General features: G+C 27.7%; 5 protein-coding genes across 8 annotated transcripts; 4 read left to right on the top strand and 1 right to left on the bottom strand.

Moving 5' to 3' along the window:
• The first annotated feature begins 19,437 nt into the window (after positions 1–19,437).
• Hmt-1 (ABC transporter ATP-binding protein/permease Hmt-1) lies at positions 19,438–26,167 on the top strand. 2 transcript variants are annotated; one of them, XM_015509463.2, is made up of 14 exons: positions 19,438–19,561; positions 19,994–20,291; positions 20,370–20,569; positions 20,631–20,775; positions 21,375–21,555; positions 21,635–21,795; positions 21,873–22,110; positions 23,209–23,384; positions 23,461–23,666; positions 24,124–24,510; positions 24,568–24,682; positions 24,753–24,893; positions 24,968–25,089; positions 25,191–26,167. In XM_015509463.2, exons 2-14 carry the CDS (start codon positions 20,004–20,006, stop codon positions 25,354–25,356), a joined length of 2,526 nt encoding a protein of 841 aa, XP_015364949.2. In that variant the 5' UTR covers positions 19,438–19,561; positions 19,994–20,003; the 3' UTR covers positions 25,357–26,167. The 2 variants fall into 2 exon arrangements, with proteins under 2 accessions (XP_015364949.2, XP_015364946.2); XM_015509460.2 differs by lacking the exon at positions 19,438–19,561 and having other exon boundaries at positions 19,601–20,291.
• A 1,763-nt stretch (positions 26,168–27,930) lies between these two features.
• Positions 27,931–31,770, top strand: Nurf-38 (Inorganic pyrophosphatase Nurf-38). 2 transcript variants are annotated; one of them, XM_015509430.2, is made up of 8 exons: positions 27,931–28,123; positions 28,883–28,998; positions 29,056–29,262; positions 29,328–29,391; positions 29,887–29,949; positions 30,230–30,440; positions 30,520–30,626; positions 31,504–31,770. In XM_015509430.2, the coding sequence occupies exons 1-8, from the start codon at positions 27,946–27,948 to the stop codon at positions 31,530–31,532; spliced, it is 975 nt and encodes a 324-aa protein (XP_015364916.2). In that variant the 5' UTR covers positions 27,931–27,945; the 3' UTR covers positions 31,533–31,770. The 2 variants fall into 2 exon arrangements, with proteins under 2 accessions (XP_015364916.2, XP_089077529.1); XM_089221403.1 differs by lacking the exon at positions 31,504–31,770 and adding an exon at positions 31,389–31,456.
• A 675-nt stretch (positions 31,771–32,445) lies between these two features.
• On the top strand, positions 32,446–33,987 carry LOC149058741 (uncharacterized). Its single transcript, XM_089218452.1, has 3 exons — positions 32,446–32,509; positions 32,551–32,739; positions 33,619–33,987. The coding sequence occupies exons 1-3, from the start codon at positions 32,446–32,448 to the stop codon at positions 33,798–33,800; spliced, it is 435 nt and encodes a 144-aa protein (XP_089074578.1). The 3' UTR covers positions 33,801–33,987.
• A 3,812-nt stretch (positions 33,988–37,799) lies between these two features.
• LOC107162506 (importin beta11) lies at positions 37,800–47,980 on the bottom strand. 2 transcript variants are annotated; one of them, XM_015509449.2, is made up of 20 exons: positions 47,619–47,980; positions 46,613–46,770; positions 46,419–46,519; positions 46,243–46,356; positions 44,348–44,570; positions 44,091–44,262; positions 43,760–44,023; positions 43,360–43,515; positions 43,235–43,275; positions 42,978–43,160; positions 42,241–42,573; positions 41,991–42,155; positions 40,962–41,154; positions 40,815–40,894; positions 39,934–40,091; positions 39,723–39,819; positions 39,496–39,662; positions 39,335–39,427; positions 39,022–39,178; positions 37,800–38,893 (listed from the first exon to the last, which is right to left on the bottom strand). In XM_015509449.2, the coding sequence occupies exons 2-20, from the start codon at positions 46,739–46,741 to the stop codon at positions 38,792–38,794; spliced, it is 2,928 nt and encodes a 975-aa protein (XP_015364935.2). In that variant the 5' UTR covers positions 46,742–46,770; positions 47,619–47,980; the 3' UTR covers positions 37,800–38,791. The 2 variants fall into 2 exon arrangements, with proteins under 2 accessions (XP_015364935.2, XP_089077528.1); XM_089221402.1 differs by lacking the exon at positions 47,619–47,980 and adding an exon at positions 46,869–47,057.
• A 150-nt stretch (positions 47,981–48,130) lies between these two features.
• On the top strand, positions 48,131–52,539 carry LOC107162507 (uncharacterized). Its single transcript, XM_015509451.2, has 4 exons — positions 48,131–48,280; positions 48,401–48,673; positions 50,329–50,513; positions 52,152–52,539. Exons 2-4 carry the CDS (start codon positions 48,511–48,513, stop codon positions 52,347–52,349), a joined length of 546 nt encoding a protein of 181 aa, XP_015364937.2. The 5' UTR covers positions 48,131–48,280; positions 48,401–48,510; the 3' UTR covers positions 52,350–52,539.
• Positions 52,540–53,538: the final 999 nt, after the last annotated feature.

The following is a 53,538-nucleotide window of genomic DNA, read 5'->3' as shown; positions in this document are numbered from 1 at the left end:
CTTGGGCCGTATGAATTAATAATATATTTTATGATTTATGAAGTATAAGTATAAATGTACAGTTTGTTGATCATAGATTCATGTCGACTATAAGCAAAAAAAAAAAAAAAATATTATACTAGCAATATAAATATTTAATACATTATATGTATTTATGTATGATAATCATGACGTGCATATATTTACAGGTAATTATTTAATTTTAATTGACAATTTGTAAAATGCAATAATAAATTTCAAAAGTATTCAATAAATAAATTATGCATAAACATGAGAATTAAATGAGAAATATAAATTATAATATGATATTGTTTGTTAAATTAAATTAAATTATCAAATAGTACCTAGAATATAGTATACATTGATAATATTTATATTTTATCAAACTTCATATGTTATATGTATACATATATAATATATATATATTTATTTATTTATTAATTATTTATATCATAGATTGTGCAATTAATTTTTATATAAGTAATGTGTATATTATTATCTAAAGGGTTTATCCCGTATATTTAATAAAAGTAAAAAAAATAAATAAAAATAATTAGTGATTATGTTTATGTATATGATGCATAAAAGCATTTAAAACTGAATCAATTTGTCCTAAATATTTGAAATGTAAACTCCATCATTCAACTCTTGAGTGAGTAATCTCCCTCACGTCTTGAAAAAAAATATATCACTAAAAGAGATTTACATAATATGACATATCATACCAAAATACCTACCAAACTGAAAATAAATTCATATGAAACTTTCGGTGAATTATATTGTAAGTAACGTGAATAATATTTTTGCAGTCCATCATTTATATTTTAAAGATATAAGTACGTGAATGGGAGCCGAAATAATAAATGTTCATCGTTTAAGGACGATAGGAGGAAACTTACAGAAGAAATCTTTGACGTTAGTTTTACGATCTGTTCGCTAATTTTTCGTTATTGTTTTAGTTGGTACAAAGTTAGCAAACCTATTGTTTAACACAACCATGGATCGCGGTATAAAGCAAAATATTAAAATGTTCAAAAACTACATCATGAAACAAGAGGAATATTTCCTACCTAGTGGCTTTTACAATGTTATCCTTCGTGGAACAAACTATTATCCTATATGCTTGGACTATTGAATTATTGCGGTTTTTCGTTTAAGTTTGTACTGTTTGAAGCGTGCAAAATAGTTAATTCTGTTATCTACATATATGCAGCTAAATAATCAAATCAAATTAATTTATTCGTTCCGAGCTAGTTTTATGAGCGTGTTTATTTTGGTTGTATATATTTGAATCATTGTGTGTACATTGTGGATACACCATAAAAGGAATAGTTCAAATCAAAGTAGTTATCCAAAAAACAGTCACGAAACATATAGTTTTTTTTTTCGTTTTTAATTTTCTGACACCCAAAACATATTACATCTAATTTTAATTGTATTGTTTAAGCCAATTGCCTTAGCATGCAATGTATTTTATATATATATATTATACCTATAGCTATTGTTATAAATAGAAAATTTAAAATAAATTATTACTAAATACTTAATAATATAGGTACTCATTTCTTCCGTAAGACATAACAATTATATCTACCGTTTTAATATTTTATTTAACCTTTTTTATTTTATAACATATTTATAACTAAATTCAAATCTCGGACGTAGATTTTAGAGTTTCTTATATCTACATCTATATGAACGTCTTTACAGATAGAATAATACATTAAATATGGTTTACCTATGTTTTATGACATCCTATAAGATTTCAGATTTATTAATTTTTGAAAGGAAACATGAATAGAATTAATGATCAATAATCATTTTAATGAGCTTACAATTCTTTTTTTTTAAATATTAATTACCCTATAGTTAACAATAGGGTAGGTTAGGTATAAAAGGTTAAAATATACAGAATGTAACAGTACTATTTGACAGATATAGTGATATTTGTAATGGAAATTTGTTAAATAATCCTGTTACACCTTATATAACAATAATATTGTATAACCATTGCTCCGATAAATATTTTATTATTGTGTATACCAAAATTGACTGGAAAATATGTTCAATTTTAAGGCAGATATTTACATATTATTCTACGATTTGTAAACCGCGGGTGTACCATAATACTATAATATCTAATCTACGTCTATTTCATGACTGAAATAGCAAGCACCGATAGATGGTAAAGCTAGGTTATGGCCATGACTGGATTATATGGATTTGCGTCTTTACCAGTACGATAGTGGTTCTTAAATCCTACTTTCAAAGCAACGTCTTATTCTTTCGTCCGTTACCAACTTATACTGAATTTTAATTGTATAGACTATAGATTTACAAGACTCCTGATAAATGTCCGGTGAATGAATTTATAACGTTACATTTGATAATAATTGAAACGTTCAAGGTGTATTTTTCTACTCAGTAGTCACACTGATTGATCATAAACTCTAACATTATGTTGTGGAGACGTGCCTAAATTGCAGGGAACAAAATAATACAGTCAAATACAATAGAGATTGGGCAAGACATACCAGCGATTTTACCTTTCAATAATTACACAAACAGCGGTAGTTTAAAAACGATTGTTTTTTTCTGTAGATACCTATTATACCTACTATCATAGACCACATTGAAATAATAACTGAAACAATATACCTACATGGATCAATAGATTCGTAAATGTTTTTTTCAATAACACCACGTTCGTTTAGAATGAGTACCTAATCGAAAATCGTTTCATACGTCATAATATATTATATTTTATAGTTTTTTTTTTCTTTGCTACTATTATTAATGGATTAGAATAATGTATAATATACTACTTTATCAACGAATCAATGATTCAATGAATCTAATCGTTCTTTCAATATACTTATAATTATTTTATCGTTTTATTTTTTTTTTTAGTTTAACTGCGTTAGTACTATGTATGATTTATATTATATAAATATTAAATTATATAACACCCTGCCTCAATTTTTTTCATATATAGGTATAATTACAATTTTTACTATGTTTAGCTTGAATAAGTTTTTTTGATGAAATGTATAGATTGATACAGTTTTTTTCTTTATTAAAGATTTGGTATAGTGAAGATGGTTTGAAAAAGATTGTCTAAGGTTCTGCGTATTAAGGAAGTTGATCATTATTTATTTGAGTGTAAGGTTTTCTCTGCACACTTCTCATTCCGGCGCCAATTCTTTGCTGAAAACTGATAAGTGATACCTACTGTGATAGTTTTGATAGAAGTGATTAAGTGATTTATATGTGTGTGAGTGTACTTTACTCACTCAAGTGATTATGACTTATTCCCTTATAGGCAAACAATTATAGTTTAGTTATTTAATTATACTTTAAATCATATTATATAGCATTTATAATAGCAAGGATGCTTGAAGGTAAAATAGTCTAGTTCTAAAAAGAAATATTAAAAAATTGTATATTTCACATATTTATCTAACAAAAAAGTCTATAAAAATAATATTTATGAAGCAAAGATAAAAAATAAAAAATAATTATATTTAACACTTTCGAAAATAATTCAATATGTTACATAGTGTAAATAAAACCATAATGATCCGTGTAATTTAGTTTATATATTTTTTATAGTTTTATATAATTAATGTTTTTGTAATTAATTATTCTTAAAATGGCTTAACACTAAATATTTTGAAACTAACAAAGGGAATAATATTTTAGTATCATTACATTTTTAGGTGTAAGTCTTAACAGTAATTATATTATTGGTGCTATTTTATGAAATGTATGTATAATTCAAAATGTATTACCAATAAAATTCAAGAAATCTGACCTAACAAATTATCATTTATAAATTATAAGTAACAGTTACACCATTTTCATATGACCAAACTTACTCATTTAGCTTATTCCATTGAAGTTCGTGAAACATTGAAATTGATAGCAGAATTTATTAGACAATGACACAATAATGCACACGATAATATCTAAATGAACAATAATTTAGACTTATCATAGAAGTAGATCTATAAGATGTTTGGAATGAAGATCTCATTGTTATGCTATTACAGTTCACTAAAACAAACATTGCTTCTTACTAAAAAAAAAATTGTAATAAAAAATATAGACATTTAGATTGGAAGCGTTTTGATTTTGTACTTTTATAGTGTTATTGTTTGAATTTATTATGTATTTTTCGCCTTTTGTTTTATATTTTTAAAATAATATTTTTGATTTTTTTGAATGAATGAATGCATGAATAAATGAATGAATAAATGGATGAATGAATGAATAAATGGATGAATGAACAGTTACAATTTAAACACACAAAAAGATACGTTAAATAATTGCGTATATATTTTCAAAAAAAGGCGGATGAACACATATTGCATTCTAGCAAAAAGTCAATAACACCAGCAAAGGAAAGACATATTGCTGTCTCGGTTTTACAAGAAACCATTACTAATAAAAAAGGTGTTGATGTGGGGTGTAAAACAAGAAGCGGCTCTCAATATTGTTTTTAGAGAATTCCAGTTAATATTTGTAAATTAACTTAATTGATTTATTGTTTAATTGAACTTGAAGTTATTTCATTTAACTAATAAAATTATTCGTAGACGTGTGTCTAATATCTAATTATTTATTTTCAAATGAAGATGTTTATATGTGTTATATTATATTACACAAAATGGTTTGTACCTATTGTTGATTATTGTAGTAGTTTTTAGCCTAAATGAAATTAACGACTAATTTATTTCCAAACACTGCTACAAATTAAATGAATTTGACAGGAATTTGATACACCTATATCCTATATATATATATATATATATATATACAGGGTGTCCCGCGAGGATTTACCCATTGCGATATGTAACGAAATAATGGAGATATCAAAATTCTGGTTTTATAATAAGATTTACAGGGATAAGAACTAAAATTATTTCATTTTTAAATTTATTTTAATGTTTGGGTAAAAAAGTTAAAAAATATATTTTTTTATTTAATTATTTCCAAAAAAATTAAAGATAGCCATTTTGTAGAGTTTATTTTTCTGAAAATATTGACGTTTCAAAATTTTGTTTTCATTAATTTCCTGATTCTTAATATTTTTTCTAGTTTTGAAGAAATAATATATGATTAAAAATTTATAACTATAACATTAGGTTCACTGAAAGTATTCGGCCGGCCGTATGGGAATGCACGCGGCGCGGCGGGTCATATGTTTGATAACATTATACGGTGTTAAATAATTCGCAATTTTTCTCGAAACTAAAAAAAATATCAAAAATCAGGAAATTGATGAAAATAAAATTTTGAAACTTCAATATTTTCAGAAAAATAAACTCAACAAAATGGCTATCTTTAATTTTTTTTGAAATAAAAAAATATATTTTTAACTTTTTTACCAAAACATTAAAATATGAAATAATTGTAGTTCTTATCCCTGCGAGTCTTATTACAAAACTAAAATTTCGATATCACCATTATTTCGGGAGATATCGCAATGGGTAAATCCTCACGAGACACCATGTATATATATATATATATATACAGGGTGTCCCACGAGGATTTACCTATTGCGATATCTCCTGATATAATAAATATATCATAAATCTGTTTTTTTTTTATTAAACTCACATTATACAAGAGTTACATGTGTTTTATTTTTTAATTAAATTAAATTTTTTAGTAAAAATTTAAAAAAAATAAAGGTTAGGTGTTTTAGAGAGTTTATTTTATTTTACTGAAAGTTTTGACCTTTCAAAATTTTATTTTCATTAATCCCATGATTTTTGATAATTTTTTAGTTTATAGATAAAACGGCAAAAAACTGGATTTCATCCAGGCGGCGAGTGCCCCTCTACGGCTAATGGGTATAACCTCACGGCCTCACAGGGCGCTCTGTATATTAAAGTGTTTAATTTTCTAGTATGGATAATGGATATTATGTTGCAATAATAATCAATATCATAAACAATTAATTGTATACCTTCTTCAGATACCCCGATTAGTTCACTTCAATACACGTAATCTATTTTCCTTGTATGTAAAACGATAGGAAACTACTACTACTATTCAGTGGTGAAAATTAAACCTAAAGTAGTAAGCTGCATAGATTTGTTAATTTATATGAATTATTTATTTACATTTTAAGATTTTCACGAAGTGAAGCACATTCAAAAGCTTTTTGATTTGAGAACTTAAATGTAAAGCTTTATTATTATTATTGAGATTAATTTGTCCTTATTTACGAAATCAATGTCGATTATACATTTATACTTTTAATGTATTAAGTTATCTGACATAAATTCAATTATTTCATCGAAATCTCTAATTGATTGTCATATTTTTTAATTCAATTATACTTTAATACTTTAATAAATGGCAACAGCTTTAAATCTTTTAAGATAATGTGACAAAATTTCAAGAACGTTTATTATTAATCTATTTTGATTTACTATGGAAATGACGGTACTTATTTTATAATTTTAAAGTTGGTTTTTATAATGTTGAAATCATCCGTAGTTTTAGTTAAAAATAATTATGTTTAACATTTAATAAAATAAAAAAATAAAAAACAACGTGTTAGCAATATTGAATTCAATGTAATATAGATAATACTTATCAAATTATGAAAAAAAAATATTACTTAAAAATCAAAATTAAAAGTTGACGTCAACTAATTTGGTACAAGAAAAATAATTTTATTAATGGAAGTTGTTTTAGAACTGTAAAACTTCATACAAACAGTATGAATATCTTTATACTCCATACCAAAAGCTTGGGTAAAGAATAAACGCATATATAAAACTGATTCATATTATAATACCGTAGTAATGATGTAGTGAAGTACCTATTATACAACTAACAAGGCAGGTTTCCACGAAATGAAGAAAAATAAAATATACATTTTACAGTAATGGGAGACATAATATGCACTGTGTCATAAAAAAATGTATATTTTATAATGTTTATAAAATAATATACGGCTGTTTTATCACTATTACTGTAATTTATGTAAACACTCGCATGATATACACCTACATATATATTATGTACACATATACATAATATTTGTGTGTTTTGTCTTTTTGTGTATATAATATTATGTATAGTAAATATTTTGAATACATTTTATCTATGTTTATAGTTTATAAGTTATAACAAAAACTCCCTAATGAATGTTTACATTTATTCCACTAATAAAGAATAATAACAATCAATACTTATATTTTTCAAAATTTTGGCAAAATGTATATTATATTATAATATTAGGTAATATGCATACATTATATTTGATAATATAGGAGTGTGAAAAAATTCATAAATATCATGTAGGTAACGACTTAAATCATACAAATTAAAGTAATTTTTTTCTAATGTATTTTATGTTCTTACCATACTTATATAGCAACTATCTGAAACTTGTCATACCTATACAATGGTTTGTAGGTGGTTAAAACGTTTACATTATTTTATCAATATAAATTAGACTTAGAGAGCGGCTATATTTACCACATTACCTATACAGAATGGATAATAGATAACATCCGGGCCAAGTGTACTTTACAGAAGAGTGTATCACCATGCATGAATGCATACATATTACATATTATATTTTATTATATATTATATTATATTTAAAAACTACTCGTAGCATAGTCATTTTAGCAACACATTTTCTTTAATTGAGTAGAAAAAAAAATTAATTGGTGCTTCAAATACCGGATCTGCATCCTTATTTTAATTGAATTTCTGCAGAAATTAGTAAAGTTGATGACATATGATTAATGTACAACCATTAATTACAGAATAGTCTATTCTATAATCAATGGTACAACTGTAGCATTGTTTTCAAGATATTTTTAAAGTAAATTAAAAGTAAATATTACAAATTTAAAAATAGCTCTACACTGCTAAACAAATACAAACCACTTTTGTATTATTTTATCCTAAAATGTATTTTAAAATTTTAACACAAGAAAAATATTGAATAATCACATTAAAATCAAAAATGACTAAAACTATTAAAAATTTGAAGCATCATTTAAGCTTCAAAGCTAAATAAATATATTATAATAACTGACCTCTCGAAAAAGGTTATTCCAAGAAAAGCAAAAATTGTAGATTAAACTATTTAAAATTTTATTTGAAACTAACTTCACAAATTAAAACAAATATTATACATAACATAGCTAGGTAATTACATATTAAATTGTCTTCAAATCATATTAATAGAAAAAAAAAATATAGGGACCTACAATCTACATATATGAATATCTAGGTATAATGTATGTAGTATTATAATATATACTTCTTATCCAAGCATAAAAAAGTATTTAGTGTTTGGTAATTTTTTAGAAAAATAATCTTGATAACAAACATAATATTATAACGGTTATGGATAGTTTCCTCATTTATTTCCCATTGAGTGTTTCAATAACTTTAATCCTTTGGGCAAAATATCAGTCGCAAAATTCGCTAGATAGAAGTAAATTATATTTATTTTTTCTCATTATCATTACGAACTACGGCGTGGCTTGTCAAAGTATTACGCCCCAGTAGAATTATTCAAACATAATACACAAAAAAAAGCTTTTGTCAGTTAAACGTATTTTTGAGTGTTTGATACAATTGATCAAAGTAAACATAATATTTTTAGAGCTGACAACACCAAGTCTCTCTGGTATAATACATTAATACGAGTGCGTTATGGTCCGTCAAAGCATGTTTTACCGTACCTGTCTACTAAGTATATATTGCATATGCGAGAAAACACGCAGACCACTAGACAGAAGCTGTTGTACTATGCAAAGTATGTTAAAACTCATACTCTCTGAATAATTATTTGACTAGATAACCAACAAGCCACACTTATGAGTCACTTAAAATAAATATATGTTCGTCAGAGTAAATTTTGACATAAATATTTTTAAGTAGAAAACCACTAGTTAAATTTATTTCCATTTTCCAACCAGTAAATTAGAGTAGGTACTAACTTGCATTGTATAATAAATATGGTGTGGAAAAAGTTATTTGTGTATTTGTCAATTTTACCAATTTACCTTGTTCTAAAAATGTATAGGTAGTATTTCAAAGCAACTTGACACTGTATTACTGTAATATCTGATAAAATCACCAATTATCAATCTTCTATTAAATGCCAAGAAAAAGTGAAATACATAGGTACAGGTATAATAGGTAATAATTAAAAATAATTAACTAAATTATAATTACTAAATAAAAACCAAGTCAAAGGTTTTAACACTGATTGCTTTTTTTAAATATTTTATGGCAAGTATTTTCCATTTAATAGAAAATATATTTATTGTTGTTTTTTTTCTAGAAATATTCAGAATAGTAAATAAAAATTTTGACATTTAAAAAGATAAAAAACAATATTTACATGTACCTATTAATGTTTGATTATTTTATTTTTATAATTAGGTACAATTAATTTCCCTTTTATTTCACAATGAATAAATCTAATGAAAAAACTTATTTTCCTTATTTTATACTTTATGGGGTTCAGACAAAATATTTCCGATAATATACATCTATGTTTATCTATTTTAAGCTTTGCCTAATATATATATACTTTTTTATTACACTTTTAAGAAAAAATTTTTCATCCCCTTCTCACTGAAGAAACTATATGGTAAGTCATATAAACTTTTATTAACCAAACGCTTAGTCACACAGGTATACCAACTGTAGCATTGACTTTTGGTGCAAAGCCGAATTCATTCAAACATTAGTGTCCATCGACCCATCGTATTACCTATTTGAGCTACGCAAACACGAAGTAGTAAGTTTATTATGAACACAATGAGTTGTTATAGTAAATTTTGTTTTTATATTTTTAAAAGCCCGTCACATTAAATAATTACAAAAGTGGAGCTTTGCTATCTAGTAGTGTTTTTTATGAAGTTATTAAATTTTAAGTTCTCATAAAAGGATTTTTGTAAGAGTAAAATATACAGTCTCAACGGCGTTCCTAATTGGTTCATACATAACCTCGGAAACATCACAAAATATCACGTAAATACCTAACATAATATACAAACAAATATGGATATCAAGACGTACAACAAACAAACGGAAAGCGGTACAATTATTCCGATCACCACACTTCAGACCAATCACTCGTCTAAATACAATAGGTGTATAACAAAAATAATAAACACCAGACTTACTTGGTCAACGTGTAAAAATAAAAATTACTAACTTATCTAGATCGAGGAAGGTTTAGATAATATATTGAGCTATTTATTTTAAGGTGGCTTATCGTCCATAAATATTTAGTATCAAAATTATATGTATATTCGAATAAACACATATTTCTGCTTGCAATTGATTCACGTAATAGAAGAGGTTATTTATTACTATTCGTAACAAAAGAATTGTCGAGCTCGATTTCATTTATCCTCGAGAATCACTGAGTAATATAACATATGTCCAACGAGAGAACACGTCAATTCTCACAATGACATAATGTTATCGATACCGATTTCACTATGGCAAGGGTGTCACATGGGATGCAGAAGAACCAACTTTCGTTATACCACAACACGGTAATTTTTCTCGCGCGCTGGTCTATCACATAATAGATTAAAATGATTAAATTATAGCATAATCATACATAAATCGTAAAAAAACTTAAAACCGTTGAAAATTTCAAACGTCTTCAACGCACAAAGGAGCCAAATATTTTGAAAATTGTATCAAAATTAGAAAATAAAAATATTTGGTGAAAAATGCAAGTCACATCAACTTTTAATTTTTGTCTTGAAACAAAAAACAAAATAGATTTTGACTTAAATTGGTTTTACGTAAAAATTCCAGTTTATCCGAAAACATTTTTGATGTCCGATTTAATTTGAAGTTCTATACACAAACCAGATTCAATTTTCTACCATAAATCACCCTCAAAATATGGGAATCGTAAAAGTGATACCAATTGGTACATTTATCACGTGACTAAAAATCACATAAATAAAATCTATGTCAAAACTATACAATATGAGTTGTTACATAACTTTAGAACTGGCTGAACAATAATTCTAATACATGTTTTACATTTCTTTTTAGAGCGCTTTGACTATTTAAACATTTTTGTAATTTTTTAACTACTTATAATTTTTATAAAATCAAATAGTATGTTATTAATGTTGCTTCAGAAAAACTATGAATCGAGATCAAAAGTAAGTAAGGTGACAATAACTATTTATCTTGTATTGTGCTAAAATATTCCTATAGCTATAACACTATTATAGTGTTAGCAATGGATGAAAGTTCTATTATCTTACTTGTAACTACAACAATACACATTCAAATTTTGTTGTGTTACAAAACTACATAATATTATCTATATGTTCAGTGGACACTATTTAAGAGTTAAGACACGTGAAACTAGAAATTAATTAGGTTTATTATATATTATGTTTATATTAACCATATGGAATGTTCTATTTTAGTAAATTATTTTAAGTACTAGTTTTTGTGTTTGGATTATGAATACCTATGCGCCTAATTAATCACCGTAATAGTACTTAAATGTCAAATGTGTGTACATAATATATAATGTGTATTCAGTTGACCTTTAGTTGTTCGTCGTTATTTTAGCTTTGTGTTCTTAAACGAAGGTACGGTACACTATTAGCACGTTAATAGGTACTATCAAATTAGTTTTTAGTACCAGTTTTTTCCTTTTTTTAATGTGATAAAAATTGTTTACTCACATGGTAATTTGTACGTATCTACTAAATAATATTATGTTAAATTCCAAACGAAATACTATTCATGAATTAATTTATAGAATTGGATGTAAGTAGTTACTTGTTATCGCCGGAGACCGGAGTAGTATCTGTAGATCTAATAATCTGGAGTAGTATTCCAGATTAAAATGGATTTAAATTTTAAATCATAAATATATTATACCTACTATAGTTAATATTTCTAAATTAGAGCTTTTGAAAAATAAAAAATAAAATGATATACCTAACCGTGATGCTAAATATTCTAAATTTATTAACTTTAAAATTTAAATTCTGCTTTGATGTTCTATCAATTTTTTCTTCCCGCAAGAATGTAAAACAAAATAACAACAAAATCATCAGTTTCGCTTATTTAAAAAATTTTAATTACACATTAAGAAATATATTTATTGTTATAATAAACAAAAACAACAACATTTATATACCGTTTATTTCACTTATACAATTATATAATAACCATGGATATTAAATTAATATATCACACTTCAACAATAATTTATAACTTTTTTTGAACTATGATTGTCATATTATTGTATGATATAATACCGAACACCTATGTATAGGCAGCACATATTTATATTTTAACTGCATTGCATAGATCTTCACCTTAACGACAACGTAGACTATAATATACAAGGTTAATATAAGGTATAAATGTAAAATACTACAGGTAGGTAACCCATGAGTAAAGTTAAATAACTTCTGCAGTAACAACATGGAATAAACTTTACTTATAACTTTATGAAACTCAAACATAGACATAATACGAACAACCATTTTGTAAAAGTTTCAAATATTTTAAAAGTAGAATCCACAAATTCGATATGAGGTTAAAACTTCAAATATTAAAACTAATTTTCCATCACAACACAATATTTATATATTTTTTCTTATGTCAATCATTTATTTAAATGATTAATTTACAAAATACGAAGTAACTACATGGCTATGTTATAACTTTTAATTTAAATTAAAATTTCAATATTATTTTAGGTTTTATTCATTGTATAAATAATTCCACGTTACGTGATAAAAAAACAGGCTTACTTTGCAAGTATAAAAAAATAAATATTTTTATTGAGCCTGATTTTGAGATTTTTGTGACTAACACTTATCAGTTTATCACACTTCAGCTAGTTTAGACCAACTTATATTGATACTATCCAAATATAAGTTTAAAATGTCACAGAACATCTTTAAATACCATTGTGGATAGAAACTTACAAAAAGTTATTTTTAAATCTAATTTTGCCTCAAATCACAGTTCCTATTAATGTGATCTGTTATTTTTGAATCAGGCTATAAAATTCGTGTGAAATGGTCTTTTACCGAGATATTACCCCTGTGACTAGTGAGATGAGAAATAAATACTTTGAAATATTAATATAATTTATTATAATACCTATAGTTATCCAGTATTATGTGTTGTTAAATAACAATAAATTAGTAAAATAGCTTCTGAACATTTAAAATGAAAGCAATACTCAATAGATACTAGATAGTAGATAAAAGTACAAGGAGATAGCTCTAGATACGAATCAATCTTTGAAAGAGCTTAACTGATTGATTAACATAAAATAAATATTATAATATTGAAATTTATAAAATATAATTTCATATAACATGTGGTATATGATGCACTCCTGCCGTTTAAAATTCAAAATTTAGTATAGGTACTTAATGGATTTCCACATCAGCCAAAAAATATAACGATGAAATAATAAGAACAATGAAAGATTTATAATTTTTGTATTCGTATCTAAAATGCTAAGAAAAAGTTTTGAATTAAAATAAATACTTTTAGATATTATAAATTAAGTCTTAATCACAGTTTCTTAGGCAATATTAATCTTGAATAGATACTAAAAACTATGAAGATATTTAATAATAATTTATTCACAAGTCTTATAAGTCGTTCTTTTCACTTTTCTACTGACAATTATAAGTCGAAACAACAAAATATTTCAGTGTACATAATTTTTGTTAACTTGCCCAGTCTTTACTATAATAATATAGTTGGTTGTAATAAGCTAGTTGTAATAATTACAGACAAGTGGTTATCAGGGATCTGCATATTAACGGTAAAACACGACTGAGAACGCTTGATTTTTTTTTTGCAACATTGCCAAATTTAGTTGAACGATAATCGACTATCGAACGATTGAGATTTGAGAACGTTATACCTTTTTGGCTGAACGATTGATACTGCAGTTGATATTTATCCGACATTTATCTGATTAACCGGATGTAATTAGTAATTTATATAATAGAAAATAATATAATTAAAATCATACGAAGTGAACAAGAAGAAGAACTAGTACTATTAAATAGTTATAAATATTGTTTTTTTCGGAAATGTGAGACACACGGATGAACTGACAAAATGAAAGTGTTCAAATAATAAATGTACAGCAAGACTCTAACAGACTAAAAAAAATTATTGATTGATTGATTCAAAGATTTGGTAATTATAATCATTCCAATATCTCTACCTCTACTATATATTATATTATAGAACGACTGCAAGTTGTACATAAAAACTGTAAACGAAAATCTGAGATTGTATTTCAACAAAACCGAATAAAATAATATGCGCAGAACTACGTTTAGGAAAACTATGTGTAGGTGTACATACAATTAAAGAAAAAAATATTACCCACAGTTTTCTAAGTCACTCGATGAAGCATTACTCAACTTAAGGCAAATCAAAATGAAAACAGTATTTAGAGTGTAAAAGTTGAAAATGTGTTCATGTGCCTGAAAATCAACCTTTATGAGTTTAACTATAAAATATAGAATTTATAACGACTTGTCTTGATTTTTGGCAACAGTACATTTAAATATGCACCGAAATATTTTATTCAGTAGCTTAAAAATAAATCATAATAGTAGTACCTATATTGTTTCATCATTTTTCAATTAATTACATTTTGTCAACGTTTGAGCTTTAAACGGTCATAAAAAAAACGCCAATGTATTTGTGATATTTTTCAACTGCTAATACATAAATGTATGAGGAACGTATTTTATTTTCAAGCTTTTTGACCCAAAGGATAAAATTTTATTGACATTAGTAGATTAATGTAATAAATGAAAATTTTATCAAGCATAAGAAATGCCAATATAATTCAAAGAAAATTTCACGTAAGTATCTACGGTGATTTTTTAGAGTTACACCAATATCCAAAATCGATTCTGTCAAAAAGCAATTGTATACGTGAAAATATCCGTTTTTCCTTAATGATGATGATGCCCTGAGAAATTGGTTTAAGTTGTTTTTTGCTTTTCAATTTATTAATTCATTGAGTTGTCGCTTATATAGTTATATGTTTGTCAAATTGTTTACACGGGCAAGAGGGGCTGCTGGGCTCCATCCATACTATATAATCCAAGATTAAACAGTATCTATGCGTGTATTTATATATTATTCAATAAAAAGGTATAGTTTAACTCTGGAAATTATCTCTAAAATTCCAAGTAATGCGAGGTTGCATCAACCCAATTAGCTTTTGATAATAACTATATATTATACATTATGATACATATATAGACCAGTAATCCATTTTACGTAAGATACTTACAATATGTGCCTTAAGTAATGGTAATAAGTATGATTAAACAATTTAAATCATATTATTATATTAGCAAATCTATATGAACAATAATTATTTAATATTTAGAATGTTTATACAATTTACACGTTACGCTATTAAAAGTAAAGTAAAAATAAATAAAAGTAAGCTATAGAATAATAATTTTGGACAAACTTATTCAACCATTTAAAAAAACACAACCCTATTATAATTATACTCATATAATTTAGACATTTATTGTTATTAAACCTTTTCTATTATTATTCTGTAACACACCTTTCAAAAAAAAGAAAATGTATCTTATTCCAATGGCCAAGTTGCCGGGGGTTATTTCTTTAATAATAATAAAAAAGTAACTGGATTTCCAGCAAGTCAGTACTTCAATAGGTATTTAAATCCGAAGAGCACTAGATGAGTGTATAGAGATACCTACCTACCTCATTATTGAGGGTTGGTAATGTCAGGGGAGTAATGCTAACGCAGTTTCCCTCCCCGTGTTAACGGTTCATAAAAAAAAGATTAATTATACGTTAATGCATAGTGAATAACGAGGTATGTACGTTGAAAAACAAAAATAAATTTTCACAGCAGTACGGCACGTAGAATTGCAATTTTTTTTTAAATATAGTTTTTACACTTCCTAACAGTAACTATTAAATATATAATTAATTATTTAGATACATTGGCATAGATACGACACTAGTCTGAGTAGCCTTGAACAAATTGATGCGTCTCACGCGATTTAACAATAAAATATTTTATTTAAAGCACAATATTGCAGTGGAAAAAAGCCATAACATATATATATATATATATATATGTTATACGCCTTATAACTGTAATTCATTTTTGAAATAATTTATTATTCTATAATGTTGTTTTTAATTATCTTATATAATATTATATAAATATTACATATATACATATAACATAAATTTATTGAATCACTGAGTTTCAACAATGACGATTAAAACAAAATAAAAACTGTGAACAAGGAAATAAAAAATGTATAGTTTTTTTAAATTATAATAATACATCATTACTCTGTATAAATCTTTTATACCTTTTTACTCCAATATTACGGTATATACCTATATATTATCTACTCTACTGAAATATTTAAAAGATTTGAATAAAATAAATATATATCAGTCAAAATGTGGTAAGGATGATTTCTATACATAAGCTTTTCTACGTAGAATTTATAAGAATAGTATATATTATATGAGTATTTTCATTTCTTAAAAAGTTAAAATTATATTTTAAACTAAATCATAAAAAATATTTTTAAATAGAAATTTATCAGCAGTAATGACTAATGAGTAAGTAGTAAGTATACTATTTTTCTAATTAATATCTAACGTCTCAACAAATACTATACCTATTGATGTATATAATTATTATATAAATATAATTAGCTAACCACGAGTATTTGTTCAACCAGTGTTAAAAATTCCAATTTTATATTATTAAATTCGCTATTATTTGGGGATAATGGTGTCCGCGACTTAAAAATGATTTATAGTTAATGATGAACTATTCTCTATTATCTCTTCACCAACTGTGTAATTTTATATACCTTTTTTCTAGGACACTTACAGGTATCGCAGGCTTCTACAAACCGTGTTATACTTATATTTCTTTAATTTTTTCTGTCATTCATCAATTATATTATACAATATAGTATATACCATAGTCCACACTTTATATAGCAACAATCAGCAACTGGTGGACCGTGGAAGACAGAAGCCAGAAGCTGCAGGATCTTCAAAATGTCTTAACATTTTTTTTCGCTCATATTACTATACTAAAAAAATTAATATTTGACAAATTTTTTTTCACCTAACCTCATTTATTTATTTTTTTAATCTTCTGGACTCCGATAGAAATTACTTGCTGATCTGCTATAGGGCACAGACGATATCTAAGAACGAAATAAGTTTATTTAGCATACATACAAATAATAATAAACAATTTCTCAATCTAATATCGAAAAAAAATAAGTAGATACGACATTAGACGTTTTATCAATCGAAACAATCAACATTTATTGTAAAGTGTGAACAATAATGATTATTAAAGTTGGGTAAAAAAATAACGATTTAAATATTATGAATATTTATTTTATCATTCAAGAATACAAAATAAGAGTAATATTATGAATATTTATTTTATCATTCAAGAATACAAAATAAGAGTAACAGCCATAAATTATGTAATATGTACATTACCTCACAATATAGAAAAAGTTTTCATACTAAAAATGTACAGCCTTGTTTCTTAAAATCAACTATTTAGTTAATGCAAAACCAATAATTTATTTTATTATACCTATAGTTTAGGTAGGTACTGGGCGCTAAGTATGCAAGTATTATTTTAAATTCTAAATCCAAAGTGAAATCAATAATCATCTGGCTTATACTTTTCTACCATGCTTGAATCATTGGCCTATGAAAAGATCATGTCTAAAAAATAATATATAGCGTATTATGTTATATACTTATATACCTACCTACACGACATAAAGAAGATATTTTCTATATAATAATAATATCTAAAATATTTTTCATAAAAACTATACTCTAATCAAATTATAAGATTTACCCTAATTCCCAGGGGAAGAACTGATCTCATCTCATCACCTTGTAGCGTTGTTCTGTGTTTGTAGTATAGTGACTTTTTGCACCAAAGCTTGTAGTTGGTAACATCCATCTTGACTATAGATATTTATATATTTACCTTGATTGCCGCTATAATCAATAATCGCTTCCAGCATTCCAATTCTAAAAGCGGTTATCGGTTTTCGGGTCTCTTTTTACCGGTTTTAAGCCATACAATAAACAGTTTTTAATATCAATGCGTCTAGATAATATTTATAATAGTCACATATTATATATATTATATGCACATAATATATATATGCATACAATATACATATTATAGTATTGTACTGTAAATAAAACCTTGCAATATTGAGGATTTACATTTATAATCCACCTTGATACTGTTTATAGTGACTTTAAAGTTTAAATAAAAGTACAGTACTCATATTAAAAGATAGCTGTTAAAATATTTAAAGCTGTTTAGTGGCGCAACTAAGGGGGTGCAAAATGGTCTTAAGCACCCCCAAGTTAAAATTTAGCACCCCTTGTTTTTTATATCTAACTATTATTATTTTAGTGAAATACTATGAATTTTATGTTTTTAAATGATGGAAAATTTATAACTATTTGGTCGTATAATAATCTTATCATAATGAATCTAATTTGATTAATTTGGGATTATTTGGAATTTATTTTATAGGTACTTGCATTTTTTTTAGACATAATAATATAATATTAATGCTTATAGTATAAAATATCCTAGAACGTAACACTGGCATTAATTGCCGTCTTCGTCTCATAAGTGAGTAACATAGCAAATTTAAACTCAGCAGATCACGTCATATAGATATAGCTTCGTTAATATAAAAATTAGAGCTAATCTACCTATTATGAAACACGACGGTAAGAACATTATCTATGTTTATGTTTATTGATCGGTTTTTTACGATAGTAAAATTTTTTAGCAAGTCTTGCATGTATCATTTAGCATAAATTAAAAATGCTCATAAGTCATAACCCACTTAAAAACTGAACAATCGTAAAAAACCAACACACAAACACAGATAAAATTCTTGCCATCAAGTTTCATAATAGGTCGATTAACTCTAATTTTTACATTAACGAAGCTATACGTGATCTGCTGAGTTTAAATTTGCTACATTACTTACGTACTTGTGAGACGGAGACAACAAATGCCAATTACGTCTTATTAAAACCTAAATCCATCACAGGCCGCAGTAAATATAGTAAAAATATAATAGGATAATAAAATAATATAATGATATAATAGGCTCTTAATATTATAATTAACTATATTGGCCTCGCTGGAGTAGTATGCGTTGTGCATTATTTAAAATATTATATCATATTATTCAATAAATTAAATCGTGTTAACAGTTAATGTTAGTGTTAACGTAATGTTTTTAAATTTGAATAACAATAATAATGATAATAAATAATGATAACGGTGTTTTGATAAATGATAATAAATAATGATGATTCATAAAATGAAAAAAATGTACTTAATATTTTTTTTTTAAATTTTTAGTATTAAGTAAGTAGGTAGGTGCCGATTAAACATCAGCAAATTTGAACATAAATAGTGAGTTTCATTTTAGTGAATTTTTGTTTTATTTTTCAAATTTATAACAGATCATTTCCATCCAAATTACTGTTTGAATTAACCGATTCATGTTAAAAACTTGAATGTCTGATCTTATTTTAGATAATCAGTAAACATCCCTTAATAAACTTAGTTTTATGTTTGAGAGAACAGTATATGCTATTAATAATAGTTATAAATTGTATTGTTCAGTGCATGTAGTTTTTTATTTGCAACAGGATTTTTTTATGCTCTCAAATTCATATTAATGAAACCATTTTTATTTATATTAATATAACTTATATTTGAATTTCACATTACATTTACATAAATTTTATCAATTTGGCTATAATATTATGTAAAACTTTAATGTAAACTCTTTTAGTGTATCTCATGTTTAATTGTACTTTTATCATAATTTATGGATACAAGTTGGTTGAAAATGTTTTGTCCGAATGGTTCATCAATTGATCTATGGGTCAACAAGACATCAGAATGTTTTGTGGAAACCACAGTTGCTGGTACATTGGCTGTGTACATGATACTATTTGGCACAGCTCAATGCTCTATGTACAGAAAATACAGTACGCCTCTATCACAGGCTGCAATTCCCCAATCGAGGTTATACTATGTTCAGATGATCATTACGTTTCTTCTTCCCCTATTGGCTGTGGCTAAGTTTTTTGTTGACATTCACATAATTCAACATGGTGTTGTTTATGGATATCAAGTAAGTACATATTGAGCGATTGAACATGAAACCTGATCTAATTTTATTACATGTTCTAATGTATTATTAATTTTTTAGGCAGTATATATGCTCGTTATGGTTTTTGTATTTCCATTATCGGCAAAACTCATACTTATGGAAAGAAAAAGTCTTTTACCGTCAATGCCAGCCCGTGGACATGGTTTAGTCTTGCTAATTTTCTGGGTATTAGTGTTCCTTGCTGAAAATGTGGCTTTCATTACCATAACAAGAGATGATTGGTGGCCTAAATTAAATAAGTCAGTTAATAAGTTTTTTTTATTAAATTTTATTAATTTATGATTAATGATTTATTTTCAGTTTAAATGGTCAAATTGAATTTGGTTTATTCGTAGGAAATTATATATTAAGCTTCTTATTATTGATCCTAGGAGTAAAAGCACCTGGAATTATGACTGCAAGAGATTACTTTAGCCTACACAACTCAACAGATTTGTTTTTAGATGTAAGTTTTTAATATTTAATTCAGTGGTGTCATTTGGGAAGGGTGGCAGCGATGCATTTGCCTGTCTTGTCATTAGTTGACTGAGTATGGGCTGGTATCGGGCTATTTTCAGGCTGCAAGCCCACAAACTTGATTCATGGCATTGCTCAATAAAATTTAACCGTTATTCATGGTTATTGCTAATACATAAATAATTATAGGGCATCCGTATATTTATATTTTTAAATTATGTGGAAGAATTTTATAATCCATGGCACGATGAGTTTTTAGGTAGTATATTTAGTTATATTTTCAATATTGGTTGTGGATTTATGATGTGTTATCTATGTGAAGTGTCTATGGCATATAAAAACAAAATATACCCATCATTAATTATTATTATACCTACATCCCTTTCATTTAAATTGCAATACTTTTTTTTTTTTTACTGTTCATAATACTTAGATATATTTTTATTTTTGCTAGTTTTTGTTTATAGACTGTGTTGTTTAAATGTGATTTACAAATGTATCATTCAAGACCTTTTTTGGTTATTGTATTATTACTGCTAATGTTTTATATTTATACAGAAATGATATTGAACGGTTATAATTTTTTAGTCTGATCAAGTGGAAGAAACCTCAACATGGAACAATACAATCCGAAAAATCAAAATGATAGCACCTTTCATATGGCCAAAAAAGAGTGTGGCTTTACAACTAAGAGTAGTTGCTTGTATTATGTTGGTAATTGCTGGAAGAGTAGCCAATGTGTATGTTCCACTTTACAGTGCAAAAATTGGTATTTAATTATTTTTAATCTTTTTATGTTGCTTTAATAATTATTAACAGTATAAACTAATAATTTATGTTATTCTTAGTTGACAGCTTAACTGCTATTCCTCTTGTTTTTCGTTGGGATTTAATTTTTATCTATATTGGTATCAAGTTTTTACAAGGAGGTCTTGGAATGGGTTTCTTGAATAACTTCAGGAGTTACTTATGGATTAGAGTACAACAATATACAAAACGGGAAGTCGAAGTAAGTTTTCATTAGTTCTAAATAAGGTAAAAATGTATTAACTGTACTAATTAAAATATTATAAAATATATATTTAGGTATCACTATTCCGTCATTTACATAACTTAAGTTTGAAATGGCATTTGAGTCGTAAAACTGGTGAAGTTTTAAGAATAATGGACCGTGGAACAGACTCAACCAATAGTTTGTTATCATTTATACTTTTTAGTATTGGACCTACCATAATTGACATCATTGTAGCTGTTATATTTTTCCTATCATATTTCAATTGGATGATGGGAACGGTGGTTTTTATTACAATGGTTTTGTATATAGGTATGAATTATTTTGCATTCAATAATATCATTAATATTTAAATGATACTGTAAAAAAATTACAATTTTTACAATTACAATTACAACTACAAGTTACAATTAAATACATTTTAATTACCACTCTATGCATACTGCTATTAACTATAAGTGTACGATGACAAATTATTAAATGATATATAATATCATCTTAATTTATAAGTAATTTTTGTCGATAAATATTAGTTCAAACAAGATTTAAAAAATGATTGAATAAAAGGTGAATTTATAGAGATTTAATATTGAACATTTACAAATCAACATTGTCTCTATAATATTACAACCATTACATATACCTAAGCTTTTTTTTATGTCCTTGCTTATTTTTTTTCCAAGACAACTTATATCAGATTAATTAAATATACGTATTTTTTTAACTAACCATCTCATCATCATACAAGGTGAACACTAAAATTATCAATTTTCAAAGTTTGGTTATAAAATTAAAGAACAATTGAAAATTAATTATTAATATATTAGAATAAAGTAGATAACATGATAATTATTTAATGAAATTAAGTTGATAATCTGAGCATTTTGTTTGATTATAAAATTATTTTCAGGCATAAAAATAAATTAAAAATCACACTAAAATTAAAGCCATAATTATCATTCCTCCAATACTAAATTAATTTTGTCATATAATATTACCTGGTGGATGTTAAAAGTAATATTTTTATAAGGTTTTCACCAGGACTCCTATGAAATTTTTGATCTCCCTAGATTTTTTAAATATGGTTTATTTATTAATATTTTAATAAGGTTAAAAATGAATAATTTTCAATAATTTCCAAATTTGTTGGAAAAAAGCAAAATAAAGTCAATTTATATTAAAAATTTAACACTCATAAACATATAATCACTGTTTTCATTGATAGTTGTGTAGTTCTAATTTGCTAAATCTCAAATTTATTACTAATTATTCTACACTAAAGCTAAATTGATCCTAATATTTGCATAAATCCTATATAATTTGTTATACTGAACATAGTAACATTTGTATTATGTATTTGGAAATTCATAAATCATTGTTTTTTTTTCATTTTTTGTGGGGGATTTTCAGCTTTGACAATCATCATAACAGAATGGAGAACAAAATTTCAACGTCGAATGAATATAGCAGATAACAATATGGAAGCTCGTAGTGTTGATTCTATGTTAAATTTTGAAACAGTCAAGTATTATGGTGCTGAAGAATATGAAGTTAAAGCCTATAAAGATGCAATAATAGAATATCAGGTAAAATGAATGGATTTTTTTTTTTAACTCTTAAATTTAATTAATTCAACATATTATATTTATTTTTTTTGTCTAGCAAGAAGAGTTTAAAACACAAGTATCATTAGCTATTCTCAACACTGTTCAAAATTTAATTGTATGTATAGGGTTGTTGGCTGGATCATTGCTCAGTGTTCATTTTGTTGTTGATCTTAAAGAGTTAACAGTAGGTGATTATGTTCTATTCACTGTGTATATCATTCAACTGTATGGGCCACTAAACTATTTTGGAACATTCTATAGGTATTAAACAAATGTGATATTAAGATAACATCTCATCATTCTCATCCACATGTTTTGTCTCAGTACTTCACACATACAATAGATAACTTGAGTTCAGCTAAACCAATTTTGTGTTAACTTAGATATTACAATAAGTTAACATATTATCAAACTTTAAAGTTAAAAATATTATCTGTTTGTTTGTGTGTTCTTTTTACTATTATATTTTACATATTTTCTTGCTTGCTTTTAAAATTAAAACACTGTAAAGAAATCAAAGTACAAACGCAATTCATTTTTCTTACTTTCAAATTTGATAATAGGTTCATTTGTTGTAATATTTAAGTTAACAAAAAATTGTAATTCAAATTTGCTGTTGTACATTTGTAGAACTGATATTAAACATGTAGGTATGACATTTTCTTAAAGTAAACTAAAATATTTAATTAATATATGAATATTAAATCATTTGAAATAGAGCAATTCAGAAGAACTTTATTGACATGGAAAATATGTTTGATTTAATGAATATAACGCCTGATGTTAGTGATGTTCCTGATGCAAAAGACTTGGTTTTAAAAAATGGACGAGTGGAATTCCGCAATGTAACATTTTCTTATCAACCCGAAAGAGTAGTTTTACAAAATGTTTCATTTGTGGTTGAGCCAGGCAAGACATTGGCGTTGGTTGGTCCATCAGGTAGTGGAAAATCAACTATTGTGAGACTGTTGTTTAGGTTTTTCGATGTAGATTCTGGATCTATCATTATTGATGACCAGAATATACAACTGGTTACACAAAATTCACTTAGAAAAGCTATTGGTGTTGTTCCGCAAGACACTGTTTTGTTCAACAACAGTATTAAGTATGAATAAAAAAAACTCTTAATAAACACAAAAATTTAATTAAAATGATTTATTAGATTTAACATAAGTTACGGAAAAGTTGAATCTAATGATTCAGAAATAGTGAATTCTGCTATGGCAGCCGAAATACATGACAGAATTATGAAATTCCCAGATCAATACAATACACAAGTACATTTTATTTATTAAACTTATAATCAAGTTTTGTTTTATATCAATCATATGCTTGATAATTTTCTAGGTTGGTGAAAGAGGATTGAAACTAAGTGGAGGAGAAAAACAAAGAGTAGCTATTGCCAGAACGTTACTTAAGGCACCTGCCATTGTATTGCTGGACGAAGCTACAAGTGCATTGGATACTAAAACAGAAAGACAAATTCAAGTGAATACTAACATTTTGTGAATGATATTATGTTTTTGAGTAACTAGGTATTAATAATTTTTAAAACGTTTAAGGCGGCGTTGGATCAAGTCTGTGCTAATCGCACCACAATAATTGTTGCACATAGGCTGTCAACTATTGTGCATGCTGATGAAATACTAGTACTAAAAGATGGTGAAATATATGAGAAAGGAAGGTAAATTAATATGACTACTTTTGGTATTATAATTTGCCATTAACTTTTTTATAGTAAATTAATAACATATCTATTTAAAATGTGTATGTAATGTCTTGTAGGCATGATGATCTCATAATAAGAAATGGCCTGTATGCTGAAATGTGGTCTGAACAACGTAAATCCACTAGTGATATACCCTCTAACGAGGATCCACCAGCACCTTCAGCAACAAATATCAGCGAAACTTCAATAAATACAAAAAGTTACCACCATCCACACGTTTAAAGATTGTGTATGAGATCATTATACTGGTTTAGGGTCATTATGTAAAGGTTTTAGTCTGAGATACATATGGGGTATTCTCTGTTTGGGCTAGTAGCTGGTTTTTACTCATTAGAAAAATATCTTTCAATGTTACTACTTATAAACATATGTTTACTCTTATTATCCCAACTAATATGATCAATTTATGTACCCTGCTTTCAATCCACGTTTAGTTGTATTCCTATAAGTTATGAAATACATTTATTTTTATTTTATTGTTTTAGAATATATATTTTGTATATTGTTTGACTTATCTTAAAAATCATCAACTGAATTTCATATTGTATCAGTCACAATTCAATAAAGTTACCTGTCGTAATCATAATATAGATAATAGAATAATTAATAATTCTTTTATTATCTACGGCCATATGATAGGTATAAATTATAAGGTCAGTAATCTTAGTATCATTAAATATACACATTTCATTAACATAAAGGAATATGATATGTGACCATTATGTAGAATTGACAATACCTACTAAAAGAAACTGAAATACTTATTGTTAAACTTTCAACTTTATAAATATAGAAAGATATAACACTCTCAGAAATATTAATGGTTAAATAGTTAATTATTTGAACAGAAACACTTGTAATCTTGAGCCTTTGACCGCATGAATTGTTGACAAATACAATATGATGCATTATAATGTTATATTATTGGATGTACTTATTGTATTGTATTTGTTGTGTTTAAATTGATTGGACGATCAAATATCAATAGTTTACGATTTATTTGTAGGTATTTAATAAATCTCAATTTATATTATTTTTTGTACATTGATTATATTCAAATGCGATATGCTAATAACCAAGCCTGTATTAACAAAAATTGCCGTCAGGGGAAACATAAAATTTTCCACCTCCCACCACCGAAAAAAAAAAAGATGATATTATTTTACTTTATTGATATTACACAATTGTAGGAGTAAATAATTACATTAAGAGGTCGTAGCTGCATATTATGTTTCCGTCAAGTACGTAACATAGTAATTTTTACACTCAGAAAAACCCGTGTAACTCTATTAGTTTAAAATTAAGAGTGAATTGCCCTCCTATAAAAATTAAAGGTAACATTGTTATCGAGGGCTTCTCTTAGGCTTTTTATTATATTTTAATTTTAAAGCGAGTTATGAATATTTTAAAATTGTAAATTGTTTGTATATATTAAAATACTCATAACTCGCTTTGAAATATAAATGTAATAAAACGCCAACGAGAAGCCCTCGATAATAATGTTACCTTTAAATTTTGTAGGAGGTCAAATCACTCTAAATTTTAAACTTACTGAACTAAACGAGTTCTGCTGAGTGTAGAAATTGCTGTTACGCACTTGTAAGATGGATACAACACATACGGGTATAACGTCCTCTTAACGTAAATTAAAACTCAGTATAATAAATTAATAATTAATATATGATGTTATTCAAAGCAGTTTTTAAAATGACTAAACAACTTGAAAAATAAAAATATTTAATTAATTTGTAACTTCGTAACTTTACATTTTACATTTTTTACCATTTCAATATTTTGCCACACCTAAACCAAATTTTAATATTGCCCCTCCGAGTCCTCCCTTAATACGTGCCTGCTAATGACTAATAATGAGCATATTGTAATCTTACCCGTTAAAGTAACATAAGTATATTATATTAGTGGCCACCTTAGTCGAACTCGAGGTCCTCGTCCGGACTTCTTGTTGAATGGAGGCTCGTCCCTCAAACCTTACGCGATTAAAAAAAACCAATCTTTGGCTAGAGAGGCAAACTCTTTGGGTTCTCGGGTGGAAAGCATCCCTGACCTTAGGCAGACGTATAACCTATCAAGTATAACCCTTTTAGTTAAAGAATAACACAAGTGTAGTGGCTCTTCCTTTACCTGCAGCTGGCTGCGGTCACGCCAAACTCAAGTGACCTCCACTCCACCTCCCGTCAACAATGCCAAATTAAAGTAACATATCGGTAAGTGTAAATATTTTGGTGGTTCGTTACAACCACAAAACTCAAGGTTCTCCGCGTGACATTAATGTATAGTGTTTTGTGCATATTATGTATAAGTATATAAACTCACAAACGCAAACTTCGGAAGACTAAAACTGCCAAAATAATGGTTTCTACAAATCTTCCGTGATTACCTTACTAAAATACGTAAGATTCAAAACGAAAAAAATGGTGGGTAACTAAAGTTAATTTATGTCAAGTCAGCTTTTTTTTTAAATAAAAATATGATATTCTTTTAATAAATAAATAAATACGTGAGTTAAAATGAAAAACTGTGAGGGCAAAAAAAACTAAAACTTGCTAACATGGGACATTTTTGATGTTACGTGATTGTGATTCTGTGATTGATATTTGAGTTATTGGACAGTAATTATTGTTAATCGTTGTCTACGGAATGTATGATATTTTAAATATTCAACGTATTGTTTTGGCGGCAAAATGGCGACCAAGGAGAATAGACACAGTGTGGTCGAAATCGACGAGTTTTTTCTCGAATAATTAATAATTATTGCCACCTGCCGAGCACCGCTGATAAGAATCGAGAATCATGATTTACGAAATAGCTGTCCAAAGGATTATCCGGCAATCCATTTTCTGCAGAAAAATCAGTCCACTTTGTAAGTCGTCTACGATTCGCCAGACAGTAAACAAGAAATATAGCAAAATGACTTACCAAATCGAAGAAAGAGGTTCGCCGAACACCATTGACTATAAGTTGTACATAAGTAAGTCGACTTTGAAATTATGTAAGGTAAAATGCTTGTACAAATCTAAAATTTCCCATCAATATTTTATGTTTGTTATTTCACCTATGCCTTATTAGTTGTTAACCACATTTGTGCGTTATTAGTTGTAGTCAAGCACTCAAGGTCATTTTTTATGATGACCTCTGCCCTTTCCGGCCATTTGGTATTTATGAAAGATTTCCACCTGAAAGTCAAATTATTGTACTATAATGAATTTATAAAAATCTCGTGTGCACATTTTAATAAAATATATTTTTATATTATTAATAATTATATACCAGAGAGTATGTTACTTACCAAAGAATTTGTTGATAATACATATTATTAAATATATGTACCTACCTACTTCCTATTTAAATCAGTTTGAATTCCTAAAAAACTCACTAAGAAAATAAATTATTTTATGTTATTAATATTCTTAGATTATGAAAAAGCAATGAAAAACTAATTGGTACCTATAACTTCCTTCATACTCAAACAGTTCTAAACCATTAAAAATAATGGACTATTCAACTGTTATCAAAACAATCTAATTCATTATGGTTGTAAAAAAAAAAGTAATGACATTCTTAATATATTTTTAAAACATACCGCATAACAACAAATTTAGGGTTCTTAATTGCGCAATGTTTAAATGGTTATTGTTCAATTATATTATAAAACATATAGTTATAAGTTTTCCCTTCATATTGGAAGTATTAAATATTCATAACTTCATAAGTTTAATTTTTATTACAGAAAATGAAAATGGAATAGTATCACCATTCCATGATATTCCATTGCTGGCTGATAATACTGGCAAAGTATTCAATATGGTGGTTGAAATACCGAGATGGACAAATGCAAAAATGGAGGTTAGATTTTCAATCATGTTTAGACATTTGTTTACAAAGTCAATGTATTATTTTTAGATCAACACAAAATCTCCCCTCAACCCTATCATTCAAGATACAAAAAAAGGGAAATTACGTTTTGTACCAAATGTGTTCCCACACAAAGGCTACATATGGAACTATGGTGCCTTGCCTCAAACTTGGGAAAATCCTGAATTATTAGACGAACATACAGGGTGCAAGGGAGATAATGATCCTTTAGATGTACTTGAAATTGGATACAAAGTATGCTACAGACTTGATTCTTAAACATTTCTTAATCATGTTTAAAATGTTTATTTATTTATTAGGTAGCTAAACGAGGAGAAGTGCTTAAAGTAAAGGTATTGGGAACTGTTGCATTGATTGATGAGGGCAAGTATTGTACTTATGTTACACATTCAAACAACTATTCTGTATTCATATTCAATGAATATTATAGAAATTATTTATAGATTATGGTCCTGTAATTTGTATATGTAATTATAATTTGATAACGAATAACTATAAATACCAGAAAATAATCTTTTATTAAATTGTACATACATTTCTAATAGAATATCATCTTCAAAGCATTTTTTTTTGGAAGATCAACTTTTTACATATTAAGTTATTTAAGCATATCAATGATAACAATTGTCAAAAATTTATTTTGTCTTAAAATTATTATTCTTGTATTATCGCTAAGTGTTACAGTGCTTATTTCATCTTAATATTTGCTATTAATCATTACTTATTACTCATAGATATTCAATAATAATACTATTAAAATAAGATGCTTATATATGTTTAATTATTGCTAATATTAATGATTCTTTATAAACTTAATTAAGAATATATGATATAATGATAAATATAATTAACTTTCAGGCGAAACAGATTGGAAGGTGTTAGTGATAAATGTAGACGATCCAATTGCACCTGAAGTTAACGGTAACTATACTAATATAGTTTTAATTTAGTATCTTATCTCAGGGCTGACAGTATAAATAAATATTATTTTGAAAATAAGTATTACATTTTCATATGTTGAAAATATTGTTCTAAATTCACTGAAAGTACTGTATAACCTGTAATACCATTATTAAAATATTTCTGGTGCTGGTATCTAAATTTGATATACCATCAGTCCTAACTTATCCCTTTTTAATTTTCATTGTTTGTATGATATAATTCTACTATTATGCTAATTTTTATATGATTTTATTTCTAGACATTAAAGACATCGAAAAACATTTTCCTGGGTTACTAAAAGCAACTGTTGAATGGTTAAAAATCTACAAAATTCCAGATGGTAAACCTGAGAACAAATTTGCTTTTAATGGTGAACCCAAAGATGCCGAATTTGCCTTGAAAATAGTCAGTGATACTCATGAATATTGGAAAGCTCTAGTACAAAAAGAAAACACTGATGGCTTGTCCTGGTAATGAAATGTTTGATACTAACAATATTTTTAATGGTTTATTTTCATTACTGTTGTTGACTATAATTATTGATTTTAGTGTGAACACAACATTGAATAATGCTTCTACTATCGATAATGAAAAAGTTCAAGCCATATTATCGGAGAGTTTGCCACTATCCGAGCCTAGTCCATTATTACCTGAAGGTAAATTAATTTATTAAATTTTAATAATTTAAAAATCAAGTTCATATTATTGTAAACACCCATTAATTTGGGGAAGATAGTGTCATGGGTCTGTGCGGTTAGATAGCTTAGTGGTAGGCATTAGTCTTAACAATTTAAATACATTTTTGGGGGTTACTCAAATTGTATATTCTAGATGACTATGTTTTTGTAGGTCATATTCTAATCTGATTTCATATTTTTATATTGTACCTAATAATTATTCTATAGAATTATATCTTGATTTTATTAGAAAATAAATACATTTGACTTGAAATTTGTTTTCAGTCGTTTTACTTATACATTTTTTTTTTAATTAGCCCGCGGCAACTAAGGCCATTGGGAAGGGGGTAGTACTGTAGGTTCTTATGGAACTGTAGGTTGGTCTTACACGTGGGTGAGAGTTTTGGCAGAATTTCTATTGGGGCACCCATAGGTTTCTGCCATACCCCGGAGTAGAGGATGACGGCACTTGTTCTCTGGACACCGTGACTTGCCTGGAGAAAAATACCGCCCGATGGTCTAGGATTGAACCCGGTCCGGCTGAGCCACAGCTGACGCGGTAGACCACTAGGCCACCTCGTCCCCCACTTTTTTATATAGCCTTCATTGACTGTTAATTAAAAATATACATTCAATTCCTTAATAAATATTCATTACTTATTAATTTTCATAAATGTTAGGTTTTTGTGTATAAGAATAATACTTAATTAATATTGTTTAATATCTTAATGGTTTTTACAGTTGATAATGTATGGTTCTGCATTAGATCCAATGGCATGGCCTTTAAATTGTAGTTTTGCAGCTCGATGATATTATTTTACTTAGTTTGACATGTATGTTACTATTTCTGTTGCAGTTGATAAATGGCATTTTGTAAAATTATAAAGTGATTAGTATTCATGAAATCGATTATTTGGTGAAGTTAGAAAGTGGGATCAAAATAAATCATTTTTTGGAAAATATCCTAACTAATGTTGCAACATCTAAATTATGTAATAAAATATATTTATATATTTGTTTATTTTTGTTAATGTAAAACACAAACTTTGTAACCTCATAATAAACTTAATGTTTTTAAATATGTATTTCAATAAATTGTAATGGGCTTTTGTTCAAATTATAATTACTATTGTACCTATTTATTTCTTAATTCATTTACCTGAGATTAATCTCTATATTCCGGCCCATGAGAGAATATTACTATGTACCTCAACCAAAACGCATTGAATCCGGCACATCTCGTTCAATGACAAAGGTTTGATAATTTTCGTCAAAATGTGATGCTATAATATGAATTTATATAACCTATACCATTGCGGCACAAAGTGGAGTAAATCGGAACAGTCGCGTCATCTTCATGTGCAAAATGGCAATGATTTTTGTGGGCTGGAGCCTAGTAAAGTATTAATTATCTAGCAGGTGGTAATTGAACAATTTTAAATATAAATGTGGTTGTAGCCATAGGCGTGCGCAGACTTCAATTTCCGGTCGAACCAAGCCAACAATTAATGCCCCAATACTTGAACAGTGCCCCTATATTTTTTTTTTTTAAATACATTAATTTATACTATAATTGTAAATTAAAAACTGAGTAAATAAAATAAAGTTGTGCAAAAACTCAACATTAATAATCTAATTTCTAGACATATATTTTTAAAAATAAAATATTATGAAGAAAAAGAAGAAAACACAATACCTAAAAAACTCGGTTTAATGAACAAAAAATTGTATATACATAATATTAGATTACATATATTGTATATATTACATATTACACTCAATATTTAAAGAATTATAAATGAATTCTCCTATTTCCAATACTTTTGAAATCATCAATGACCATGTCAATATTAATACTAGATGTTAGTTTTTGTTCAGTAAACATTAATAATAAACTATTAAGTCGGTCTTGAGGCAGCCTTATTCCTGGCAGGAACTCCTCCGGGTGATCTTCTTGCGTTGGAACGCAAAAGAGTCCGAAGTAAACTTGACGACCCGGACAGAGCTGACTCAAAGGATGAGATCCGGAGAGCAGAGCGTGATATCCTGCTTGCTGCCTGGTCGAACAGATGGAGTCGGGGCATTGGAGGCGGTAAAGCACGATTGAGCATAAAACGATTGAGCATATACCTTTTTAGCAACACGATTGAGCATAGAATATTTTATGCGATGTTGCCACATTCATGTTGCCAAAATTTTGTAATTTATTATTTTGACGTATTATTATTAAACACGATTATTATGATATCAGATGCGAGCGAGCAATGAGCCGAGTCCAACTTTATCGACAATATTATCGATTAATAAATTAGGTCCGGAGCAATAAATTTCTACGGCGTTTTAAACATTTATAGTATTGGGGAAAATATAAGATAATTAAGAATATAGAATTTAATATGAAAGCTTTCCGCCAATATTTAAATTGTAAGAATACAGAAAATTTATTAATATATTTAAGCCAGCTTGGAAATAGATACCAAGGTATTTCAATTTTATTTATTACAATTTTATTATTTTCAAACAAATCTATATATTATTATAAAATGCGACTATTATTTATTATTGATTTATAAACATTTTAATTTTATTATTTTCACGTCATAACTATTATTATTATAAATATTTTGATTTGATTTTTTTCATGCCATATCTATTATTATTGTTATTATCAATTGGATCTAAATACTATTTTAATGTGACTAGGTATATTAAATTTTGACTATAAAATTGTGTTATTTTTTTGGCATATTATATTTTAAATTATTATAATTATTTGAATAAATATTTTTAAATTTAAATTATTTATTTTTACTTTTTTTAAATTGAAAATGGCAACGTTGCAGAGTTTTTTATGCTCAATCGTGTAAGTTTTCTTTTGTATTTTAATTTCCTTTGATACGCCGACAATTTTGCTCAATCGTGTCGCAAAAAAGGTGTTTTATGCTCAATCGTGTTTCAGCCATTGGAGGAGCCTGGACGCGCAGGATTCTTCCAGACCTGCTAAGATGGACGAAAAGGTGTCCCAAAGACCTCACGTTTCATGTAACGCAGGCTCTTACGGGACACGGGTGTTTCAGGCACTACCTACACCGGATGAAGCGCGCCCCTGATGCGGCTCGCCTGTACTGCCAACACCCAGAGGCAGTGGCGTAGTTACGGGGGGGGGGCGGGTGTAAGGGGTTTACACCCCCCCAACCACCAAAAACGAAATGACATGTATCCAAATATTCATAAATTACTACAGATTTTAGCAACTCTCCCGGTTTCAACAGCTTCATCCGAAAGATCTTTTTCATCATTGAAGAGAATTAAAACGTACCTAAGGAATACAATGTCAGAGGTATTTATATAATATAATATATATAGGAACTGTATATTTAATTAAATAAAAATATGAATGATATTTTAAATTTTTAGAAAAGATTAAATGGATTGGCAATGTTGTTCATTCATCGTTCAATATCAGTGGATGCAAAGGAAGTGTTGGACGAATTATCTAAAAACAAACGTCGAGTGGATTTTATTTTATAAATTATTATAACAAACTATATTAATATAAAACTATAAAAACTATTTATAAAATTATAACTAACATCAATTCGAAACAAAATAAAAATGACTTTTAGTTTAACTAATAACTTGTAATTTTGTATCATTAATATAATATTTAAAACCCCCCCCCCCCCCAGAAAAAAATCGTATCTACGCCACTGCCCAGAGGACACTGTGGAACACACGATCTTTGATTGTGCTTACTGGGATCCGCTTCGGCTGCCAGTGAAGATGTTTGTTGGTAACCGAAATATAACTCCAGTGGACGTTCAGGATTTGTTGTGCGGCCCTTTAGATGTCCCGCCCAGCGAGAACGACCGGCTACAGGCTGCCTCCCAACGCGCCACGATATGGTTGACAACATCTTAAGCTGTAAGGTCGTAAGGAGCATGATGAAAGGATAGCTGAGACCGAACGAAGAACGAATGCATTGGCAGCGGCTCCAACAGACTGAGCACACGAAGACGGAAGATGCACTCTACAGCTGACCGCGACTACTGACGGACTTTATCTATATTTTGTATTTGATTGTATTTATTGTATTAATATTTTATTTTTGAGGCGAAGCATCATAATTATGTATGTATGTATATGTATTAGCGTTTAATTAAACATTAATAAACGATGGCAGCAGGGGAGTAGTAATGTTCACACAGATCCTCCCCTGCTGTCGGTTCAAACGGGGGAAAAAAAAAAAAAAATCGGTCTTGATATATAGTACTCCTAAACTTATTTTAGATTCTGAGCGGAGCGATGAATGTATTGATTTTACCATGATATGTGTTTTTTTTTTTTTTGTGTGTGTCATCACGTTTTGGGTCAGTAAAAGTGCTTCGATTTTTGACTTCAGTACCTCGTTCGATCAGAAAGTGAATCTAGTTGGTACTTTGGGGGGTCAAAAGTGAAAATTTTTTTATACTTTTCTAAATAATCGAGAAAAACAAACTAAAAATTAAGGGGGAAACGGGAAATTTCACGCACTCATTTTTCGACAAAATCGATTTTGGTTTTTTATGTAATTTTAAAACAAATTACCATAGATGCATAAAATTTTCACTGAATAATGTTTATATAAGTATATTCTATCCACCAGCAATTTTCAAAAATTTTCGACTTAAGTTGAACTATTCATAGGCATTTTAAATTTTCGAACATTATTAGTTTTTTTTTTAAATTATAATTGATAAAAATTTATTTGTTAGGCAGAAAAGCTTGAACATTTAATACAAGGCTCTTAACATATTTTTACAATAGCAGTTGCATAATAAAAGGAATGCATATAGTCACAATTTTTTTTTAAGCATTCAAAGTTTGAGTTTTGACAACATATTATGTAAAAATCACGAAAATTCACAAATTATTTTAAGCTAGAAATTCATAAAAAATTTTATTTTTAAATCTAAGATTTGAAAATTTAATGCAAGATTCCTTACAAGCTTGACAATCTTTATCACAAATAAAAAGTCTACCGGAAATTAAAATTAAAATATTATGAGCATTTGAAATTTAAATTTTTACAACATTGGATTTTAACTTTTAGCGATTTCCTTATTTTGGTGTAACTCTAAAACAAATGACCGCAGATACTTGAAATTTTTACTGAATGTGTATATAGGCATTTTATATTTGTTTTGAGCTGTTAACTGACATTTTAATTTTTCAACTTTTTTAGTTTTTTTTTTCTATAAATATCGATAAAAATTTATTTGTTGGGTTGAAAAGCTTGAAAATTTAATACAAGGCTTCTAACACATTGTAACAATAGCAGTTAAAAAATATTAAAAATACCTGAGCACGATTTTTTTCATAAGCATTTAAAGTTTCAAATTTTGACTAAGTTCGTAAAAATTACGGCAATGTTTAAATTATGTTAAATAGAAATTCATAAAAGTTTTTCTTTTTAATTCTAAGATTTGAAAATTTAATACAAGGCTCTTAACATATTTTTACAATAAAAGTTGCAAAATAAAAGTAATACATAGTCACAATTTTTTTTTTAAGCATTCAAAGTTTGAGTTTTGACAACATATTATGTAAAAATCACGAAAATTCACAAATTATTTTAAGCTAGAAATTCATAAAAAATTTTCTTTTTAAATCTAAGGTTTGAAAATTTTTAATAATCTATAATATATCCTAGACAGATAAACCGCCTTCGCTCAGAATCGTTTTTCGTATACAATGATATAATATCATTGGATTCAAATTTAATTCCATCCATTACAGTAACCACTTGTAACCTACTGTGCAGCAGAGCGACATCCACGACTTACCCGCCTTTTTTACTATTGTTAATTTAGAGAATACCCGTTCACAGGAACAACTTGTAACTGGTATTACACCGAATAATTATTTCACTACAGTAAGAAATCCATTAAATGATTTTATGTAATTATTTGCTTTCATATAATCTAACCATTCATGAATTTATTAATCAATAACCTAATCAATTGATTAATAATGAACATTATTAGTGTTACTATTCGGTTTACCATCGGTAGCAGGTAAATATTTTAAAAGCTTCATCTCAGATACTAACATTTCTTCGGGGATATTAGCAAATATTAGATGTTGATAGAATTGAAATCCTTTCAGGTGTAAACTCTAGATGAATCATTCCTGCGACAGATTGAACTAATTATACAGTTAATGAGTTAACTAAGCTAACCAACCAGTTAGTCATAGACTATACTACATATTACTTTGCACAACGTTTTTGTTAAATTAATATATGAATAAAATCGATTTAATGGTACACAAATATTTGTAATTTTATTTTACTATTACAACAAACAAAATCGTCAAGTTATAATGATCTCCTCAAACATTTTGTTATAATTAAATATTTATTTATACCTACATACATTTGAAATTATATTATTATATGCCCCATAAAAGATTCCGGTCGAGTCGGAGCTCACCCGGCTCGCCCCGTGCGCACACCTATGGTTGTAGCAGCTTATGATTATCATCGTTGAAATTTAGAAAATTTTGCAAATATATACTTTATATATTATGAAAGTATTTAATTTCATTGTATCATAGCTTTATGAATTGTTGCAACTTTTAAACTTATAAAAGTTAACATAATAACACCATAAATACGTACATTATGTGAATTTAATTGTACTTTTTTTGTTCTATATCATTAGACAAGCAGGGTCCTATACATATATCGATTTTTTAGATGGGTGTCCACTGTAAGTCACTGCAGCCAAAATTTACTTCAAAACGTAAAAATAAATTATTAAAAATTGTATTAATTATTTGTAGATGCATTGCTTTGCATTTGATAGTTAAATTATAAAAATAGGATGATGATTGGGCCTCTTAGTGTATGATGTGGCTGTAGGTATATTTTAAACAATTTGGTACCATTGGATTGTGGGAATTTAGTGGGTGATATAAATAGAATATTTCTCAGATTAGAACTATTTTAATGCCAATAGATTTCATTAACTTTAAATTTTGAGCTAATAAATAACTATTATTGACCGCAATATTATTATTTTGAAGATGTATGAGTAGGAAATAATACCTGACAAGTACTCAACATACAACTTTGTAAGTTATAATAATGTGTAAATTATCATAAAAACATACTAATAATGTTTATTTATTATTTCATAGAATATTATTTATTGTTTTGAATTAGATGTTATGTCTCATAGTTATTTAAAATATGTTGTCATAAAAATTTTAAATTACACGACTCTATACAAATTGTTTCGCCGCGAGTCCAAACCGGAGAGAACATAAAAATAAAATCATTAACAGTATAATTATTATAATATACTTATACATAAATACATGCATTATTAATTATTTTTTTTAATAATAAAAAGAATAAACACTTGAATAACATTTTTAACAGCAACAAATTGTTTACTTAAAACCATCAAAAATTAAACATAAGACAAAATGTTATCACATATTCACATATAAAATTAGTTAGATAACGTCTAGCAATTTTTCTGTTCAACGAACGCTGTTGAACAGAATAACGTATTGGTAACCGAGATAATAACAGCAATAATAATACTAGAAACTAAGCAAATGTAAAATTTACTAAGGTGATATTTGTACTGGTCCAACTACACATTATTGATAAAACCATTTTCAGTGACAAAATAAAAAAATACATGCAAACAGACTTTAAAAGTTTACAGTTTGTTGTTACCATCAATAGCATAATAATTAAAATTAATTAACTTTCATACTATTCATTAATGACTAGTATATATTATTCTTATAGGGTCAATGGCAAACTACTAAAAATGTATAATTGTAGTGGTGAATGTGATATGCTTAACTAAGTAATCAGATACTGAAATATTCATAGTAACTATGTAACATGATACATGTACCACTGATCCGATAAATCTTTATAAAAAATAGTTGTGAAAAAAAAAGAATTAAACAATAACGTCTTTTTCAAATATTTCCAAACTGGGTTATGTACTTATGTTACATGAAACTACACATCCAACAGTTATGTTAGAAAATGTATAATATAACATAGTTATAATATAAAAATACAATTTAAGCTGAGTGGAAGAACGAGGCATGTAGCTTTCATCTACTCTCGCATATTACATATACACGTAGAGTTGTTCAAGTATATTATTGTCCACCTTAGACATGAGAACACCTTGGAATTGCTGTTCTCCAATTTGATTTTGTAAAGTCAACAACTGTGAAGCAATCAAAAGTTCTTATTAGTAATTGAATTATTTGTTTCATTAACATCAGTGAGTATACATTTTACAGCTGGTAAAATACCACTCGGAACAATAATAGCACCAAGATGATGTTTACTTACTTGAGATTGCAGATATTTATGGAATGGTATGCAGTGAACAGGGTCTTTGAGCGACAGGCATCTTTGACGTTCATTGTGTTCAGTTTCATACTGATATTCGCATTCGGAATTTGCCCGTGAGCTTACATTGGAGCAATCGTCAGTCATTAACATGGAACTATTTAAACAAACAAGTAAATCTAATATAATATACGAATACATGCAATATTTTATAAGTTAAACATAAAACAAAATACATTTTTCTTTATAATGATAAAACCATATTTATCCTATTATTTTACATTGAAAATTACAAAATTAATAATCTACTCACTCTGCATATATTCCATCATCAGTCTTTCTCATAATGTCATTTAAAATTTCTACACACACAGTTATGATTTCTTTAAATAATTCTAAAATTGGTCTAAAACAAAATAAACAATATATAACATTATGAACAATAAATTAAAACAAACAAAATGAATAACTTACTTTTTTTGACAAGTTAAAAGTGATGCTAAAGCAAGGCCTAATAATTTTCTTCTATCATTTTGCACAATTTGATTCATTCGTTCTAACCAAACTTCAATTATTCTATTAAGTACATTATCAAAATTCATTAAATTTCCATTTTCAGTCAGACATAAATGTTCTACAACCTAAAAACAAATAATCGTTTAAAATAACTTATAGGTAAATCAAAATTAAAAATTATTTACTTTTATAAAAATACTTGAATCATTTAATATAACTCTAGAAACTAAAGATAACCGGCAACTATGTACAGTCGAACTTATTTCACCAGCACATAAACACCTGAAAAACAAGTATATTTTTATAAACTAAAAGTATTCCTTATAATTTATCTATAAACATAATTTTCATTTTTACATTGAGTATGCCTTTCAAAACTTATTTAATATATCTTACTTTAAGTTCTGTCCCAAAATGACCATCATTAACTCAATAGTTTGTGGTAAATTTACTTTTATAATTGTTTCATACAATGATAATATACAAACAATTCCTTCATCTTTTAAATCATTCATTAAAGATGAAGTTAAGTTAAATAATTGAGTACCATATTCCTAAAAAAAAAAATTTTGGTTGTTGAAAAAAAATATAATTTGCAAAAATATTATAGCTTATAATTAATAATTATAAACTTTAATATTTATTAATTATTGATAATACTCTTTAAATACAAAAAAAAAACTTAAAAAATAAAGTAAAAACAATAGTGAAATTAATATAATTAAATAAATGTTATGAGGAGACGCTACACCCGCATATGTTGTCTCTGTCTTACAAGTGCGTAACATTGCAAAAACTGTTTCGCGCAGGAAAGAACCAGGAAGGCTACAGTTATAACTAAGAAACAAAATTTTCACCACATAATAAGGAGAACATTAACTGTGCACTGTTGTTTTCAATTTTTCGATATCACAAATAGAAAAAAAGTTCTTATTGTTTCAAAATTCATTATTTTTGCGTTTTTAAAAATCGAATAACTTTTTTTTTCAGTTCTAATATCAAAAAAATAAAAACAACGTTGCACAGTCGAAATTCCCTTTTATCTGTGGTGAGAATTTCGTTTCTTAGTTATGACTGTAGCCTTTTTGGTTCTTTCCCCGCGCTAAACAGTCTTTGCAATGTTACGTACTTGTAAGACGAAGACAACACATGCGGGTGTAGCGTCCTCTTAATAATTTATCAAAGAAAAGTTTAAAAAATTTGACATTTATTAATTAATAATATTTTATATATATATATCTAGACATTAATGTTAGATGACGGTAAATAATACTTACCGATATGACCTTATCTGGTGCAATTAAAACATATGCTTCAAGTATCATTAGGCCAGTTTTTAGATGTTCAGTAGAGTAATCTGTTATTAAAACAATCGTTAATAATAAAATTAATTTAAATAGAAAAAACTCTAACACCATGCTTACCTAACAATGGAAGAAGATAATTGATTAAACTAAGCATGTCATCATTATATGTTGCACACGATTCAATGTAAGATAATAACAGTTCAAGACCATCTTCTTGTAAATAAATGTATGCTTTTTCTTTAATGTCAACACTATATCGAATAATAGGAACTAGGAATGAGGTCAGTTCAGCACTTTTTGTTCGGATGGCCTAAAATTATAAAATTACATGATATATAATGTAAAAGCAACTTATATTAAATCACAGACTTCTATATTAACTAGATAAGTAACTTCATCATTGCAACAGTGACGCAGACACCGTTAACCACACCCTTTTTGAGTGCCAGTATTGGAGCGGTCTAAGGGAGGAGCTTGGCGGGCGCCTAGGCCACCCACCAGCTGTTGAGGACATGCCGGCCATTCTCTGCGGCCCTGCTTTCGAGGACTTGCCGTTGGATCACTCAGTTAAGGCCGATGTTCTTTACAACGCGGAAGAGACATTCAGGATCTTTTACAAGATGGTTGAACATCTGACTCTCAAAGAAGAGGAAGAGAGGGCCAGACAGGCAGAAGAAGCCTAGCAGACAAGCTATGAAGTGACGGAAGGAGGACCGCGGACAGAGGGGCAATCTGGAACGGGATGGCAAGGGTGGCGGACTCCGGTCGGCCCGAGAAGTCGGCTCAGCGGCTCATCAAAGGAGGATAGTATTTGTTAATATTGTATGCATGTTTGTAATTATTCATTATCATTTTTAGTGTATAATAAACGATGGCGGCGCTGTTGATGTAATGCGCAAGCAGTTAGTATAGACACTATAGACTATAGGTGACTAAGGTTATTGGTTGCATAAGTTTTTCCCAGAGCCTCACAAAAGGTAGCGCCAGCCCTGATGAATAAAAGCACATAACACTAGGTTAAAGTAAATAAAAGCTTTTAGAAAAACATCTACCCCAATGAAACTAACCTAACCAGTTTTTGTTTTTGTAATCTTTTGCAAGACAAAAAAATAATATGGTTATTAAGTTAATCATTATACTACTTACTCGTACAATTTGTGTCAAAGTGGAAATAATTGCACACCGTAACATATGATGGTCATCTGAATCTGTCCATAGTTTTGGCAAGTACTGAAGTAAAGAATCGAAATAAGGTTCTACCATCGGACCTAATCGTTCAACCATAAATGACATGACATGTAGCACATTTAACTGAAACATAAACATAACACGAATAAATAAATGATATATTAAATATGTTTATAAAATTTAGAATATATAGTTGACAAGTTAATACCTTTGTGTCACATTCTCGGACACTAACTAAAAGTTTATATAACGAAAATGCCATTGGTTCTAAGTATTCAATAAAATGCTCAGAACTAAAATCAAAGTCATCAATTGCACAACGTAAAGTAGACGTCGCAGCTAAACGAACGGCCATATCTTGTTCAGGGTTTAAAAGTCCAATAAGAATATTATATAGTTCAGGTCTATATTCAGGGTTCAGTCGAACTGTTAGCCATTGACCAATCAACCACGCAACACGTCTCTTCAATACACGTGAATGACCATGAGATTGCATTAACTCTTGACGCAATGTTGTATTAAACCAATCATCAAAATTTATCTAATAACAACAACAAACAAAATCAAAAAATATGTCAATTTTTTTGGATAACTTTACTTAAAAGTAACATATTTTGGAATAATAAATTTTAACACATGAGAGAGTTTTTGTGCAATTTGATTGGAAAATGTAAGCACCTATCTGTATTATTCTCAAACATTTATGATACCCACCATTGTCATATATCATACTAAATAATAAATTAATAATTTTTTTAATATATTAACTGCAACAAAGTATTATTTTATTGATAGTTCAAATGAAAAAAAAAATAGCTGAACCTGAAGTTTAAGAGAATAGGCTAATTAATGTGCGATGGACAATATGATCATAAATCATGTTAAAAATTGATACAATTTTTTTAAAATCAATCTTTACTTAATTTATAATATTTTTATGCTTACAATATCAAACATCTCAAATGCAGTAAGCCCAAATGCATTATAAATGGCATCTTTTTTTAAAACTGCTTCTAAATTAGTAGGGTCAACAAACTCTCTATTTGACTCAATAGTTGCTGCAAGTCTAGGTGTCAATAGTTCCCTGAACTCATGAAATAATGACATAAACAATGATTCTGTACACGCCTAAAAAAAATGAAATTTATTTGTATAAATTATATTTGTTAAAACACTAAGTTAATATCCAAAAAAATATTTACTTTTAAATTGTACTTCCAATATTCTCCTACTTCATCAGTAGCTGTAATAATAAATAAATAATTATAATTTAATTAAAAATGGTAATAAATTAATTAATGGTTATAACTTATAATTAACTTCTTACCAAACATTTCAGGATCACTATCCCATGTTTCTAACTCAGCTGGTGTTAGTAAAAAATATTTATATATTAATTGTTGACACATAATCATTAATCTGTCAGATTTAAATACAGAAGCTTTATGTTGTACTGCTAAAGCTGATACTCGTTTTGCATTTTCTAAAACAGTATTAAACTATACTATATTAAGTATTCTATACCAAAACTAATGTCACAAAATTATACTTGATTGAATAAGTTATGATATAAAATATTGATATAGCAATATGGCATTATTTAAATTAAACTTTTAATGTTTTATAATAGCATATTTGATATTGTTATTTAAGAGATATATTTATAATTTTATTTTATTTTTAAGTTTATGATTCAATGATCACTATTATTTTTTAAAATAGCTTACCATCTATTTGACAAATAGGACCATTTGTACGTGGTAATTTATATTGAGGACAAATTAATATTAATTTGGTTAAGTTAAAAAGTTGTATTAAGAATCTCTCAAATACAACAGAATTTCCATCGGCAGTAAAACCATAGAAATAAGCTAGTTCAACAGTTGGTTGAATGAAATCCAGATATTCAGCTGGATGATCTTCTAAGATTGCCATTAGCATTTTAAACATACGGCATACAAATTTTTCAACTAAATCAGGATAATAAGCACCTAAAAATAATAAAATAATTTACAATTTTAATTCAATAATTTCATTTCTAAGTTTAAATTAACTTACGACAAGCAATAATATGCCGAACTTTATTGAAAATAGCCAAAATAAATTGTTTGACATCACTTGGATAAGGAGATTTAAAACCATATAACACAAAGTTGGACAAAATCTTTTGGGTATAAAATGCATCTTCCAAAAGTTTAGCCACTGGAGGTGATGCATTTCCATGTTCCATCTGTATGTAAAAAAACATTAAATTAAATTTGTAATACAATATTATAAAATTTGTAATAATGTATTAATTTATTTATAGAATTTACCTCTTTGATGAAAGCATCAGTTCTTTGTTCCCAATGACTATAAAAATTTGGAAATAGTTGGCAGGAAGCATCTTGGAAAATTCTTATACTATCATACAATCGTTTGCCTGCCAATGATTTGACCACATGATGCATAGATAACAATGCACGATTTTGTGGATCATATTTAATACGTTCTATAAGTTCTGGCATTAAATCTCCCCAATCATATGGCCAATCCAACCTGAAAATTGTAAAAGATAACATTTTACGATCAACTTTACATATCTATAAAAGCTGCCTAGAACAACAATTCATTAGTGAGAGGGGGAGGGGTAGACCAATCAATTTTCCAACTTAAAATTTGTTTTCCTTACATTGCTTGAAAACTGCTAGTTACTAATAAATTAGGTACATTATATTAGTGTTTAGTTTATATGTTATAAATAGCTTCATGTAGCTGCCAATTCTTTATATTTTTAAAATTACTTATGCAAAAATAAAATATTAACAATTTATTGCACATTTTTAGCTCCTAGATGCATAACTCAAATAAAAAAAAAATAGTCAACTTCAGACGCCCATAAAGAATTTGATAGGTACATTAAAAATGCTATAACTTTTAAATAAAAAACTTTCCCTAATTTTCACAGATAATTACTTATCTTTGCAATTCGCATTAAATGGTGAAAATTATATATTATTAGATCTTTAAAACTATTTTAATCAGATATACACATTAATTTATCTAAAAATTGTCAAGATTTTTTTTAAAACGGATGAATGCTTATACAGTATCAACATGATATGGTGTTAATTCTATTTAAAAAAATGTTCAAGGAATGGAAAGAATTCATTTTTGAAAGTTCAATTACTATATAAAAGTTCTGAATGATGTCTATTTTAAATTATATTCAAAACTACTAAAAACATTTTATTTAAATAATAATAAACGGTATAATCATATATCATAATAACATTAAGATAAAAGATTTAAATAATTATTATTAGCAAGATTTATTCTCCTTCTTGAATGAATGTACTACCTAACACCTTTAATTTTTTATTACTTAAGTATTAAAATATATATAAAAAAATTTGCAGTGGCTATTTTCACGTCCGACGTGAAACTATGTATTTTCACGTCCTGTTCCCTGATTAGTCGTAATATTAATACTGATAGTATAACACTGATATCAACTACCATAAATGATAAGTGCCATATTTTAAAAGTATATTATATCTAAAATATAATAATATAACATTTCTCGCATACATTTAAATAATATTAACTTTATATAAATAAACAAATTCATAGACAGTCTTACTTGATTTTCAGCATTTACATAGTTGTCCATTTTGTGGAATTAAAAAAATGTATATAATAAATATGTCAATTGTGTAATAAAATAATACAAATTATGACTAAGTCAGTTGTCAGTTGTGTAGTCAATGTATACTACAGTCTAAAAGTCATATAACTATAATCATCAAAACATCAATAAAATGTCACTGGTAATTCCATTTTTAATTCATAATTGCTATATATATTACCATTTCAAATAATTTTATATTGATTCGTTTTAATACAAAAAAAAAGATTTTCGTACTATACAAATCTATATCATACTGCTCTTATACAAATAAGTATATAATAATTATATTATTTAAATATTTAAATTTATGCGGAAAATGTTGTTATATTATTATATTATATCTATAATATACTTTTAAAATATGGCACTTATCATTTATGGCAGTTGATATCAGTTATACTCTCAGTATTAATATTACATCCAATCACGAGACCTTCCCAGCAGCTGATTTTTGGGGACAGGGGACAATATCAGAGGACAGGACGTGAAAATACATAGTTTCAAGTCGGACGTGAAAATAGCCACTGCGAAAAAAATTACCTTGCAACTCTGCCAATAATCACACTGACTTGAGTAGCAAGTCGAGGAACAGGTTCTGATAAATTTGTTAGTAACATTTTTCTTAGAGTAACTTTTTCTTCTTCGGAAATGCCACTATAAAGGAAATAAATGATTTTAATAAATGATTAACTTAATGCTGTATAATAAGTACATACTGTTGAATGTTTTTTCTCCAATATTTTTCTACACCTTGTTTAAAATATAGAATAGACATCCACCGTACATTTAAATCCAATGATTGATTTGAAAATATTCTCTGAAAATCAATAAATATACACTCTATATGTAGGTACTTATAACTATTACGAAAAGTCAAATTAATTTAAGTCATAGAAAAATCATATCTTACAAATAACACTGAATAAAATCCTGGTTCCACTTCCCATTCTTTAAGTTTTTGTTCAGCAGGTTTTAACATATCAGGATGTTGACTACTAGCCTGCAGGAGTGTTTCATAAACCAACTGTTCAATTTCCATTTTGATATTGTACAGTTAACAATATTAATCTGAAAATATAATAAGTTTTGATCTACAAATCTATTGCAATTTGTATCATATATGACAACATGCACAGAAAAAAAAAACATTATTATTTAACAGATACCTAGATATCTATTATAATGATAAAATAACTAAAACCTAACAAAAAATTACAATTGAAACAAATATGCTTAAAAATTTTAGTTTGGAATTAATTATTGACATGTATCTCATAAAATTCTAAATAGGTAAAACTGGATTTTGAACATTTGAAATTTTTGTTGACTTGCGGACAGAAACAGTAAAATCGTGTTGAGTCATTCATAACACAAGCTCCAGTATCAATTGAATCATATGATGATGGTGCTATCAGTAATAAACTAATAACTAACAATCCACCTACATTTAATAACAAAATTTGAGTATTTTTTAGGTAAATAATAATTGAATAGTTGAACCTTGGACGTTACTAAGATTAAACTCTGTAGCCGATATTGTGAATCTATGAAACAATTGTTGTCCAAAGATAAGAAACATATGTTAATAAAGTTGTGTCACTTGTATTTTTCTCAAAAAAATAATTACACCAAAATAAAGGAATTGTTCATCTAGGAATCAATTGTTCATACTACATCATTGATCGAAGGCTAGGACATGCGATGAATGATTGATTTGACAAACCAAAATAAACGCAAGTTTCTACACTAAATTTACAGAACTGAACGTTCTCTAATGAGTGCACCCCTTGACGGATTGTGAACACCAGAAATAAAATATCGGAAAAACGACCCCACCCCCCGAAAAACCGGCTACTTATTTACGGATACGGATTGAGGGATCGTGGCTGGTAATATAGAAAATATTAGGGGGGTACCTGGCTGGTCGGTTATTATCCAACAAGGCGTGATCAACAGAATATTCGTGAACAGATCGTCATCGCACACTTTCGCACACCCACACAGAACTCGAGCACCACGCACGTTTTCAAGACGACTCTGTCGTAGTGTCGTGTGTAAATTGTAAATACTAAATAACTCCGCAAGCAGCAGCAATGATTACACGACAACTCGCGCCGACGGTTATCGAATATCGATAAAATACTTAATTATTAATATTAGTTGGCAGAAGTAGTGGTATGAATTATATAATATTATTGTAATGCGGCGTTCAATGTTCGCGTCGTGTACTTGTGTTGTCGTCGATGGCAGTGGCTATAACTGATTACTGATTAGTGAGCAGAGCACAGACCATAGTTTTGAGTGTTTTGACGAGAGGCGACTAATAGTGGTTGGTCGTATGTTTTTTACGGACGTTTATTAATCCTAACCTCATTCCAGTACGCGAGTGCGCGACGGTATTTACGGTCCGCCAGTGGTTCCTAAACCAGCGAGAGCGTATGATCGATACCAGTTGTATACCACTCAAGTTGTGCTATACTGTTCTATGGCTATACCAGTGACGGCGGTGGCGCTTGGTACCCGTGGTGACGGAGACGAGATTTTCGTTAATTCGTTTGTTTATAATCCAACCATAAAGGTAAATAATTTAGTATTTACCGTGTACCTAGGAGAATGTAGATGGTACCTATTAAAATACAAACAATTATTTTATTGTACAATAATATTACTAAATTACCTATACCATATACTCTTACAGTGTTACGATTGTTTCTGCCACCTCACCATTTATAGGTAGATGGTATTTTTGATTCCAATTTAAGTATCTGATAATATTATACAACAAAGTACAACTGTTGTACCTATAAAATGTCTATCGATAAGGAAACGGTTCTCAGACCGCACAAGAACAGTAGCCGGCGGCAGACGTTCGAGATGCCAGGAGGCGAAAATGAGCGTGCCCGGCAGTCGATTACGCACGAGACTTACGGGCTACCTAAGACAGTCGATGAAAAACCACTAAATGATAAAGGTTATTATTACTTATTATGATAATTTCACCGTAAATCTCATTAGGTATATGTACCTGCATATTATGTAAAGCCGATATCGAAATCACATTTTAAGTGGATATTTTTATTGACGATCGTCGGCCGTGGAAGACACCTGGAATTGAGATGACTTGAGTTTACTAAACCTGGGATGGTATATAGAATAGGCAGAAATATATTAAATTTTTTAGTAATTCCCTTCATTATTCGATAATATGTACTCAATAAGTATTTTAGTCTTTTTTCTGAGGTAGCCTATTTTAATAAAAACTTTTTTTAAAGAACCATCGAAATTTAGGCCTATTACAAAGGTAGTTGGACCGAAGGTAGTTGACATTTTTGGAAAATCATTTTCAGTTGTTTCTTGTTTGTAAAAGTGTAAAATATTCCTACAATCCTAAAAACCATCGACTATGATCAACGATAAACTAATAATACCATATTTTATGCCTCACATGTACGGAAATTAAAGGGAGGGGTAACATTATTAACTAAAATATTTATGAAGAGTTTTGATTCCATATACAATTTAAAAATTTTGTTTTTTTTTGTGGTAGTGGGGGTGGGGGGGGGGTACATATTGCGGACATATAGTGTAGCTTTTGTAGGTAATATACAGCGCAGAAATACGTAAAAACACATTTTGTGTAGCAGGGAGGTCGATGACCCATTCGAATATAGTTCTAAAAGGAACAAGCCGCCAACACAACCCCTACTACTATCAAGCACGTGTAAGCGGTAAAATAAATTAATATTTAGTATTTGTAAATTACATAATATGTAATAATATGATAATGTACGACCAGGTGATTTTTTTTATAAACTACTCATTTTTTCAAAAAGTATTAATGTTTTAAAAAACATATTTTCAAAACACCGTTTTCTTTTAAAAATATTATATTTTTAAATATTATTTATCCATTTTAGGAATAGTAGTTAAAAATAAATCTATTTAATATTTAAACTTTTAAGTGTAGGTAGATAAGCTGAATAGTGGACCTATATTTTACGAGGCAACCGCGTACCACTCCACTCAACTAATTAATTTATAATTGAAGATATCTAATTTTTTTAACTTTTTTTGATGAATTATATTGTTTGTCACCTTGTCGGTTCTAATTTTATATTATATTAAATTTATTCTTTTGTTATGTACCTATATGCATTTTTTTTTCATTTATTTACATTTTTATCTCTCTTATTTCGTTATTTGACGAATTGGTACTGAAATCACATATAATATGATATTTAAAGGCCAATGGTACTGGTTAGTGGTTGAGTGCAACTTATTTTAATTTAATGCGATATGCCTGATAAGAATGACAGGTAATATTGAAATAAAATAATGGAAATAGTATTGTTTTGATGGTGTTATATATAATATGTTATACACTTATACATGAGATTACAATAAGTTTTGTTCTATATATATATTGATATTATATTCTTATTATCATGTAACCACGTTATAGTTGTGTGTCTCAGTATAATTTTTATGAATTGCAAAAAAAATTTAAAGGTGTGAAATAATTTGAATTCACAAAATTAATATCGATAACAATTTTAAACAGAACAATCAATTAATAACGCGATGTGTGTATAGAAAAAATCAATCTTATAAATTGTTTGTTTTAAGAGAGAAAAAAGAAAGAATTTGAAGAATATTTGTGGAAAACAATGACTGAAAAAGTCATGAATGATTTGGCAGCTAAATCAAAGTCCCTTTATGATCAAAACAGACAATTTGAAACAACATACAATAATACATTTAAAATCAAAGGGTTCAAACCAAAAGAAATAGGAGAACAACTGGACGAAGAAGTATGTAGATGCATAATTTTTTTTACAAATTATTAAAACCACTCAGTTGTTTTCTATAAAAATCTAAATGTGTTAGTGCTAAAACATCTTTTAATTGAATCTTTGTAAATAATAATCATATATATATCAATAATTTAAAAAATGTTTAAGGTGTTGCTGAAGCAGTTTAGGTCTCAATATAATTCTTAAATTTTTATTACATCAATAGAACAATAAATATATATATATAAATGATTAACAATTTAGAAACTACATAACAATAAATCAAACAAATATTTTATAACTGTTAATAATATTTTAATTTGAACTGAATAAAATTTATAAAATAAATAGGCTTTTTTACTTATTTAATATTTTAAAATACACTCAAAATCTCCGTGTTAAATAAATAAGTATGACGAAAATGAAAGATACTACAAAAGTGTAAAACCATCGAATGAATTTCAATATAAATTTATAATGACGAATTATATTTATCAGACATATTGAAATCCTGGTAAGATTTTTAAAACATCTAGACTTCTGGACACTCTAAGCTCTAATGGCCTTGTCAATATTACATAGCCATGCCTAAAACATCTATGATAACTAGCGATTATCAAATAAATAAGATAAACGTGGAGCTATATCCTATATAGGTATATGGAGTGTTCCACTTTTCCGCCAAAATCGATCATACCTTTTTTTTTTCCAGTTAACGAATATATATTATGTATGTATATTTTCATTTTTCCCTTCAACAAATTTCAGCTTTTAAATTTTATAGTAGTCCTTTGTTATGTATATATATTACATTAAATTTATGTAGTGTACCTTTTGAAGTTTAATAACTTATTTTAAAAAATAAATCAATACTAACATACATAATAAATAATTAAACAATTAAGTGGAAACTTGATGAAATAATAAAATACAATTTTAACTAGTTAAATTATTACAACACTTCATCTTAATTTTCAAATATTTAGCTAACTTAATCTTTTCTATTAACTCATTAAGAAGTTGTCAGCTCACTATTTGTTTTCTCTCTACAGCCCACGCGCAGCATACCAAACTTTCGTCTTACCAATGTTGTGTAGTTTCGTATCTTTAGTATTATACTTAAGTATGACCAATAATTAAACGGAAAGTTAGGACATTATCTGTTTTCTCACATTGACTTCTTTTATAATATTTAAATTTTAAAGCGAGATATATATATTTTTTTAAATTAAAACATTTTATATATTTAGGCGTAATTAGAAGATTTCAATGGGGGGGGGGGCTTCAATCCTACTATTCATATTTTAATTTTTCTTTACAAAAATTACATTAATATACCATAATAATTTCAATGGGGCTGAATTCACATTAGGGAGGTTTAGCCTCCCCAAGCCCCACCCTATTCGTACCTATGTATTACATACCTATTATTATATAACTCACACATAAATTTAAATATCTAAAGAAAGCCAGCGTTAAAAGAACACAGATAACTTATAAACTATCAAAAAATATTGTGCAATAAATATTAAATGATGAATAATGTTTTGTAATCTATACCTTAACTGTACAAAAGCCTCAAATGTCTTACTTAAACAATTATAAGTACATCCATAACTGAATAAGAAGTATAATTATTGGTGTTCGTATTTGCAGTTATGCGCCAAGTATCCATTGTACAACACAAACGGTATGTCCGTGCCGGTTAATCGGTACGAGTACGATAAAGCTAAGCAACCCATTCACAAGCCTTTGGCGCATCTATTCAGAAAGGACAGCCGGTTCACAAGTCGAATGAGCAACCCCAACGATTATCACGCTCCAGTTGATCCAGCACACTTTGCTTTTGTTTAAAAAAAAAGTAAAAACGGTACTTTGAATTTTGACGTGTACTTTGTTATATGTATATATTATTCCCATTACTTTGTTATTATATTTTACAATAACCGTAAACAATATGGTTTAGAAAATTAATGTACCTACCATTGTCAGTAGTTCAGTACACTGATAATAAGTCATATAATAAATTTCATCCAACTTAAAATTTAAATTGTTCATTGTTTCATATTTGTAATTGTCTTTTGGATGATGAAGTTAGATAAGACTGTGTTATTATAAGCAACTACTATATTATAAATAGAAAGCTGAAAGGGTGATTGGTGAGGGCCCTGATTATTATTTTATGATACCCATTACACATGCCTATTATATCGATCAGACATTCAACCTCATCACGTAGTAAAATTATTAGATGTGGTACGGTCGTATATGACCAGGCCGGATTGGGCCGACGAGCTACTGCGCGGTGGGCTGAAAGATTATTATGATACATAATATGCGCCGATTGCTATACTACGGATGGCGCTTCAAATATGCGAGGCGAATATAATGGGTTCTCTGCATGGTTGTAAAAAAAAGTACCTGAACAACGCACATGTGTTTAATTTGGTTTTGTCTGATATGACGAAAAAATGCATAGAAAGTGTATCTTTTTTTAATTTTATTGAATGCTATAACTGTTTTTGTTCGTGAATCTTACTCACAAAGTATACCTATCAAGTGTATCAAGTGGAAGACAACCAGTAAATTTAAATTTATATCAGTGATTGGTGAAACAAGATGGTGGGCTAAAGATCGGTGTGTTAGTAAAATATTTGGTTTATTTTGATATTTTAATATTGTCTAATAGGTACTCTAATGGCTATAATAATTGCAAATATTCCCGACAATAAATATAATTTTTTTAATATCTTAAACAAAAAATATTTTAAAAGTATTTGGAATACTTTAATCAGAATACCTTTATGGAGTATTCGAATAAAATTAATTTTTCATAAATCTTTGAGCATTAAAAATTATTTTACCCATGTCTGACCATTTTATATCACTCAAATACCACTTGAACAGTAATCCCGTGTATCTAGTACTAGTAGTCAGTAGTACCGATGAACTATAGGACGCACTCGGGATTCGCCAAAAATTTGAAATTTTTTTTCGAGACGCACATTATAGTATAATTACACAAATTAAGTAAAATATTATA

This window comes from Diuraphis noxia, unplaced genomic scaffold (genome assembly GCF_037042655.1).
Source record: "Diuraphis noxia isolate RWA-SAM2 unplaced genomic scaffold, SU_Dnox_SAM2 contig0002, whole genome shotgun sequence".
Lineage (NCBI taxonomy): Eukaryota > Metazoa > Arthropoda > Insecta > Hemiptera > Aphididae > Diuraphis > Diuraphis noxia.
This window is presented reverse-complemented; position numbering and strand designations above follow the sequence as displayed.

Excerpts from the sequence above, each read along its gene's own strand:
- Hmt-1 (XM_015509460.2), top strand. The coding sequence starts at position 19,983 with ATGGATACAAGTTGGTTGAAAATGTTTTGTCCGAATGGTTCATCAATT. Across the intron at positions 20,776-21,374 it reads CAACAGATTTGTTTTTAGAT|TCTGATCAAGTGGAAGAAAC; the intron begins GTAAGTTTTTAA and ends ATAATTTTTTAG. Across the intron at positions 24,511-24,567 it reads TTGTTCAACAACAGTATTAA|ATTTAACATAAGTTACGGAA; the intron begins GTATGAATAAAA and ends ATGATTTATTAG.
- Nurf-38 (XM_089221403.1), top strand. The coding sequence starts at position 27,946 with ATGATTTACGAAATAGCTGTCCAAAGGATTATCCGGCAATCCATTTTC. Across the intron at positions 29,950-30,229 it reads AATTGCACCTGAAGTTAACG|ACATTAAAGACATCGAAAAA; the intron begins GTAACTATACTA and ends TTTTATTTCTAG. Across the intron at positions 30,627-31,388 it reads TAGTCCATTATTACCTGAAG|TTGATAATGTATGGTTCTGC; the intron begins GTAAATTAATTT and ends TGGTTTTTACAG.
- LOC149058741 (XM_089218452.1), top strand. The coding sequence starts at position 32,446 with ATGAATTCTCCTATTTCCAATACTTTTGAAATCATCAATGACCATGTC. Across the intron at positions 32,510-32,550 it reads TGTCAATATTAATACTAGAT|TCGGTCTTGAGGCAGCCTTA; the intron begins GTTAGTTTTTGT and ends TAAACTATTAAG. Across the intron at positions 32,740-33,618 it reads GAGTCGGGGCATTGGAGGCG|CCTGGACGCGCAGGATTCTT; the intron begins GTAAAGCACGAT and ends CCATTGGAGGAG.
- LOC107162506 (XM_015509449.2), bottom strand. The coding sequence starts at position 46,741 with ATGGAAATTGAACAGTTGGTTTATGAAACACTCCTGCAGGCTAGTAGT. Across the intron at positions 44,024-44,090 it reads TCGGCATATTATTGCTTGTC|GTGCTTATTATCCTGATTTA; the intron begins GTAAGTTAATTT and ends TATTATTTTTAG. Across the intron at positions 39,179-39,334 it reads GATGATGGAATATATGCAGA|TTCCATGTTAATGACTGACG; the intron begins GTGAGTAGATTA and ends TTGTTTAAATAG.
- LOC107162507 (XM_015509451.2), top strand. The coding sequence starts at position 48,511 with ATGTCTATCGATAAGGAAACGGTTCTCAGACCGCACAAGAACAGTAGC. Across the intron at positions 48,674-50,328 it reads AAAACCACTAAATGATAAAG|AGAGAAAAAAGAAAGAATTT; the intron begins GTTATTATTACT and ends GTTTGTTTTAAG. Across the intron at positions 50,514-52,151 it reads GAGAACAACTGGACGAAGAA|TTATGCGCCAAGTATCCATT; the intron begins GTATGTAGATGC and ends TCGTATTTGCAG.